General features: G+C 44.2%; 1 protein-coding gene across 2 annotated transcripts; it reads right to left on the bottom strand.

Annotated features, from left to right (window-relative positions):
• Positions 1 to 13,534: 13,534 nt before the first annotated feature.
• Positions 13,535 to 26,515, bottom strand: PAX1 (paired box 1). 2 transcript variants are annotated; one of them, XM_045883803.2, is made up of 5 exons: positions 26,157 to 26,508; positions 25,090 to 25,719; positions 23,345 to 23,487; positions 22,580 to 22,802; positions 17,514 to 17,756 (listed from the first exon to the last, which is right to left on the bottom strand). In XM_045883803.2, exons 1-5 carry the CDS (start codon positions 26,425 to 26,427, stop codon positions 17,665 to 17,667), a joined length of 1,359 nt encoding a protein of 452 aa, XP_045739759.1. In that variant the 5' UTR covers positions 26,428 to 26,508; the 3' UTR covers positions 17,514 to 17,664. The 2 variants fall into 2 exon arrangements, with proteins under 2 accessions (XP_064428798.1, XP_045739759.1); XM_064572728.1 differs by lacking the exon at positions 22,580 to 22,802 and having other exon boundaries at positions 13,535 to 17,756; positions 26,157 to 26,515.
• Positions 26,516 to 72,089: the final 45,574 nt, after the last annotated feature.

Here is a 72,089-nt window from a genome sequence, read left to right on the forward strand (position 1 = left end):
CATTAATACTGTACTGTTTTACATTAATACTGCATGCTTTTCTATGTGAATTGAATAAAGGATGTCATAAGCACTGTAAAAAAAAAAAAACACATTGAGATACCACCTTACACCAGTTAGAATGGCAAAAGTTGACAAGGCAAGAAACAACAAATGTTGGAAAGGTTGTGGAGAAAGGGGAACCCTCTTACACTGTTGGTGGAAATGCAAGTCGGTACAGCCACTTTGGAAAACAGTGTGGAGGTTCCTCAAAAATTTAAAAATAGAGCTACCCTATGACCCAGCAATTGCACTACTGGGTATTTACCCCAAAGACACAGATGTGGTGAAAAGAAGGGCCATATGCACCCCAGTGTTCATAGCAGCAACGTTTGCAATAGCCAAAACCATCTCACAAGAGCCGAGATGATCTTCAACAGATGAATGGATAAAGAAGATGTGGTCCATATATACAATGGAATATTACTCAGCCATCAGAAAGGATGAATACCCAACTTTTACAACAACATGGATGGGACTGGAGGAGATTATGCTAAGTGAAATAAGTCAAGCAGAGAAAGTCAATTATCATATGGTTTCAGTTATTTGTGGAACATAAGGAATAGCATGGAGGACATTAGAAGGAAGGGAAAAATGAAGGGGGGGGAATCAGAAGGAGAGATGAACCATATGAGACTATGGACTCTGAGAAACAAACTGATGGTTTTAGAGGGGAGGGGGGTGGGGGGATGGGTTAGCCCGGTGATGGGTATTAAGGAGGGCATGTACTGCATGGAACACTGGGGGTTATACAAAAACAATGAATCGTGGATCACTGCATTGAAAACTGGTGACATAACATAACAAAATAAAATAAAATAAAAAATAAAATGAAATATAAAATAAAATGAAAAAAGCAAACTTTAAATAGTGTAAACCCTTATTAAAATGTTCCTGGTGCCACATAGATTTAACTTCTATTAACCAAAATCCCAGTATAAAGATAAGGTTTCCATGACAGTTTTTCCTTGTTTCATCCCTGAAAGCACGGTTACTGTCACACAAACCCCAAAAGGATGATTTTGGCATTGTGCAGATCAAAGTTAAGACCCTGGCTCAATCAGGACTCATCTCTAGAATCTTCCATTAGATTCATTCATTATTCATCCCACAATCCTTGAATGCCAGGCACAGTATTACAAGTGGCATGAATGGAAAGATAAATAAGGCATAGTACCTGTCTTTGATGAGCTCATCCTCAGATGCTGAGAATAAATGTTTTCCCTTCTTTTTTAAAATTATTATTAAAAATAGAAATTTAAGCACCCCTGGTTGGCTCAGTCCATAGAGCATGCAACACTTGATCTCGGGGTCGTGAGTTTGAGCCCCACACTGGGCGTAGAGATTACTTTAAAAAAAATAGAAACTCTTCAGGATTAAAATTGAATACTGCCTGTGGTAAGAAATTACCATAAAGTGAGGGGTTCAAAACACCAGAAATTAAATAGCTCATGGCTCTGGAATCTAGAAATCGAAAGTCAACATATCAGCAGGACTAAGTTTTCCTCTGAGAGTCTGGATAGAATCCTTTCTTGCCTCTTTCTAGTTTCTGAGGGTGACAGTCAATTCTGTGGCTTGTAGCTGCATCACTGCATTGTCTGCCTCTGTCATCCCTGTGTGTCTTTGTCCTCACATACTGTTTTCCTCTTCTTGTAAGGACACCAGTCACATTGGATTGGAGTCCACCCCAATGCCATCATCTGAACTCGATCACTTCTGCAAAGACTCTATGTCCAAATAAGATCACGTTCACAGGTACCAGGGGTTAAGATTTCAATTCGTCTTTTTGGTGACACAATTCAACCTATAACACACACGTTTCAGTGATGGAATTTGATAATCTTTCTTGGGAATTTAAATCTTTAAGGAGAAGGGCAACATTGGTATGTGTTAGGCTTGTTTTCCATGATATAAATGAGTCTCTCCCTGATTTGAAGGGCATCTTTCTAGGTCTGTGGAGAAGGTTTAAATATAACACTGAAAGGGACTGTTTGAGCAGGGTGCCAGGTAGGGGGACTCAAGGGTACTCAGATCTGTTGCTAGGTAATGATTACCTATGCTTTGGCTGGAAAGGGGTAATGTTGGAAGGAGACAAGAGGAGAAAGGAGATTGTATAATGTCTAGGGGAGACGCTGCCCAGTCCCCACCAACGGCAATGCCACCCACCATTACCTCATTCATTACCTGCTATACACAGGAGTTTCTGCATAAAGATTCCCTTTGCAAAACAAAACAGTTCTCCAACTTAAAACATTGAAAAAACCAATGGCTTAGGGGCACCTGGGTGGCTCATCAGTTTAACATCTGACTTCGGCTCAGGTCATGATCTCAGGGTTCTGGGATCGAGCCCCGAGTCAGCCCCACGTCAGGCTCCATGCTCAGTGGGGAGACTTCTTGTCCCTCTGTCCCTCCCCTTGCTTGTGCTCTCTCTGTCTCTCTCTCAAATAAATAAAATCTTAAAAAGAAAAAGAAAAAGCAATGACTTAGATGGCTGGGACATTTTTCAACACAGCTGAACATCATTCCTGCTGGGAGTAGTTTTTCCCCTCTGTTTTCTTAATAAAATTAAGCTGGTCAGTTTATTTTCTACTTTAAACTATTTTTTCCATTTCATCGCTTTCCTGCTCCTGTACTAATAAAATGCTATTGTCCTAAGTTTCTACTGATGGTACAAATGTTTGAAAAATGAAACACTAGAACATTTTGCCTCAATTTTTCTTTTTTTCTTTTTTTTTTAAGATTTTATTTCTTTATTTGACAGCGAGAGAGAGAGAGAGATCACAAGTAGGCAGACAGAGGGAGAGGGAGAAGCAGGCTCCCCGCTGAGCAGGGAGCCCGATGTGGGGCTCGATCCCGGGACCCTGGGATCATGACCTGAGCCAAAGGCAGACATGTAACCAACTGAGCCACCCAGGCGCCCCTGCTTCAATTTTTCTAAAAAAATTCTGAAATATTTTTCTTTTAAAAAAATCAATAATTCCTTTTCAATAATTCAAACTCTAGTATTGATTAAAATCTTATTACTACTGATGTATGAAATTTTTTGGATTCATTTTTTTTCTCATTCTGAATGTTTTCTCAATAAATTCTTGCCTTGTAAAATAACGTCCTGTTTTACAGAAGGAAAATTGAGTTCATAAATAGTTATTTTTCTACATTTTGCTCACCATACCTCTCTATGTATCTTTTTTCTTTTCTTGCTTTTTAAATATTCTCACTACTTGATTCTTTTACTGTTTTCTTCTACTACACTTGAGTTTTTTTTTTTTTTAAGATTTTATTTATTTGACAGAGAGAGCACAAGCAGAGGGAGAGAGAGGGAGAAGCAGGTTCCCCGCTGAGCAAGGAGCCCGATGTGGGACTCGATCCCAGGACCCTGGGATCATGACCTGGGCCAAAGGCAGCTGCTTAACTGACTGAGCCACCCAGGTGTCCCTACACTTGAGTTTTTAATTTCTTTTTTATTCTTAACCTTCTTTAACCCTAATGCCAAAGCCCCACATTTTTTAATGTCTTATACTTAAGTGATTCTGTTTTGACATTTTTCTTCATTCTTCTTACATCATTTTTCATAAAAAATAAAAGTATACTTTGTCTTATTAAATGAACATAATTTTTACTAGAAAAGTTTCAAAATACAAATAAAGATTTAAGGAAAAATAAAAAATCCTATGTTCATCTGTTTTGTTTCTTAAATTCCACATATCAGTGAAATCATAAGGGAAGGGAAGGAAAAATAAAATAAGAAGAAAACAGAGAGGCAGGCAAACCATAAGAGACTCTTAACTCTAGGGAACAAATAGGGTTGCTGGAGGGGTGGCAATGGGGTAATTGTGTGATGGGAATTAAGTAGAGCACATGATGAAATGAGCCCTGGGTGTGATATGCAAGTGATGAATCACTAAATTCTACCTCTGAAACTAGTAATACATTTATGTTAGTTAAATTAAATTTAAATTTAAAAAAAAGCTACCACTTTGGGCAGCATTTTCAACACTTTGACCTATCTACTTCTAAAACTTTGCTTAGCATATATAAATTAAATAGTTATTTTATAAAAATGTAAGCATACTATAAACTGATCCTTGTGGGTAGGCCTGGTGAGACTGCAAGAAATCGAACAGAGAAGTCAAGGAGCAGTATGGGTGGCCTTTGTTTGGCCATAAGGTGCCTGGTAGACGGTGATGCAGCTGCTCCCCAGTGCATGATGGAAGCAGCTGGGGGCCCCAGGTCTGCCCTCCTTGGGCCACCACAACTGCTGAACCCCAGACCTGCCCTTGGAAAGCTCAGGAAGACACTGGGGAGTCATATCCACACCCAAATGTCCTCCACCTAGTAGATGCTCTGCTCTCTGCATCTGTTGATGTGGAATGTGCTGGAATGCAGGAACCTCCACAGCTGCTGGGAGTGCCACAAGCTCACAGTCCATGCCGCCTCTCGGGCGTAGCTGCAGAGAGTCACCTGTCATCCTTTGCCAGCAGTGGCCCATTCCAGGGATGTGAAGGTCCCACGCTCTCCCTCAAGGTTGGGACAGCCCTGGAGGGCCGTTCATCTTCAGAACTCTCTCCCCAGCATCACAGCCCTGCTGTCCTCCAGCCACTCCTGCAGATCCCACAGCACAACTCACTCCAGTTTCCCCTGGAGTCTGCTTGCTGAGGACCCCCGCCCTGCCACACTATCCCACTGGACTCCAGAAACAACAGCACCAAATTCTCCTCCCTCTGCCAACCACCAGGCCCGCTGCTCTGACAAACCCCTCTGACGTTTTAAAAGAATCTCTGTATATTCAGTGAACAAAGAAAAAAATGGTAACTGGTTTTATTTGGCCTTTCTTTGATTACTACGAAAGCGTAGCTTTGTTTCATCACTTCCAGGGCATTTGTTCTTGCCCTTGTGACTGACATACAAATGTTTTTTTCCAGTTGCCCATTTTCTACCACAGTGAGCATCTTTCCACTACTGATTGGTTTCTTCTCAAATGTATCCTTGGTCTTCAAAACAGATTTATAATACTTTTAAATAAGCTGACATTTCATTTGTATATAGTCAGATCTCTCTTCTCCTTTGTGACTTGTGTTTTTAATATCACATACATGAAGTCCTTCCTTACCCTAGCATTATATAAATATTTGCCAAGAGAAAAGATTATTTAGAACTGCCTAAAAGAATATGAAATTGTCTATATAAATTGGGAAAGCTCTGCTATGGTCTCATTTGTTGTGTCAATGTTCTAAAAACTTATTATTTGGGCGGGCACCTAGCTGGCTCAGTCGGTAGAGCATGTGACTCTTGATCTCAGGGTGGTAAGTTCGAGCCCCATGTTGGGTGTGGAGATTACTTAAAAATAAAAAATTTTAAAAATTAAAATAAAACAAATAGAAATAAATTAAAAGTTAAAAGTTATTATTTTGTCAAGGAAGAAAATAAAAGCCAACCACTACCACATTCAGGAATGTCTGTCCTCTGTCCCACTGGCTCTGAAGTCATAGTCATTTCAGCAGGACAGGCATATGTCTTGGTCGGATTTCTCCAGGACTCTCTCAGCCTTCACTGCCTTTTAAAATGTCTTTCCTGGGGGCACCTGGGTGGCTCAGTTGGTTAAGCAACTGCTTTCAGCTCAGGTCATGATCCTGGAGTCCCGGGATCGAGTCCCGCATCGGACTCCCTGCTCAGTGGAGAGTCTGCTTCTCCCTCTGATCCTCCGCCTCTCATGCTCTCTGTCTCCCATTCTCTCTCTCAGATAAATAAATAAAAAAAATAAAATAAAATAAAATAAAATAAAATAAAATGTCTTTCCTGGGATCAGGACCAGCTACATAATTTTAGAGTAAGGTGCAAAAAGAAAACATGCGGCTCCTTTTTCAAAGATCATTAATAATTTCCGAAGGGCAACAACAGAACATTAAGCCAAGCTTGGCCTTCTTCTAAGCACAGGACCCTGTGTGACTGAATGCAGAGATCAAAAGCGCTTGAAGCCACCTGCCCAGGACACAGAGACCAAGCCACCTGCCCAGGACATAGAGACCGATCCTTCCAGATCAGTCTTTTTGATCAGGTAGACCAGTTAAGCCAGTCAAAACATGTTTCATGAGGTTTTCACTTGATGAGTTTCCAAAAAGGATGTGACTGAATTCTTTTTGACTGAATTAGCTGACTGCAATGATACCAAGGAGATTATCAGACTGTGAGTCCTACAGGCAATTTGGGGGTAATATTTGAAGTGAAAACCTGAAATGTGAGATCTTTGAAGATCCCAAAGACAGAATCCAAAATTCAACAATAACTGCCAATAATGATCATCCTCCAGACCCTGGGCTAAAAGCACTAACAGGAAGGTTTGTTGTAGCCCTTGTGGCAATCCCACGGGGCAGGCACTATACAGACCCATTTCACAGATGAGGAACTTGAGGCTTGAGGAGAAACAGTGTAAATTCCCCAGTTAACACAGCCCATTAACAGTGAACAGGGGCTCAAATTCAGATCTGAATCCAGAGTCTCCCTCTTGGCTCCATGTTGTTTTGGCACCGTGATCACAGTCCCTACCTTCCACAAACACAAGTGAAACTTTGGATTTGGAAAGACTGTGGGGATGTCCACGTGGTGGTCTTGAACTTCACGCACCTTAAAACGGGCCTCGTGCTTATGAAAGACCAGGAGCTCCTGAACAGACATGAACTTGCAAGCCAAGGCTTCAGGGCTGAGAGCTGAGTTTTCTGCTAAAGACAAGGATTTTTTTCTCCCCTTCTCTGTATAAACAGCAGGTTGTTTTCCTAGTTCTTAGCTGAATGCCAAGCCTCAATAAAAATTTTTTAAAAATTTAAATTCTTGCATAGAACATTAAGGATTCATCAAATGAATCTCAAAAACACAAGTGTGTTCAGGTCCCCAGCATTCCAGTTACTTACTTAAGCCTTGCCTTCACCCAGTAGTGTTTAAAAGCTGGCAGTTATACAGGCTTTTGCATCTGATTAGCCCTCTGCTTTTGATCCTGCTAGAAACAAAGCTAAAATGACCTGTTCACAGCACTGTGTGTGTGTCTGGTCTCCTTTCACGGAGGCCTCCAGACCCAGGGCAAAGTCTGAAAGCAGGAGTTGAACCGTTTACATGATTGAAGCCAAAATCAGGGGACATATGACTTTCTTAATTTTTCAGTTTACTGTTTACATACAGGTATCAAAATAAAACATCAAATATCTATACTTTTTCCTACATCCCATGTTCCCTCCAGAATGCAGACAACTGGACAGAAGTTTAAAAAGAAAACACATTTATTCACTCTTCTCATTCATATTGGATTTACTAACAATCCAGAAGTGCCCTCTGATTCCATATCTAACATTTGTTTAACAAAATGATTGTCAATGTCTTAATGAGCACCTGGAAGTAAGATGCTGAAATGACTTCCAAGCCATTAAAGATAACATTGTAAATATTGTAAAAACTATATTTTGTTGTGATTATTTAAAAATTGATAACCCTGAAAAACTTGACCATAAATTCCTCCCATCTGGGTAGTCATGGCCCTTTGCAAAGTCACTTTGCTGTTCTCCCATAAAGTGGAAACCCTAGAGCCTTTCATCATCTCTGGAGTCTTGGTTGGCCTTGTGACTTGCTTTGACCAACAGAAGTCTGTGGAAATGACATTATCCAGCTTTCAAGACCGTACCTTAAAAGACCTTGTAGCTTCCACTCTGGCCCTCTTGGACTGCTGCCCTGGGACTTCAAGGGCAACCAAAGAAGTTGGTCTAGCTTACTGAATGAGAAAAAGCCATGTGGGGCAGACCTGTGGAGCCCCAGGCAACAGTCAGCACCAACTGCCAGCCAGGTCAGCCAACCTTCAACCAAATAAAGCTGCATAAGTGAGCCCTAGGGGAATCAGCTGAGGAACCACCCAGCTAACCCACAGAATCATGAGAAATCATAAATTACTGTTTTAAGCCATTATGTGTTGGAACGGTTTGTTACAGAGCAATGGCTAGCTGATACATCTATGGTAATGTTGCAAATGTCACGTACAGATGATAATTCTGCGCTGCCTTGGAACCAGTCCCAAATGTAGGGATTTTCCAAATGTAACATCATATAAGCATCAGAAACAGGTAAGACCTAAAGGGCAGAGACTCTCCACTTGGGGTCAGGGAGAGGAAAGGGTGAAATCACTGAGGGCTTATCAGAATCTCTTGGTTTTGTAGGGATTAAGCACAGGCTCTGAGGCCAAAGTGTATGGACTTGAGTACTGGACCTGCCGTTATTAGTTGAATAACCTCAGGCAAGTCATGTTACCTCTCTGTTCCTTAATTTCTTCATCTCCCAATGGGGATAAAAACAGTATCTCCCCCAAGGTCTGTGAGGATTGAATTAGAAAATATTCATAGGCTATTTTGAAACATACACGGCACCTATTAAAGGCATAATTTTAGCCTTTATTGTTGAGGATGGAGGGAGCCTATGCACTTTTTAAGAGTGAATTTAATAATGTAAAGTGATAGCCAATGTTCATGGACCCTGTTCTCCTACACCCTGGCTTTAAAAATCCTAGCCTCTACATTAGATATCATTGATAAGGTGCCTATCTCTGCTAGAAAAGCTTGGGACAAACAAGAGATTCCACGAGATTGGGACAAACAATCCCAATGGGGTGGGGGGGCAGGGAGAATGGCTCTTTCAAGATTAGAACTTTTTCTCCTATATTACTTCTTTTTTTTTAAGCCATAATACTTCTTTGGAAACAATAATATTTTACGTGTATGAGGGTATAAAAATTTTATTTTTATCCAAGGAATCCTGAGTTAAAAGGCTCTACATTGATCAAAACAGATGGAAATCAACTGGACCATTTATTATTTTCACGTGTATTAAACTCTCAAAAGAAATCTCTTACTGGGGGCACCTGGGTGGCTCAGATGGTTAAGCATCTGCCTTCAGCTCAGGTCATGATCCCAGAGTCCTGGGATGGAGCCCCATATTGGGCTCCCTGCTTGGCAGGGAGCCTGCTTCTCTCTCTCCTTCTACTGTTCCCCCTGCTTGTGCTCTCTTGCTCTGTCAAATAAATAAAATCTTAAAAAAAAAAAAGCTTAATACTTTAAAAAAAAACTTTAAAAAAAAAGAAATCTCTTACTGGACCAATGGTTACCACTCTTAACAGCAGTTGCTAACATCACAGCGGAAAGTGAAGCTTGAAAGAAAAAAATGTCTATGCTAATTTGTTTTCGCTTAACTAAATGCAATGAAATTCTTGCAGCCAAAATTTCTTCTGATGCTGAGCCTAGTACAACCTGAATAATTCTCTAAGGCTATGTTATCATGAAAACTAAATTAAAAACGTTGGCTACATTTTTGACTGGACTGTAGATCTTTTACCAATTCTGAGCACGACTTAGATACAAATGTTATTTTACATTCTTGACAGAATCCATTCCATGTGACCACAGGGGCTGAACATTGCTTCCCTTGCACTTTTTTTCCTCTCTCACACCTCTTCCACTTCAATGTAAATATTATGAAGCCTCAACTATTTGACTGCACTATGGTGCTAGCCAACCTTAAATGACAGTGATAGTGTGCTGAGCATTGCAACCTGGAAGTTTGTGCAGGAAGAAAGAAGTTGGCCATAAACTGTAGAATGTGCTTAAAAACAGAAATTCAAATTGCAAGTGCCACTCTGGAGCTTCTTTCAAAAAAGACTCTTGGGGGTAATATTAATCATTATCCCATGGTTCAAATGACATCATAGGATGAAGGAGTCTGCTCCGTTATGAATATATTAGGCACCTCTGATTGTTTTTAAAGTCTAATGTGAACTAAAAACACATTGTAGCCAGCACATTTTCTTTTAATTTTTAAATTCATGCATACCCTAAGAGAAATGAGATCCATATGCTTATAAAAATTCATTTACACTTTGCACTTCACAATGTGTGACAGAGTCTTTTTACACATGTTTTAATGTCTTTGTTTACTTTTGAAAGCATCCGTTCTGTGAGAATAAATTCCAAATAATTTAAAGTCAGAACTCAACTGCCATATTCAATCAGTAGACAACTTTCACACACAACTGATAAGGCTACAAACATTTGGAAAAAACCCATGGACTCCCTCTGGAGCAAAGAAGCATTGTTAAGTAAAAAGATGTAGATGGATGCATATAAATGTTACTAAAATAGTAAATTCTAGAGCTACACTTTAAATGTTCTTTTGCCACACAAATTTGAGCATGTGTGGATTTCCTCTAATTAAACTTCAACAACATATGAAGATCTCACCTACACTTCAAGCTCCAAAATGGACACCTGATGGGGACAAGTCATTTCCTCTCCTGATGTCCTGAAATGTCTCTTAGGATCTTCCTGAAGGTATTGAGTTGAAAGCTTCTGTGTTCTTTGCGTCCCCAGTGGCAGCCAGCCAGAGGGAGAAGGCAGAAATGGGGGTGGCTTTATTTTTACAAAACATTTAATCAGTATGGAGCAGGACGACAAAGGCCAAAGTCCAACATGGCTGCCAATAATCAGCATGCTATAGTCAGCAGGAAAAGCAACAGGCTTTTTGGCCCCCTTGAGGTGAACACAGTAGGACAAGGCCTCTGTTTCTGGTCTGTTGACCTGACAGGAAGCATAGTCACATGACATTGATCTAAGCGCGCTTGGCACATAAAATCTACTTCAGTACCGTAATGATGGCAACCTGGCCGGTCATTAATCCTCACTGGTTTAACCATAAAATCATCAAGTACTCTTTAGGTTTTGGTGAATGTCCCAGGGCTACCAGCTCTGATTAGTAGCTGACAGTGGCACTCCCTTTGATGCTGTTGAAAGTTTCAGGAAATTCCAAGATTAGCATTAGCAGTCTTGAAGGCCTCTGTATTTTTCACAAATCTGATATATAGAAAATATGGTCTGCAGGGCTGTGACATGAATGAATTCACTATAAAATATTGATGGGAATGCACAAAGGACAAGAAGAAAAGAACAATAATAAAACTAATCCCGACTGACTGACCCAAAGCAAGTCTCTACTCTCTACATATAATCAAATTTAATCCACAGAAGTGCCCCCAGGAGGGAATATTAGTCCCACTAAACAGACAAGGAAACTGAGGCTGGTAAGTTTTGTATAAACTTGCCCAAAGCACCACAGTTTCCAGGTGGTAAAACTGAGATTTGAACCTAGCTAGCTCTGCCAACTTTTAGCCACCATGTACCCCATCCCTTCCTAGACTACCTTCTGCCCATGGGGTAATTCACAGCTGGTAGGATGAGTTCAGTATATGTAAAAGTCCAGGTTAAAAAATGGTTAGAAAAGAAAAAATCGTAAAAGAGGCTTCCCCCCTTTATTTAGGCTTTTATCCTAAAATAAATAGAAAAGTAAGGAAAATAAAAGCCTTTTTCCTTGCTGTTTGCTGCCTCTCTGTAATACATTGACTGTTACTGTAAATGTAAATTGTGACCTTACACGATTAAGAACTTCAAAAATCATTAAAAATGGGTATGTTGCTTAAAATTGAGATTCAAACTCAAATTAATCAAAAACATCAACATTGCACAAATACAGATAAAATCCACTGTATTTCTTAAAAATATGTTTCGAATAGGTTGCTTTTTCAAATTCATATTTACTTGTTCTGTATTCAGATAATTGGATGTATGTATCTACCAGAGTCAAAATCAGAAGTGATACTTATTTATAAGGGGTTCTTGAATTCTCAGCTAATTTATTTAATAATTCCCATGTGGATGAGCCAAAAAATCCATTTTTCACCACAAGCCCAACTGCTCCTTTTTGCTCAGAATCAAAGTGTCTAGTCAACAATTACAATAAGAATATCAACAACAAAAGCGCTCTTCTTGTAAACAGGTATTGTTCACAACCCAGACAGGTTCACCAGAATGATGAATATTTTTGTAGATTGTTAGCTTTGTTTTCCCCTCTATCTTCATGGAACAATGTGTGCTCCCCCTGGTGGCCAGAATGATACCTTTGGTTTCTTAGATCTTCAAGCTAATCTTTCTACACCTTGTTTGCCTAAGGAATGTTTTCTTTTTTCTTTCTCCTTTGTTTCTTTCTTTTCTTTTTTTTTTTTTAATGTTTCATGGGGTCCTAGGTTCCAATTCAACTTTTCAAAAAAAAATCTACTTCTTTCAATTCATTCAAATATCTCACTCATTTTTTCCTCCAAGAGATTTCTTGCTAAATCCAAACCAACTAGTTAAAGAATTTTCATTCTGTTGTGTGTTGTTTGGGGTAAAAAAAAAATCTTAGGAAGCTAAAACCACATCCACCAGCGACCAGGAGAACTCCCAAAAGTGAACACTATGTGGCTGGTCTAAGAAACTGGAGATAACCCATTGGTCAATATATCTCACCAGAGAAAAAGGAAATAAAATGTTACGGGATGGAAATGTAATTTAAGAGCTGAATGAACACTCAATCAGCTCATTTCATCCTTAGGATGAAAAAAGACAGTGGAGGCAGCCCAGGTGGTTCAACTGTAGTGCAGCTGAAATTCCATCAGCCATGAAAACTGTAATTGGGATTCCACTTTTGGATTTGGCCAGCCCAGTAACAGATGTGTGTTCCGACCAAGATCACAGACTGCTTCTCCTGGAGAAGAGCTCTTTAGAGTGAAACAGGAGTTTCAACCAGTTTCAACTCGAAAGAAGAGACTTATTTAAATTGAGTATAATTGTTCCAAGTGTTTAGAATTCCCGAGTTGGATTCTGACTAAATGTGTGGTTCTTGTTGTAATGCCTTGAAAAAGAGGCACTGTGATTCCTCCTTGCTCTGGCCTTAAAAAAGAAAAAGAGAAGAAGAATCCAAAAACAGAAGTTTTTTGTTTTGTTTTGTTTTTTCTAAATGGAGATCCAATCATTTGGCTAGAACTATCTCAGCCACGGGACATTTCTTCAGTGAATGAGGCTATAGTTCAGACAGCGAGGTCAAGGTGAAGACCAAATACCATTTTGTGCATAATTCCTGCCCATTAAAAGAAGAGAATCAAGTGTTTCTCATTATGTAGGCTGTCTGGATGCACAGTCCTTTCAACTGAACTCCTCAGGCACATTTTGGCAAGATTCTAAATTCATATTATCCAGCATAACACGGAGCAGGTAGAGTTTCTTTTGAAAAGAAACCCAGGCCAATGTAATTCTAGGTAGGGAAGCTGATGCCAGGAAACCTACAGAGTGCTTTAACCTGAACCACCATTCAATTAAATAAATCCCATCCTCTTTAACAGGAGTCAAGAAACAAGCAAATGGGGAAACACAGTTGTCTATGAGCAAGGTTCATCCGTCAGGAAGCTAATTCCACAGGGATTCCAAGTGAATTTGGGACAGGTAAGAAGCAAGCTTATGCCAGGACTAGATATTTACACTTTATTCCTATCCAACATTTTCCCCCACCCCTTTGCCTCTCTCTCTTTCCTGACCTAGAGAGACAGACTCTCTTCAAAGGAAAGGAAAACTGCATTTGCCAGCCCCTCGAAGCTTTAAATGCCCTTCAGTGATCTGGAAAACAAGTCAGAATGTCTTCAAGAAGGACAAAACTCTGTCTCTTGTCTGTCTCCTTCCTTTTGGTTTGCTTCCCTTCCTCCTTGCCGAAAAACAGCCACCTTTCCCAGAGACGTTATTACAACCCATTTGAAGCATTTGCTCCAATAATGAATGCAACAAAATCCTGCCTTTATTCATTTAAAGCTCAAGCTGGCCCTCTTTACAAATACTCTGTTTTCAATAAACCCTGTTGATATGCATCCCTTCAGGAGAATAAAGTGAATACAGTGGAGCTGAAGCTGCTGGTATGCAGAGATCAGATATCCAGACCCTATCTGTGTGTATATAGCACAGATCCTTGGTGGGCACTGTTAAATAGCACACATACAGAAACAGATTGTGCTGTCTGCATTTTTTTTTTTCTGGGAAGGATTCATAGAAGACTGTAACAGTGTTCAACCTTTAAGGACAGAGATGAGCATAGGAAGAAACTTTCACTTTTCATTTCAATGTTTCTGTACTGCTAGAATTTTCTAACAATGTACATATATTACTTTCATTCTTTCAAAAAAAAACAAAAGGTTACTTGAGTGATTATGTCTTTTTTTGTTTATTTCCTCTTTAGTGCTTCTCTATATTAAAAAGAAATATTACTCTTAAGTTAAAAAATAAAAGGCAAGAAGAAAGACAAATTGCTTCCAGGAATGATTGTTTCTTATATTATTCTACCTAACACGGTACTACCTAATTTTATCCTACATCCCTAGTACCTCCACAGATCCGTAAGCACAGACACCAAAACTGCAATATTCTGATGGGATCCTCTGAAAAAAAATGTTTAAAATTCTGGGTCCCCCATCAACTGTTAAAATGACTCTCATATCTTTCTTTAACAGCAAAGTCATCTCCAGAGAGATGAAGCAACACCAGTGTCAGTCTTCCTCTAGGCCAGGTCACCATAGGTGTCACTGCACTGGATGGTACATTTCATAGACAAGACCACAGAGGCTCAGAGGTCACAGCCTCAGTGGGTCACACTACAGTGGAGCAGGGATTTAACCCAAGCTCCCTGGGTCTTCCCATGCCCCGAGACCTCAAGGCAGAAGGGATGTCGCTGCATATCCCACATGCAATGTCAAAGCCTGCTGGTAGGCTCTGTGACTGAATGCTGCCCATGCCCCGTGCAAGCTCACCCCAAGGTCAAGGAACTCTGAAAGGCCCATCTCCGGCCACAGGATATGGGGAACCACCAGGGACAGACTTGGAATGTGCCACGCTTTGCAGGTGGCATTTACAACATAGGTGTCTTCCAACCTTCCTGGTTGGCTTTTCCCAGCTTTTTCACCCTTAACTCTGGGAGCACAAACACAAAAGTGGGAAATGTCGAGGAAATAGGGATGATGGCAACTCAGAGACAGGTTCAACACAGAGTCTTCTCTTTTCTTCAGAAAGCAGTGGGATGCCTTCTGCCTGTCCCAAGCAAGCCTGTCCTCCTCCAGGCAACAATCATGGAATCATGAAAATCATGAGCATGTAAAGCTCATTTAAGTACATGAGGACAGGCTGAGAGGACTAGCAACTTGGAAACATGCTTCCTTTTCATACTTTAGTCCTATTATCATTTTGACCAGCTTCTCGGCAGGAAATGCCAGCACAGAAGGCTAAGGACCCCAGACTCAAAGTTCCAGCCCCAATCCTGGCTCTCTGATGAGGTGGTGTCACCTAGTTTTTGTGCCCAAACCCCACAATTTGTAATTAGCTGTATGGTCCAGAGAAAAGAAACCAAATAGCTAGTCCTCAATGTTCCTACCTATAAAGTGGAACTTTTTTAAGGCCAAAGCCTTTGAAAACCTGGAAACAAAAGTTTCTATATGAAAAAAATCAGATACTGTTTTGTAATTAATACCTTCAGTGGGTATGATTGCAACGAGATATGATAAAAATAATTTCCCCACTGGTCCCCTCCATTAGTCCGAACAGGCAGCTCCACTTACAAGCAAAACCTTCAATTCAAAAATGTCTTCTCGAACCATGAGAGACGATGAACTCTGAAAAACAAACAGGGTTCTAGAGGGGAGGGGGGTGGGAGGATGGGTTAGCCTGGTGGTGGGTATTGAGGAGGGCACATTCTGCATGGAGCACTGGGTGTTGTGCACAAACAATGAATCATGGAACACTTCATCTAAAACTAATGTTGTAATGTATGGGGATTAACATAAGAATAAAAAAATGAAAGAAAAAAAAAAACCAGTGGAAATACAAATTACCATAGCAACAACAACAACAAAAAAATGTCTTCTGAAAAAAAGAATATATATCTTCTGTCAGTTTGAGAAAGCCAAATGCGGAAAGGAAAAAACAAAACAATTAGCCAGAAACCCCTGTGTAGTTAGAAATCCCTAAATGGTTTGGTAGCCTGGGATAATTTTCTTTCGCTTTCAGAACATTAGAAATGTTCCGGGAAAGTCCTCATTGCTGCTCACTGTCTTTTGCCCACTTTGTTCTTCTAAGAATCAGCCTCCTGTTAGCATGATTTCTGCACAGTGCTTCTCTTCCCTGGAGTTTCCTGGGGCAGAGCCCTGAAAATGTTCCTCCTTCGCCTCCTCCTCCACCTCCTGCCCAACCCAGGCTGCTAGTGAATAAACCATTCAAATAATGTCATCTTAATATTTGTGTTCATGCTGGGAACTGAGGGACTAGAGTAGGTGAGGCGGACCTACACGACAATGCAGGTTGGACACAGACTTGCTCACCCTTACGGAGCATTCTCCAGATGCTTTCCTTTATTCAAAGGCAGCCACGTTTAACAGGTGATGTCACACTCTCACCAGTGACATTTTTATGACTACAAAAATTGCAGTTTTATGTCCAGGGTCCCGCCACCAGTGCGCCTGAACTTGGAAGCAGTGAACAGCTCTTGCGTCCAGCTCTAGAAGACACTTTCTGGGTTTTTCTGTCCCTCATCCCCTTGCAAACCAGAAGCCAGATTGCACCTTTGTACCCGGAAGCAGTTTGTGGTTTAAATTAACAAATGTGCTGACCCCTGAAAACCGAAAACAGTGCTGATGCATTTATATTGTGTTAGATTCCCTCCTGTTAGGTGTGTAAGGGTGGGAAGGAGCACCTCCAGGGCATGCAGTTTTCTAAGGAAAGAAAATACCAATGACCACAATGCCCCCTTCTCATCCCCAATCTTCTTTGGGGTGACATCATCTCAGAGGAAGCAAGGAGAAGCTCAGCCACTAAGCACTGAGAACATACAGATTATCAGACAATATCCTGGGGGAGAGAGAGAAAATAAGATAGTTCAACCGGGTTTTGCTTGGGTTCATTAATATAAAAATATAAAATAAAGGCCATGGCCTCTCTGTCCATTTCCTAGGTTCCAGAACCCTCCATTAGGGCTGGGGGGCTCCGAGGGGTGGAGACTAAAGAGTACCAACTGCAGAGTGAGGACTGATGGGGAGCCCAGTCTGGGGCTCTCCTGGGAAGGCCTTTAGGTCAGGGAAGCAGTAGGAATGAAGAGAAACGGAGTCACTTATTGTAAAAGACACTAAAGAGAGAAGGGGGGCAGGACCCCAGGAAAGGGAGCACAGTGGTGCAGAATGTGAAGGAGAAAGGGAAGCAGGAAGACTGCGGGGAGAAAAATTAAAGAGGACAAAAGGAAGGCGGGGAAACATGAAGAAGGAAAGGAACCTAGGATAGGAAGGAGGGAGGAAGCAAAGACAGAAAGGACACGAGGCAGAGAATGGAAGAGGGAGGGAGGGAGGCAGGGTGCCGAACCACCTTGGGAGAGGTAGGAAAAGACACTTGAGGCTGGCCGGGCGAGGGAGGCCATGTCGAAGCAAGGATCGGGACGAGGGTGCAACAGTCTAAAGCCAAATTTCAGAGAAGCCTAAAAACCCTGGCCGGTGAAGGAAGTATGGCCGCCGGGCCGGTGGGGAACCTGGGAACCGGTGCGCCTGGGAACCGACGGGGCGGGCCCCCCGCGGGCTGGCTCTGGGCACCTCCTCGGCTTGTCCTGGGTCCCGCGCGCGCCACCGAGACTGCAAGGCCGAGCTGCACGCCCCGCTCCGCCCGCCGGTCCGCCTCTTGCTCCGGGTTTGGGCTCGGGCTCGGGCTCGGGGAAGCGCTGCCCCTAGGAGGTCGAGGCTGGGATGGGCAGTCCGTGTAAGCTACTGAGGCCATCCGGGACCTTGCCGCCGGGGCTGGACGGCTTCCGATCGGCCACTGCGGGAGGAAGCACAGGGACGTCGGGTCACTGGCTGGCGCGGCTCAGAGTGAGAGACCCAGAGGTCTGCGACGTCCGCAAACGCGGGTGACAACGCGAGGATCCGGGGTTGACACTATAGGGGTTTGGAAGAAGGAAGCCCGGACCCGCGTCCTCCCAGGACCCCACAGGCCCACTGGCGCCCATCTTTCCGGATCCCCTTAAGGGAGCCACGAGTGAGCACAGCCTTGGCCGTGTTGCAAACGCTCCCTGTTCCCCCGAGTGCACTTGCCTTTGCCCCGCACCCTCTCAATAAAGGAGGTGATGGGCGCTCAGGTCGATAGGGCAGCCCGGCGGGGGAGGCTCTCAGATCCGAGACCCCCGCTCCCCTCCTTCCACCGCCACCCAGACCCCAGCTGCGCGCTCAGGCCTGGGGAGATGCCAGCGCATCAGGTCCACTGTCCCCAGAGCGGCTCGGGACGCTCGCGGTGGACAGAGGGTAACAGAGCGTGAAGCGGGTCACCAAAGCCGCCCCTGATAGACGGTCCGCGGCGGTCAGGATCCGTTCGGCACCGGAGGCGGCCGCGCTTTAAATGGGTGGCCGACTTCGTTCTGCCCCGCGGCCCGAGAACACAGCTACTATCCCCACTGCGGTCACAGCACGCCCTGGAGCCTATAGGCCTCCGGATTAAGTGACAGTGAATCTGCGAGAAGACGGCATTCTGCGCGTTGCTCTATTATTTAGGGTTTTGGAAGGGGCCCGAGTTTTGCCCCTGGAAACCAGCAAAGTGACGCCACGATTGCGCAACCTGTTTCTCCTTTCCCAGCCCCTGGCCGCTCAGCTCCTCCTGCAGGAAGCTCAAGTAGTTTATACCTAAAGGCGCCCATTCTCAGCTTTCTTCTTCTCCCCTTCAAGTCCTCTTTTAAAAGGGGAAGCTCGAAGCGCCTCATTTTGGGATCGGGATATTTCTGGATTTTTTTCCCCTGCAGCTGCCCATGCTCCAGTAGCAGGCGCAATTTGCTGTGACTGCGCGGGAGCTGCGCCGGATACCCCTGGAACATCTGGTTTCACAGGGGTTTTCAGAGGGGTCTAAAGACCTTTCCAGGGCAGAGTGACCACTCTGCCCTCCCCCTCCTCTCAGCTCTCTTTCCTAAAGACGATTGTGGCTGCTCAGCCAACGAGGTCTTCTGACCCTTGTTTTCCACCGTGTACTCCCCTTCAAGGTGAGGACCTGTTCAGAAAACATCAGAGGAGGCGGCGGTTTCTCAGCTATGGGACGGTTGCCTTAGACACAAAGGAGAAAATGAACTAGTAAAAAATAAACACCGGAGGGCCCAGAGATAGATTCCACCCTGCTGCTGCATTTTTAGGTCTGTCCACACCAGCCCTTGCCATTGGACCTCTCCTCCCCTCCTTTCCCACCCGCAGGGCCAGAGGCAACCTGAGTGGCTGTGTCCTGGGGGCCTCGGAGGCTTGAGCCTGCGGTGTTAGGTGCCCTGCGGGTTCATTTAATCTTAGGGGGCAGGAATGGGGACAAGGGTTTTCAAAATATTAGGACTGCGGTTGCAGGGCCACTGGGACCACGGTAGGGGCGGACAGAGGTGGGGTCTGAGAAGGGGTCTCCAGAGCCAGGTCAAATGAAACCTGGTTGGCTTTGTTGGGTCTCTCACACAAACGCCTGCAACCTAGTGCTCTCTGGCAAAGTACTTTTTCAGGATAGATCCCTCAAGAACTAATCCCAAGCAGAGATAAGTGGAATGAAGCTTCGAGTTGAGTTTAAGAAGTATAAACATATTTTCTTTGAGGAATATGCAATATCTTCTAGATTTGATATTCGAAAACTTAGGCTTTCCAAAGTCCCTCTGGGAGGGATTTTAGAACCATGAGGCTTTGATGGTTTCTGAAAACACACTGTAAATTGTAAATACCAGTTGTCTTGCAAGAACCTCTGGTGGCGTCTGTCACCTGTCCAGAGGCTGGGAAGGGGTGTGGGGAGATGGTCCTGTCCTGGCTACAAAAAGAAATTAGATGAGTACTGAGATTCCAAAAATACCAGGTCCGCTCCAAATGTAGGTGGGGTGGAACTTTCCTTTTCTCTCAGGCCCCAAGAATTAAAGTTTCCTTTCACGGATGGAAAATGTAAATCATACTTCCTCGCCTACAAAATAGGTAGCCCAGCCTCGCTACCCTTTACCAATAAAAAATTAATAAGTAGCAATGCATAATTTGACATTTGATTTGACTTCCCTCAGGGTAACATTTAATGTTCATTTGCACTGATTTGGAGGATGCACTGAAGCAGATGGATGTGAAGATAGACAGATAAAATATTTTATGTGTGTTGTGCGTGTAAGCACTAGATGATCAAAAGTGTTTGCTTGTTACTGAACATGCATAATATTAAATTGCTTTCGGTAGAAAATTTTTGTTACTGAAAAAAATTCAGTAAATGCTATTCTTACTATTCTTAAAAACTGGACAATTAATGATAGCAAATTGTCTTATGGGATAAGTTTCTTTGAAGACAATTTAAGTAATGATTAGAAAAATTAAAGGCAGTGACTCTTATTACTTTGCATTTTTTCAAAGGAGGGGGAGGAGCAGGGAAGGGGAGGGTCTTTGAAGTCAACTTTTCTGCCAGTGAGAAGGGTAAAACTCCATGACCCAAATAGGCATGTAATTCTCATGATTTTTATGTTTCTGTTCAAACACTTACACTTGTATGCCAGCTTGAGAAATCATTTTCAGTGATGGGCCTGATTTATTCAATGATCATTTACCTAGATCTTTAAAGAACTGTGAGGGTCAGGAAATTAAGGTATTAATTTAATAACTAAGGTAGCTAATTTATTGCTTTGGATTTTGAAAATGGGTGGGACGTTTCATAACAGGAAGCAAATATACTGGTAAAAGGGACATGAATGTCAGGGCCACTGAATGGCCCTGTATTTCTGAAAGAAAGTATCTTCTAAAGAAAATCAGCCACCAACAGATTCCCCTCTCCCCCGCCCAATTCACTAGAATTAGTTTAGAATTCTGAACTGTGTGTTTTCCCTTTGGATTGTTACCTACACATCATAATTTGTTTCTAATGTGGAGTCTGAAATGCCTCAGGACAAAGTGGCTCTGTTAGCAAATGATGGCATTGTTCTGAAGATAATGAGTCCTTTTTCTTAAGTCTTCTTTCTCCCTGAGATCATTTCAATTTGTAGATATGCTTTTCTAATTCAAATGAACCTGCTTAAAAGATTTGATTTGTGTAATGGAGAAGATTCCTTTTCTGTTCCTAATTCAGCAGATAACCTCCGTTCTTAAGGAAGCAGTTAGATTTGAGGCCGAGGACCAGACCCTGAGCAAAAGCACAAGGAAGGATTTATGCCTCCTTCCTTGGGAGGGTGGGGTGGACCCACTCCACCACTCCAAGACCCTGAGCAAAAGCACTTCTACAGATGAAAAAGATCCCCCCATCTGTCCTGAAATGTAAAGCGTAAAGGAGTTCTAATTCTCAGTTTTTGTAATTTATACCCCAAGATGTTTATGTTCTAGAAAAAGTGAAAAATGAAAAAAAAAAAAATTTCCCTCCACTTGACTGTTATTGATGGCACCTTAATGGCTCCTCTCTCTCTCTCTCTCATCATGCTATTGCACTGAAACTACGTGGAAATAAAGCTTTTTGCCTGGATGTCACATAGAAGAAGCCCCCTCCTGTCCCCTGATTACCCAATGCCACTTGCCCCCAATGTCCACCTTGGTAGGTGTGAGGAAGATCAAGTGGTAAAGATCCCTTTGTAATCTAGAACATCCCTCTGCCCCACACTGCCCTCCCCGTTTATGCTCTGTTTCCTTCACTGCCAGGGCTGGGACCCCCTCAAGTGACTTCTTCCTTTTCTGTAGGGTTGTAGAAGTTGCAAATGTCTGGTGAGGAGAACCTAAATGCAGGAAGGTTTGAAATTAGCAAATCCAGCCCTTGTTCACCAATGAGGAAAATGAGACTCAAGAGCAAGTGAGCTTTTCCCAAGTTATAAGAAAAAAATAGAACTCAGAGGGCAGTGTAAGAAGATGACCCTCACACTGCTAACCATCAATTAAATACCTCAAATCTGTTAGTGGACTTACCAGGGAGTGGATTCATGGAGGGAGAAGAGGAAGGAGAACTTCCAGCTACATTTCCCACAGAAAGACGGACCCCAAATCACACAGAGTTCAAGAGTCTAGACTTGGGGATACATGATTGAAATGCTCTCCCCATTTCCCAAAGCATATATTTAAGAAAATGAATCAAAGACCAGGGCCTGGAAGGAGGGAAGGAAGGAAGGAAAGAAGGGAAGGGAAGGGAGAAACGAAACAGAGACGCAGTGCCTAGAAAAATCCAAATGTAGTCCACCACAGAAGGCAAAGCTCTGCAAGCCTCAGAAAGGTGAGCAGGATGGTGCTTCTGAATCCTTCTGCAGATGGAGAAACTGAGACCCAGAAAGGAGCAATAACTTGGTCAAGGACACAAAACTAGGTTCAAACCTAGGAGTCCTGTCCGCCAACCTGACCCTCTTCCTTCTCTCTCTGTACAAGTCAGGAGGGACAGTCCTGGGGACTCTCTCAACTCTGCCTGCCTTTCTAGGAACAGGGCATACACCTGTTATAAATCAGTCTGCTCCAAGAAGCTACAGGCTTAGGAAGGATTTATGCCTGGGACCCACTCCAGCACCCCAGCCCTCCCCTCTTTCTGTACGTCTCTGTATCTGTCTCTTTGACTCTCTCACCATGCCCCATGCTTACACTCCTCCTTTGCACCCTTCCTAACCTTAGAGCCATTCATCCGACCCCCTCCCGGCCCGCGCCCCTCACCTTCCCGGCTGGGATGCTTGAAGGTCATCGCTGCGGCCAGTTCGCCACCGTGGACGGTGACGCCGGCCCCGGGAGGCGCCAGCGGCGGCGCCTGCGCTGGTGGCCACGGCGGGCCCGGGGCGAGGTAGCCGCCGGCTGGTGCGCTATACACGCCGTGCTGGTTGGAGGCCGGGTAGGCACACGCTGGCAGGAAGCCGCCTACCGCAGAGAGGCCAGAGGCCGACTGTAGGGATCGAGGACAGACCATCAGCAGCAGGCGGCCAGGCAGTCTTCCCCCGCCCGCGCAATTACTGAGCTAGGGAATCCTCATTTCCCCTTGTGGTCCCCTCCATTATCCCCGCGCAAGGCCTGGCCTCTCGTTTTCCCAGTAAGGACTCTGGCAAAGTGATTTCCACGCAAATTGTTATAAATAATAATAAGAGGTGAGGGGGGTCATGGTGTCCACCAACTGGGATTTAGAAGAAGGGAGTCATCTCCCATCTGTGTTCCGGGTTCCAGCTTTTTTTTTTTTTTTTTTTTTTTTTTTAACAAAAGTATCTTGGCAAAAAGCAAAGCAATCGCCTGGACAGCCAGCCTCCCCCAAACTAATGCACTTGAGAAAAGGAGAGAAATAGGTTGGCGCAGACGCTCACTGGCCGGGCAGCCAGACACACCAACACGTTCCCTGGCCCGAGGGAGTTTTCTCTTCTCTTTCTCTCTCCCCTCATCCGCCAACCCTCCTGCTCCCCCAGTTAAAGACACCTTCTTCCCCCGGCGCTCAGTTACCTGAGTGTATTTAATGTCCGCCTCCAAGGCAGGCTTCTCGAGACCATTCACTGCTGGAGTGGCCGGGAAAGCCGTGCGGTTCACGCTAGCCCAGTCTTCCATCTTGGGGGAGTAGGCAGCACCTTCGCTCCCAGCCAGGGCCCCTGCGGGGACACAGGATGGATTAGAAGGGGCATCCCAATCTGCGCTGGGCACAGGCGCAGTCCAGAAGTTTCCACACAAGCCTACAAGCGCTGGGCTCATATCTGAGCGGGTGGCGAAGGGTCCTCAGGAACACCTGAGATACTCAAACACTCAGAGAGCGATCGGAGGCAGAGGGGTAGCTGGGAACTGGGTTTTGCTTTCATTCCTTGTAGGGCAGAGGGAAGAAAGTCCTGCTCCGCATTCCTCCCAGCCTTCGACCCGCTTCCCACGAAACGGTAAGTCTCTGGCGGTAGGTGGCCTGTAGGGCCAGGGCTGGGCGCACTCAGCCAAGGTGCCTTTCCGCTGTCCAGAAACAGCGACCGGAAAGGTCCAAGTTCAAATCCCCAGCAGGCTTGTGAGAATTACATGGGTTTCTCAGTCTCAACAGGCGTCTGGAAGGATATGCCGAACTGCCTCTGGAGACATCCCAGGTCTCCCAAAAGAGGCAACAACCCAGACACCCGCCTTCGTCCCAAGCACATGTCTGCTCCTGGAGCAGGTGTGTACACAGGTAACTGAGAGAAGATTCCAGATTTGAGCACTGACCTGATGAGGTCACCTCCCAGCCAACTGTCCACTGATCACACCATGGGGAGATTTGGCCCAGCAAATGGCCCAGGGTTTTTGAGTCACCGGGATAAATAAAGCTGTGCCCGGTCTCGGCCTTGGAGGAGCACCCCACTGCCACTGGAGCTAAGCATTCAGTTTCCTTCAAGCCCTCCCTCCTCTGTCTTGGGATAAGGTGAGTTTTGCTTCTTACGCACATAGAGTCTGCTCACTTAAGAGCACACAATTCCCTGGCTGGTTGTTGGGAGCAGGGGACACTGTGAAGAGACTGGGGACTCAGTCCCAACCCACAAAAATTCTTTTTGAGCACCGAATCAATGCTGCCCCATTCGCTCCCCCCTCGCTCCCTCCTACCCCTGCCAAGAAAGAGGGATGACAGTGTGCTGGATGAAAATTGCAGGCAAAGGGCAAATCCTTGCACCTTTTCACCCCAGGATGGCTGCAGCCCCGGGGCACTGACAAGGGAGATCCCAGCTCCAGGAGCTGCAGGGCTGCTGGGCCTGCTGGAGATACAGGCCATTTGACAAGACCTGCCAGACAGCTCCCCTGTGCTTTTTGACTCAAAAGAGCCTATGGGCCTGGGAGGAACAGAACCCTTTGGGGAATGCTCAGGGAACCCAAAAGATGGGGATCATAAGAAACAGTCGCAGGATTGACTCTGGTTTGTTTGGCTTAGATCTGGTGATAGGGTTTTGCATACTTTTTGCAAGAATGAAAAAGCGCAATTCCAGGCCTCCGAATTTGTGGTCGGCGATTGCTCTTCCATTTGGGAAATATTTTCCATATTTGTCATAAAAAGTTCAAGATGTCCGAGGACTCCCACAGAAGGCCCAAGACCCTCAGTCTCCCTGGCCAGCCCTGCACCGTCCCTTGAGCCAAAACCGGTCTGAGGAGGATGACAAGTGCGACCCTTTGCCCGCATGCCCGCCCCCCCCCACCTCCAATCTCCAATTCAGCCCTTTCCAGGAACGCTACAGAGGGCCACCGAGACTGACCTGTTTGCTCCATAAACGTCCGAATGCCCAGGATGTTGCTGACCGAGTGCGCCGAGGGCCATGAACGGGGTATGCTGACGTGGCCTGCTGTGCCCGGGACCCCGTGGTGGCTACCCATCTTGGCGCCAGTAGGCGACACAGGGCTGGGGTAGGGATACTGGTAGATATGGTTGTAGGGCAGCGCCGGCTGTGGCGGCGGCTGCTTGCTCGCCTCGTAGGGCCCAGGCTGCGCCAGGCTGCCAATCTTATTGCGCAGGATTCGGCTGATGGAGCTCACAGAGGGCACGTTGTACTTGTCGCAGACGCCATCGGCCAGCAGCCGGTCGCGGATCTCCCAGGCAAAAATGCCAGGGTCGCCCTGCTTATAGTCCCGGATGTGCTTGACCACGTTGGGGGTAGTGACGCGGGGTTTGCTGCCCCCGATGGCCCCGGGCAGGATGGAGCCTGTCTCGTTGTAGCGCGCCAGGATCTTGCTCACGCAGCCGTGGGATACGCGAAGCTGCCGGCTGATGTCACAGGGTCGGATGCCCAACTGCGCCAGCTCCACGATGCGCAAGCGGATGGCGTTGGGCAGGGGGCGGCCGTTGACGAACACGCCGCCCAGCTGGTTCACCTCGCCGTACGTCTGCTCTGCGGACGCGCCGGACGAGAGTAAATAGGCGGGAGAGAAAACACCGGCGGGTTAGCCAAAAAGGGTGGCTACACCAGGCGCGCCTTGGAAGGTGATCGGCGGGCGGGTCCTCAGAATCTCGCAGTGCGAGCAAACGGACCGGATCCGGGCTCCAGGAGTGGACGCCCGCGTAAGGGCTGCAGAGGGGGACGCCGGGCGCTTCAGCCCTGTGTGCCCTTTCTGGACTTTTGACGCGCCTAATTGGCACATCCCCTCCTGCGACACGCCGAACTCCCCTCCCCAATCCCCGATGGCTTGGGGCGTGCGGAAAACGCGACTTGTCAGGGACCCGGGACCTGCTCTCCCAAGGAGAGCAGACGAGAGGAAAGGGAGGTGCCAGGACCCAACCCGCCTCGTCCGCCCGCCCGCCCGCGCCCCCTTACCGCTCGTCCCTTACCCATAGCGCGCGGGCCAGCCAGCTGCCTGGCGCCGAAGCGGCCGGGACTGGGCCCGGCACAGTCCGGGAGAGCTCGGGCGCCGCCGCCGCGGGAGAGGCATAGAGGGAGGGCGCGCGCGAGTCGGGAGCCGCGGCGGCCGGGCCACGGGCTGGAAACGCGCCGTGCGCCGCCGCCGAGCGCGCAGCCGCCCTCCCCCTGGCCCGCCGCCGCCGCCGGGCGCTCCCAGGACACTCTCCACGCCCGCGACCCCAGGCCTAGAGTGAACTTCATCCGATTAGGAGAAATTCGTCTGACCGGGAGGTTGCAGCGTGCGGAGATCAATTTGACGTGTCTTCCACGTCAATCTCGGCAGTCACGCCGGAGACGCGCGAGTTGGCAGCTCATTGGTTCCCGTCACTGCACCCCGGCGCCCCCCTCCCGGGCCTGAAACTCTACCACCTCCTCCTGCTCTCCTCCCCCCTCGGCCCTCCTCTGTAACCCATCCCCCTACACACACACACACACACACACACACACACACACACACACAAGTGCTAACTCAGCCGGACCTGGGACCTTCCACTCTCTTTGGCTCCTCTCAAAGCCCCTTATGCCTCGACTTTTGAGAATGATGAGGTAGTCGTTCCAAACTGATGAGTATTTATTAGTGCTACTATTAGTACTAGTACTAGTTTTGGTTTTAGTTTTATTACTACTTCCACCAATATTACCATTAATATATCAGAGGGTAAAAGTTGATCATAGCAAGGTTAGTGCTCATGGCTGCCTCTACCGCCCCTCTCCCCCCCCCGGGGGGGGGCATGGGGAGAGTGATGCCAGTGCCCCAGCTCCGGGCAAGGGTGCCTTGTGGTGAGCGTTCAGCGTAGTGCAGGGTGCTTGCGGGGGAGAGCGATTTGCGGTTGTGCAGACAGACTGCTGGTGTCTCATTTCCCTACCACACCCCAAACCTGATCTCAGGGAAATCTTTACAATATTTAATTGCCACCCACTCCACTAGGATAGTGGTGTGATTTCAGTGATGTTAAAAGGGCACATTTTAGATTCTGTCTCTCTGTGGACAAGTCCACCCACCCACACTCATTTCTGATAGGTGGCACAGGACACAAGTCAGAAAGTAATTGTGAATTGCTGCCCCCAGGAACAGGGATTCTTCAGTCTCTGGACCCCAGGCTTGTCCTGGTGGCCTGGCCTTTGGGAGGTTGCACGCCATTGCTTCCCCTCTAGGCCTAAAGGACAGTTCCCTTCTTCCAGGCCAAGAACCCCACATTCTTCCTTGCCCAGGCGACCTAGCCTCATCTTTCACCCAGCACCCGAGGCTTCCAGGGGTCCTCATTAAGTCACTGAATGGCTCTTTTGCCCTTATTTGTAAGGGGGCTTGCACAACCCTGAACTCTTTGGCCTTAGCATTAACCGTCAACTCTTCTCCATTTCAAACTGCGTCAGTGCAGTACCTGGTTCTGGACTTCCCAGTCTGGGTTGCCAACCATGGCAGTCCCAGAGGGAGTCTTGCAGTGGGGTCCAAGAGATAGCAGGTGTGGAGGTAGAAAGCTCCCGATTTTGCACCGAACTGACAAGAGGAGGCCGGGACCTGGGTAGGGTCAGTGAGTGCCAAGGGCATTGGCAGAACTAGCAGGAGCAGGAAGGGGCACCTAGGAGGGAGCTTTCAGTTCTCCAGATTCCCAGCTCTCCTCAGGAGACAGGAAGATTCCCCTGTGCTCCGTCCCCGAAGATTCTAGAGCTTGGGAGCCGGCAGAGAGCTGCGTACTGAGCCCGAGCGGCTACGTGGCCAGAGCCACACATGCACCGGACCGGCACAGGAGATCCTCTTACCCTCCGCTACCGGACCAAAGAGCAGTCAACAGCTCCTAGTCAATCTGTCGAAATGTGCCAATTAGGAGAGCCTGTGCCGTGTACCCTGGGCTCTCCAGACAGAGAGCGACGGGCCCAGGCAAGAATAATCCCTGGAAAAAGAAAAACCAGGTTCAAAAGAGGTGAGGTCTCTCCCCTCCCACTGCACGGAGAACATAGGGCAGTCTTGGGCTCTAGGAGCCTCAGGGAGGCCACGGGGATGGGGGAAGAGGACAGTCAGCGCTCTGGTGAGAGGTGGGTAGGGTGGAACGATTTGGAAGACTAAACCTGTTCACTACCTTGCCGGGTTGGGTTACCAAAGGGGGGAAGGGGGCGGTTTGGGTTAAGGTGGGTGCACAGAGCAAGGAGCTCTGCAAAGGCACGGAGCAGAGAACTGAGCACACACAGGATGCGGGAGTGTTCAGAGGCCACAGGGAGTGGCATGCGCACCACCCCGCTTAGTTCTCTCCAGGTAGTTTGGAACCTGTTACCCTCTGATCTAGATTTTCATTGCCTGGATTTCAAGTTGGGCGATGGAAACCAAAAAACATTGGTTCCTAGACCTGGGAACCACAGTATCCATAACCCAGTGCACCTCAAAGACCAGGTAAAGCACCTAAAGCCATTTTTTTTTTTTTCCCTGTAGGAGAGGAGTGACATGCACGCTCAGAGAAGAACAAATAAGGTCAGAGGTGCCACGGTGAGAGCTGGTTCTCAACTGCCCTATCAGGGGAACATCGCCCCACCTCTGCTAGTAGAGCGCTGGACCCTGGCAAGGAGGTGCAAGGAGGTGCAGTCCAGGAGAGCATCTTCTGCTCTTTCCCCCGAGGCGAAGGCCGTTGAGGCTGGGGGAGATGGTTGGAGGATTGCGCCGGGGAGTTCTTTATGGTGTCAGAGCCCGCCGACCCTCACTTCACATTCCACATCTCCCTCCCACCCCACCCCTCCAGCAGCCAGCTGCTTGCTGCTGGGACCACACAGCGCTAGCCACAGTCCTCTCACAGCCCGGCCCCTGAAAAAGCTTACAATTTGTCGCCCCCTGTCGGCCTCAGGCTGGACTCTGCAGGTTCCCGCGGCGGGCTGGGCTGGGGGCGAGGTAGTACAAAGGTAGGATTGTCGAAGAAAAGGAAGGAAAGGAAACGTCTCTTCCACTTCCCTTGGATGCAGGTTGGTGTCCTTCACAACCGAAGGGACGGCAGCATGGTCGGCGCTGAACCCACAGAGGTAAAAAAAAAAAAAAAAAAAAAAAGTCTCTGTTCCGTGTGTATGTGTATGCCGGGCTGGGTTTGGCTTGGTTGTTTGGAGCGCCCCGGGCGCAGCTTGCAGCCAAGTGAAGAACGGTTCCCAGGGGCTCGGGAGCTGCCGAGCTAAGGGTGCGTGCCGGGACCTGCGATTTGACGGGTCCAGCTAGGGCTGGACGCCCTGAGGGGCGAAGGACGGATTCGAGGGTTCCCGAATGGCCTTGGGAACTGACCCAGATTTCCCAAGGCAAAGAGAAAGGAGAGGCAGACTCCGTGCCAAAATCGTGAGTTAAAGATGAGGCAGGAAGAGAGTGCCTTCCCCCCGCCCCCCGGGGGGGACTGGAAGCTGGCGGCGGCAGGAAGGGTCGTTCTGGGTCATCCTTGGAGTGACAGTCACGCCTGCTTTATGTTTCTTGCGTCGCTTTAATTTTTGGTGGGACTCTCTCAGGGAGCCATTTGGGTGCAAACGAAACGTGCCAGTCGCAATAGGCCAGGGTGTTCCCGGGAGCCACGTATTTCATAGTCTTCGGGAGAAACCTGAACATGCCCATGAAAGCCCGACTCGGGTCCCGCTGGGCTGAAGAAGCAACCTCGGGGCCAGACGCGCCCAGGCTTGCCTTTCGGTTCTGCCAGGAAGAACCCAAGGGCGGGAAACACAGGCAGCATCCCAGGAGGGCCCTGGGCAGAGCCTGGGCCTAATGATCAACGTCGGTACCCAGCAGCCTCCCTCCAGAGACGCAGAACCAGCGCAGGCTCCGAGTGAGCAGGGTCAGAATCCTGGGTCTTCCTTCCCACAGCCGCGCCTCGGGCCTGCCGAGCCCGCAATTGCTCCCGCCTGTGTCCTGGTTCAGCCCAGTCCCCGAGTTTTTGCTATGATTTTAAGAGCTCTGTCAAATCGAATCTTTTAATTTTCTTTTTTTCAAAAAAGTAGAGCAGGCTACAAATGCACTTTATGCACTAGGTTACATTGTGCTCCCTTCCTTCCCCCCTCCCACACACAGATTTGCAAAGGAGATCTCCCGCATCACACTTAAAAAATACTAATGCTAAGAAATGGCTAGCTGCAAGGAGATACATGGCACGAAGAGCTGACCCCTAAGAGGGAATTGTAAACCCTCCGCAAAAGCGAGAACAGCAGACTAGCTCGTCGGAACCGGGAATGTGAGATAAAGGCAATGAAATAGAAGGAGAGGGGGTAGGATAAGAGGAAGGAGGACTCAGGGCTGAATCGGCTCCTTTGCGGTGGTCCCCCGCCGAGGGCTGGGCTGGTGAGACCTCCCCACCAAGTGGACTCACAGGGAAGGGGTGTGGGGGAGTTGCGCCCTGCACCTGCCGCTCCACTTTAGGATAGACCCTCCGCAAATCCAAATGGAGGGTGTTGAAAATGGTGCCAATTAGTATTAAAATAAGAGCCCCAAGAAGAAAAAATACCGTCTTCTACCTCGTTCCCGCTGCTTGTTTCCACTCGGCCTGCTGGTGACCAAGGTGGGCTTGAAGTTCTTTGACATGCTTCGCATTTTATTTGCTATCCTGGAAATGTTTATTATCGAAAGCAGGTCAAGTCAGCAGTGGGGTGGGGGGGTGGAGAGCCATGTCTGTCTACACTGGCTGCTGTTAGAAATGCAAGAGGAGAGAAACAATTTTTTTTTTGTCACTTTCCTAAAATGAAAGAATAGATGAGTATTTTCTGCGTGAATAACAAAACAGTCCCCGGATTCCGTTCAAAGAGGTAGGGGAAAAATCGAAAAACATCTGCGGTAAAATTCCCACAAGAAGTAAACACGGATAAATTGAGCGTGGCAAATGAAGATCTAAGATACTTTCTATCCTGTGATGCAGAGATCTAACTACTCCATTTGTAGCGTTCCTTTTGGAGTAGAAACATTTTAAATGTCACATTTGGGTGATAAAAATAAACTATAGGAAAACCGTGCCATTTGCAGGAAGGAATGGTTTCTTTGAACCTACTGCAGGAGCAACGTCCTTGTCATTCTTGTATGTGTTCAAATAGGCACCAAATCCAGGGTTTCCTTTATTCTTAAATCTCCCTCATTTCCCTGGCCATGGTCATGTCAGATAAGCTTCAATATCCATTATAAAATGACCTATACTGTTTAATTAGATCTATTTCATTTTATTCCACCAACATAAAATCCTGCTCAGAGCTTCAGGCACTGGTCAAAATTCCACCTTTGCAGTGAGCTCTCAAAAATGTTTATGTGCAGTGCTAAAAGTCTAAACAGCAATATTAAAGTGGAAATATTTGGGAAACTTAAAATGTCCATGGGGCTTATCTCCTGTGAAGAGTCTGGGTACTTGGAAAAAGAGAGATCCAGGAGTAGCCACATGGGTACAAAAAATAGAAGTGACAGTTTTGAAGGGAAGCGAGAGGGTGATGGCATGCCTGCCTATAAGATGACTTGGGTAGGCAACCGTGGGCAAGGGGGTCCTGCTGCCTAGAGGATGCCCCGGTGAATCAGACATGCTCTGCTGCAAATATTGACGCGTCTGAGACATTCATACTGGCCAGCCTAATTGGAACCAGCTTGAAGTGAGCTGCCCTTGAATGCTTTGGAAATTTCTCTTCCTCTGTGGACATAGAACCTGGATGTGAATGAGGCTGTGGAAACTGAAGGACAAGAGGAGAGCCCTTTTTCGGGCTTGAATTAAAGACAATGCCCAGCCAGTCCGGTTTACCTGAATTTGTCTAATTTCTTATAAAAGACCAGTCCTCTTCAATCTTCAGTGTGTGTGTGTGTGTGTGTGTGTGTGTGTGTGTGTGTGTGTAATTCAAGCGCTGGAAACTGGGTAGTGAAGAGGTTTTGCAGAATGATTGTTGTAATAATAAGCTGGGCACAGAAGAGAAAAGAACGCTGAAACCTGCTATGAGATGATTCTCAACTTCCCCTCAGGCAGATGGACACTGAAGCAAGAGTCCTGGCCCCATTTTGTTTACCTATTTCTTGCATGCTTAAAAATTATCATTCATAGTTAGATGTTACTATTTTTTGTATCCCCCATACTGTTTAGAAACGTTGCTATTTTGGAATAAAAGCTTTGTTCCCTGGTTGTGGATTTGTCTGTAGCTCAGAAGTTGAAGGCCTCTGGAACTGCATATTCTCAAAGTAGGATCTCCATGTTCATTTAATTTTTCATATGCATATTCTGTTGTTATTTCTCCCCACGATGCCGCTTAAATAATTTTCCTTGTCAGAAATCAAGTGTCCTTTATGTTGAGCTTTCTTTCAGGCACAAATGAGATTTTTACTTGTAACTTTTTACTGGTCACTTGTAGCTAATTACTGCTTGATAACTTTTTCTGTCTAATTGCTGCAATATCCCCGTGCCTGCTACATATATATATATATATATACACACATATGTGTGTATATATATATATATATATGTATATATATATATATATATGTCCACAGCTTGGTGATGGTTTTGATTTTCTCCCCCTACCCTCCCCCTCGTGTATGGGCTATGGAGTTTTATTGAAGACCCGTAATGCCTCCGGTTTTGATTTAGTGTTTTGGAGTTTGTGATCTCATTGCCCGGTATGGAAAATATTAGACAGGGTCTGCAGATTGTATGCAGGAAAAGACCCGCATCATAATTGTGAGCTGAGTGCTCGTCCCCAGTGCTGCAATAAGCCGACTGCACAGCCATCTAGAATCAATGTTCAGTTTTTATGCCTTTGGATGAAGACCACTTCAGCCAGTCCTGCTTATGCAAAAAGGGTTCTTGAAGACACTGCTTCTCCAGGTGGCTACACGTTAGAATCACCAAGAAGCGGGGGAAGGGGGGGCGGAGGAGGGGAGCTTTAGAACATTTGATGCCTGAGTCCCACCCCCAGAGATTCTGGTTCATTGTTGGGGTGTAGCCTGGATGCCAGAATTTTGAAGAGCTGCCCAGGTGATTCTAATGTGCATTTAAGTTTTGGAATCTCTGCCTTAGGGGAGGGACTATAGAATGTGATGCTTCTTGCTTTGCCACTGTTTTCCTGGATCATGACACAGTGAAAGCATGTTTAAATCCACATCTAAAACATCCATCCTGTGCATTTTTATACGGTGTCACTCTGGCTCTTGGAAACAGCTGAAAAGGAAGACCGCTGCCTTCTCAGTCTGTTTGCTGCTCTAGGTTTGATGTCTTTTAAAACAAGAACGCTCTGTCTCCCTGTCCCACACAGGTGATCACAACCTCCTGGTTAAGTGTAACCATCTGCCCAGTGAGCTGGGGGTGGGGGCCACCCTGGAGGGAGCAATTGACAGCCATGCCCGTTGAAGAAGATGGACTTTGAGAGAGGTGGCAATGAATCAAAAACACTGGGCCAAAGAGAGTCAGAATATTTGCATTGTCCAAGGAAGTGGGAGTCCAGCTAGACTTTTAACACTGTATCCTAGACACCTAACATAGTCGAACAAGCAAAACGCTCAAGCTTCTGGTAGCATCTAAGAAACACTGAATCTTCGTTTCATGTTTTTATTATCATTGCTCTTATGTTAGCATTATCTGATTGCCGTGCATTTAGGGTAGGACAACTTTTTTACAAAGGCTCTGGCGGTGTTGCATTTTAGATCTCAGGGTTGCTTTCTCACAAGATTGCTGTCTTGGGATAACAATAGAAATGTCAATATCATCAGGGGAGGGGAGAAAGAGAAGGAGGGAGGAGGTAAGAGAAAGAAGGAGAAATACTTCATGGATCTTCTTTTAAGTCTTAGAAATCAATTAAAAGAAAACTTTTCATTTTTATTAACCTCACACTGGTAATAAACGTTAAGATTTAGCCTGCTTTATTTGATCTGATTTTTATTATTTTATAAGCTCATGCATATTTCAAAATATAAACTGCATTTCATTTTTAAACAAGTTCCAAGGAAATCTGAGAGTAAGTCCGTTGCTGCAGGATCTAAATGTCTTTGACTTTTAAAGTGCAGGTTTTAAAGAACCTTGTTAGCTATAAATTTTTGTTTCTAAGCCACTGCCACAACTAAGAACAAATACACTAATTTTTGTGTGGCTTTTAGGTCTTGTTTATTTTTTAAAATCTTACACGGGCACCTCTTGAGGAGACCTTAAAATGTGTGTTTTACAAAGTATCAATCTTGTAAAAAAATTCTTTATATTCATTTACTTTGATAAGATTATCCTGTTTATACTGTGTTCTAAGATAATGTTAAAATAATTTAATGGTACATGAAAATGAATAATAACAGTAACAATAAAAACTAAAATGCTCCTAAAGTGATCCAGCATTTCTCAGCAACAACCAGAAGCTTAAAGGTTACAGGACTGTAAAAAGGCAGTAACAGATGCTGAACACGGACAGTTATAGGACTGTAGACCCTACAAACAGATATGCTGAGAAAATGAATTTTGACAGGGTTTCTAAGCACTGAGACGTTGGCAAAGTGGATAACTGAATTAATAGCCATCCGACTAGGAAATACTCAGCATTTGGAATATTGCCTCTTGACAGGCGAGCAGGCGAGAGATTTGCTCCCCTGTAATAGGGCAGCACCAGAGGTGCCGTCCATTTTTCTTTTTGTAATAACACCTCTGGTTGAGCCAAGAGTCTGCTTGGTTTCATGTCTCTTCTGTAATTACGTTTCACAAAATACAACCCAGGTCATTTTGCAAGGAGCTGGTCTTTGCATGTGTGAGACATGTGTTCATGTTTGCAATGTCAGCCAACTGATTTGGGCAGAACAAATCTGGCACTTTCATCTTAGTCTCTCTTTAAACTAGGGCGTAGGTAACTCTGAAAGAGGGGCGGTGGAATTGGCTGGGGCTTGGGGACCAGCAGAGCCTTAATTTGGATGAATAGCCTTAGGTGCAGTTTGATGATGGTTTAATGGCATCATAGGCTTGAGGTGCTTCTGTCATTTTAGGCTGTACTCACCCTGCCCTTCATCATAGAGGGAATGGGGATTTAATTTGATGGCTCTCTGTTCTCACTGTGCCTTTAGAGCTTTTATTTGTGTCTCTAATATTTAAGCTGATGGGAAGGTTGGGGAAATTTATGATCAGATGTGATTAGAGCTACTATTCAGGGCAGGATCGTGTGTTTTTAATTGTGGAGTTGGTGCAGAGGGTCTATACATCCTCTTTAAGGCTCACTATCTATTGGATCAAAAATGCACATGCACCTCAAACTCAGAAAATGACCTGGCTGCGGAAAGCACAATATTGATGAGTCTGGGCCTTTTATTAGTTCTAAAGTCCCCGTTGGAATACAGGCTTTACCACTTACTGAGACCTAACCCTGTTAAGTCTCTGTGGGCTCACCTACAAGAGAGGGTCATAGTATGGATTAACTACTCCAACCATGGAAAATGCTTCACAACAGGAGGTGGTTAATCAGTGGCTATTGTTCTCATTACATTATTTTTCCATATTTTTAAGAAACTAATACATTTTAATTTTTGTCTCTTTTATATGACATCTGTTAGACATGTAGTGGGTGATTTGCTAATAGAAATATTTATAAATCAAGCTGTATTAAATTGTGTCTTCAGAAGAAAACAGCTTAAAGCATTTTCCTGAGTTTCTGTTTGCTTGCCACATTCTTTTGTGGTTCTGAGGCACGGGACTTGCTCAGGGCACTGTAATGACACCCATTGGGGAGACAGAGTCTACTGCCAAAGGAAGGCAAGTAAGTGTCAAGTGGAAGCTGTAAACTCTCCAGTTTGAGGAAAGTAAGGATGAAGGAAATCAATAGTTGGCCCAGAGTTTTTCAATAACATTGGAGAACTGTGGTTTTTATTGGAGCCAGTTCTTCTGGAAATGTTGGGCCCTCTGCACTAACAGGATCCCAGGCCTGTTCTGGCTTCACTGGCTGTAATGTCACTCTCTTCCTTTGTCAGAGATAAGAAGACCTTTACTTCTGTGTTTACTTTCTTGCTCTTTTGTCCTGAGTGGAGGGTTTTCCCTTGCTTGTCTGCCTTTTAAACATGTTCTTTCTCCCAGAGGAAACACTGGGGGCTCCCACAGGGAATAGGCCTACTGTTTTATGAACCAAACCCAAGGTTTTGGTGTTAAGGGGTTGTCTCCCCACAGAGACCCCTTCTGTGACGGCATGTCCCTGGCTGAATAAGACTGAGGTTTGAGTCCCCTAACTACCACGAATTACCATTTTTCCCCAGAAATTCACATCTCTCTTGAGTTGTCCCACATTTTTAACTCTTCCCCATACCCTGAAGTGCCTCAGATCCAAGATTTTGGTAATGTGGCATCTTCTATTCTTAAAAAGGTCAATACCCTTGAGATAACCAGGCTATTTGTTATGTATACCTTATTCATGGAGGCAAAGTGCTTTATCTTTAGTGTTCTGATGACCTCTGTTTATTATAGGACAGGCACTTTATGTACTACAGTGGGCATTGTTGGGTGCTGCCCAGACCCCACACCCTCCCCGCCATCCAGCTCTGAGACACTCACCTCCGCTGCTAAGAATGCTGATGTTGGCAGTTTGCAGCTGAGCCCCCTTCCCATTGCCCTGGGCTGATGACAGCCGTCACACACACACACGCAGTCACCCCTTTCTGGAGGCAGCTCCCATCTAATGACTGCTCATGTGGAGGCACAAACTTCCCCAAAGAAGGGCACCTGCCAAGGGCTGTCTCAGCGCCAGAGCTAAAAGGGATGGTGAAGGCTTTTGTCGTCCGTCATGGCATCACAACCAAACCTCTCCCCTAGCTCCATTGTGGGCCTTCATCCCTCAGAGATGCCGATCCCCAAAACACTCCGCAATAAACTTCCTGACACAAATCCCAACCCAGTCTGCTTCTGGGGAACCCAGCCCATGACGTATATTACCTCCTTTGCCAATCGTGTGGGTTTGTTCCAAAGATGAAGGGTGGAGACATGGAGTGAAAATCATTGCTACCAAATGACACAGAGATGGAAGCCAGTGTGGCTTCCAGCTGCCCCACCATCCTCCTGACCAACCGAGGGAGCTGCTCTAAGCAGGTGGCAGTTCTCAGAGAAGGGAAATTATTTAGGAGGGAGCTGGGGAATCTCTAGCAGGGCCATCTCAGATTAATATCAGGGCTCTTAGAATCTGAGAAGCAAGAGAAGGGCACTAAGCATGAAGGCATCAGGGTGGGGGCGGCTCTGGGACAAAGGCAGCGGTTTAAAAATGTGGTCTGGCTCTGTTTCCAATGTATGTAAATTTCTGAAATGGAAATACAACAGAACTCCTAGGTCTCCACAAATTAGAATTAGGGAATACAAACTGTGTTGGTGGGCTGGTACCAGCTCTAAAAAATAGCTTCATTGAGCAAATTAATCAACTAGCTTCGATTACAAGGGAAAATTATATCTACTGAAAAATAAATGACTTTCAGACTCTTTAAGAGTTGTGTTAATGGGTATTTCATTTACGAAAATATAAAGTTCTTTCTACAATCAACACATGGGTGGTAATTCAGGGTTTGGGATCAAGATGTAGTTTTTGTCCCTTATAGACTTTATGTTCTGGTTACCTGTTTCTTAAACTCGGGTATGCATCTCTAGCTGGTGCTTCCAGCCATGGGAAAGCACATCTTCCTGAAATGTCAATCTCACCTAATGATTTTGGAAAATAACATTATTTTTATATCAAAACAAGCATAGTCCCTATGTTTCTAGCAGCTTATTTACAATAGCCAAATTACGGAAGCAGCCCAAGTGTCCACTGACTGATGAATGGATAAAGAAGATGTGGTATAGATATACAACAGACTATTACTCAGCCATAAAAAGGATGAAATCTTGCCATTTGCAGTGACATAGGTGGAGCTAGAGAGTATAATGCTAAGCAAAATAAGTCAGAGAAAGACAAATACCATATGATTTCACTCATATGTGGAATTTTTTTAAAGATTTTATTTATTTTTTGAGAGAGAGAGACACAGCGAGAGAGAGAACATAAGCAGGAGGAGTGGGAGAGGGAGAAGCAGGCTCCCTATGGAGCAGGGATCCTGATTCGGGGCTCGATCCCAGGACCCTGGGATCATGACCTGAGCCGAAGGCAGACGCTTAACAACTGAGCCACCCAGGCGCCCCTCATATGTGGAATTTAAGTAACAGACCAGGGGCTCCTGAGTGGCTCGGTTGAGCATCTGTCTTGGGCTCAGATCATGATCATGATAGAGCCCTGAGTCCTGCTCCTTGCTCAGTGGGGAGCCTACTTCTCCCTCTCCTGCTCCCCCTCCCCCTGCTTGTGCACTTGCGTGCACTCTCTTTTTCTTTCTCTCTGTCAAATAAATAAATAAAATCTTAAAAGAAATAAGTAACAAAACAAACAAGCAAAGGGGGAAAAAAAAACAAAGACAAACCAAGAAACAGACTCAACTATAGAGAACAAACTGATGGTTACCAAAGGGGAGGTGGGTGGGGGGATGGGGGAAATAGGTGATGGGGATTAAGGAGTGCACTTGTCATGATGAGCACTGAATGATGTATGGAATTGTTAAAACACTATATTGTACACCTGAAACTAATATAACACTGTATGTTAACTATACTGGAATTAAATTAAATATATATAAAAAACTAAAATTTTCTTCCTTAAAAAAAAAAACAAGCATGGATTCTTCATGGCATAGGATACAGAATTTTTGCCCATTTGAAAAACAAAATAGATATCACCCTGGAATCTATGGGCATCAGGAGGAGTGCTGTGGTGGAAACCTCTGAGCTCCACTGCAGGCAGAGCAAATCAGAGGTAAAAACATAGTTCCTAGGTGGAAGAAGTCACAAATGGCTAGGGGCCGCTGGGCGTTTGGAGAAGGAATTTGCTTCTGAGATCAACCTTGAAGGGTGAGTGGGTTTTGACAGGTGGAGGCCCAGAGGGCAAAGGAGGAGCAGGAAGGGCCTTTCCAGGAAAGTAAGTGAGCAGAGGGAAAGTCATGGGAAAGCAGGGGTGAAGAGTAAACAGTTTGGTTTGGGAGTGGAGCAGGGCCCCACTCAGAAAGTGGTGGCAAGGAAAGCAGGGCAGGGGATGGAGATTGTGAAGCAGAGGCCTTGGAAAACCAGTCAAGGGGTAGCTGTGGAATTCTGGGGCCCCAGGGAGGGGAGGCTGCTGAGCTGAGGCCCAAATCCCAGGGGAAAGAGCACTGGCCTCAGAACCCAGACTGTGCAGACCAAGGGTAACTCCTGCTCCGCCACTTTCCTCCTGTGGACAAGGCATCAAACCTACAGTTTTGCCATCTGGAAAATGGGATCACAGTGGAACCCGTTTCTTGAGAATGTCAGGAGGTAATGAGATGAAGAAGATAAGGCCCTTAGTAAAGAGCCAGCTGCATAGCAAGTGCCCAATAAATGTTATAGTAACAATTATTGGTTATAATGATACATAACACTTTTAATGTAATACATACTGGCTATGATGGTTCTCAAGAAATGTGAGTGAGAAATCAAGAGGAAGCCAGGTGAGCCATGAGCCAGGAATGTCAGAGAGGAGAGTCACCCAGGAAGGCATTTTGCTCTGCTAATTGTAAAACACTCAAGTTATTCACTAAGGCAGAATTTCTGCGAGCCACAGCCTGCTGGCCTCCAATTTATTTATCCCTGGAGAACAACAGGACCTCATTTTAAAAAAAACCTTTTTAATTGAGTTTTGCTTTCAAAATGTTCTCCCCACCCCCACAACCCCCCGCATCCCATCCCAAAACACTCAATATGGGAGCAGCCATTGGAGAGCAAAATGGCACTTTGGGGATAACCTAGAGGGTCCAGGGGTGAGAGGGAAGCAAAAGCATCATGTCCAGGGCCTCCTTGGAGATTGATGGGCCAGGCCTATGGTGGGACCATCTACACCAGTACACAGGTCTCTTACCTGATGAAGTTATACCCCTTTGAGACCATAGACTACTCATTCTTCAAAATTTGACTTTAGGGGCGCCTGCGTGGCTCAGTCAGTGAAGCAGCCAACTCTTGATTTCAGCTCAGGTCACAATCTCAGGGTCCTGAGATCCAACCCCATGTGAGACTCTGTGCAAAGTGTGGAGCCTGCTTGAGACTCTCTCTTTCTGCCTCTGCCCCTGTCCCTCCCCCCACCGCTCCCATGCGTTCTCTCTCTCTCTTTCTCTCAAAATAAATAAATAAATAAATAAATAAATAAATAAATAAATAATTTTAAGTTTGATTTTATTTTTTGTTAATAGGTAAGATATTCATATGACCCAAGAGTCTAAAAGATATAAAAAGCTTCCCTTTGAGAAGCCTTGTTCTCACCCACAACCTGCCCTGTCCCCTCCCTGCAATGTACATGGACACATTCTTGTTATTTGTTTTTGTGTCCTTTTATGCAAATATATGCAAAGAACACATAGTCTTTTCTCCCTTTCTTCCAAGAAAGGCAGTGTGCCAGGCACATTGCTCTGCACTTGGCTATTTTCACTTATCTTGGAGATCTTTCTATATCAGCACATGAAGAACCTCACGTTCTTTTCTTAATAGCAGCATAGTGTTCCACTGTCTGAGTGCCAGAGTTTATTTAGTGTTTGAATTGTGTCCAGTTTTTTGCTATGTTGTGGGTACACAGGTATGCATCTGTGGGATAAATTCCAGAAGTGGAATTTCTGTACCAAAGGATATACGCATCGTAATCTTGATAAATACTGCCAAATGGTCCTCCATGGGGGTTGTGCCATTTTGCACTCCCAAAGCAACTTTTTTCATTTAATTTGTTAGGGGATGGATGTGTTGTTGCGGTCATAGTTTGCATTTCTCTTTATATGCGCGAGATGGAACATCTTATCACATGCTGAAGGCATTTTGCAGTTCTTTTTTCTGTGAAATGTCTGTGCCCATTTTTATATTGGGTTGTTGGCTCTTTTCTCGGTTTCTAGGAAATCCTCATATATTAGGGCAATTCACACTTTATCTGTAATATAAGATGCAGATTTCCCCCCAGTTTCTCACTTGTCTTTGACTTTGCTTATGGTGATTTTTTTTTTTTTTTGACATAGAGATTCTTGACTTTTAAGAATTGGATTCTCCTTTTTTCTTTAATTTTATGGGTTCTGGATTTTGTGTCACCATTTAGAAAAGCTTGCCTCCTTCCATGTTGTAAGCCTTTCATGCTTCCATCCTGTACTTTCATGGCTCCATGTTTTACATTTAATCTGTGATCCATTGGCATTAACCTGAGTGTGTGGTGTGAGGTGTGAGTCTGTCTTTCTCCAGAGGGCCACCTGGGAGAGGATTCACTCATAGAAGTGTCACTTTGAGCTGACAACTGCACAATTCCTGGCTTGATGATGACCAAAGCTTCCTAATCTGCCATTCTTGGCCTCTGATAATGTCATCCCATGCCATTCCCCCTGTGTACATGATTGCCTGGTGTCTCCTTCTAAAACGCCTCTGCACTTCTATCTTCATCTTGCCTTGTGTCCTTATACAAACTCTCTATTTTTTTTTAAGATTTTATTTATTTGACAGAGAGAGACACAGTGAGAGAGGGAACACAAGCAGGGGGAGTGGGAGAGGGAGAAGCAGGCTTCCCGCTGAGCCAGGAGCCCGATGTGGGACTCGATCCCAGGACCCTGGGATCATGACCTGAGCCGAAGACAGTCGCTTAACCAACTGAGCCACCCAGGCGCCCCCAAACTCTCTATTTTTTGATACTAGTCTGTCAGCTATACCTGAAACACGTTAGAGTTCAAAAATTGTCTTCAGGCCTTTCATGAAAGGTGAAAAACTATCCATCAATAAGACTGACAACACTTGAACCCAACAACCAATCTTACCACAAAAAAAGGAAAAACCAGACCATGTCTGCCTCTGTATGTTGCAGTGGGAGGCCTGAAGAGTGAACCTGAGTCTGATCAAAAAACTCTAGCTGAAATTGTCAGTTTACAGGACATGAAAGATAAAGATGGTTATTAAATGACCTCATGAAGATGCAATTAATCAAATCCAAAATGTGAGAAATGCTACACATGTGAGTGACCTAATTTATTTAATAAATAATAGGGGTACCTGGCTGGCTAGTCGGTAGAGCATGTGACTCTTAATCTCAGGGTCATGAGTTCAAGCTCCATGTTGGGTGTGGAGCCTACTTAAATAAAAAATGAAATAGATAAAAATAAAATAAAATTAAGATAAATAAAAGAGCCCAAAGAGGTATATCAACCAATGGAAAGAGTTGATCTTGACTGAATCCTGATTCAAAGAAAACAACTACAAAAACAAATTTATTGATCAAACATGGAAATAAGCACACTGACAAGATATTAAAAGATATTAAAGGTACTGTTAGTTATTTAGATATATAATGGTGTTTTTGTTTTTTAAAAAATCTTCATCTCTTAGCTGTATATGCTAAAACATTTACTGATAAAATGGCATTAGGGATTGACTTTACCACAATCCAGCAAATGTACCTGTATTCTAGTACATTTCTAACCCATGCCTACTATGTCAGGAGCTGTTTAAAGTCAGGAGGCAGGTCCTACATCCTTCCACGGGGCCTCAAGCACTGAGTTTCCAGGAGGCATTTGCAGAATTCTCCCAGCACAGAGTTACATGAGCATAGGAGCATAGCTTAGTTTCTAAATGCCCCTCAATATGAGGGTTACCTCTAGGCAAGCTGGGTCATCACATGAATCTGATAAGATGCAGTTAGTTTGGTGAGAGTTGAATTCTTAGTTTTTCATTGAAGACATTGTCAAACCTATTTTTAATACCTAGTCTCCTTCCTCACAGGAGCTTGGAAAATAGTGGTAGCAAGAGCCACCAACCCCTTCTTAAGTGTTTGAGGCACAAGAAAATTTAAAAAATCAATGTAAGGGCGCCTGGGTGGCTCAGTCGTTAAGCGTCTGCCTTCGGCTCAGGTCATGATCCCAGGGTCCTGGGATCAAGCCCCACATCGGGCTCCCTGCACCGCAGGGAAGCCTGCTTCTCCCTCTCCTACTCCCCCTGCTTGTGTTCCCTCTCTCGCTATGTCTCTTTCTGTCAAATAAACAAATAAAATCTTAAAAAAAAAAATCAATGTAGTCAATTTCAAATGGTTCTTAAAACTTGTTTTGTTCCCAAACATGGTTGAGCTCAAATGGTTCTCCAAGAATGGCCAGTCAATCATTCTGCTCGTCCTTCTAAATGTCAGAAACACACTAAATATAAAAAGAATTGATGTCTTCTTTGGAAAAATGTCTGTTCATGTCTTCTGCCCATTTCTTGATTGGATTATTTGTTCTTTGGGCATTCAGTTTGATAAGTTCTTTATAGATTTTGAATAGTAGCCCTTTATCTGGTATGTTTTTTGCAAATATCTTCTCCCATTCTGTTGGTTGTCTTTTGGTTTTGTTGACCATTTCCTTTGCTGTGCAAAAGCTTTTTATCCTGATGAAGTCCCAATAGTTCATTTTTGCCCTTGCTTCCCTTGCCTTTGGCGATGTGTCTAGGAAGAAGTTGCTGCGGCTGAGGTCAAAGAGGTTGCTGCCTGTGTTCTCCTTTAGGATTTTGATGGACTCCTGTCTCACATCTAGGTCTTTCATCCATTTTGAGTCTATTTTTGTGTGTGGTGTAAGGAAATGGTCCATAATAAAATAAAATTTTTTAAAAAATTGATGAATCAATACGGATACTGAAAAAGTTGAGGGATAGAGAGAAAAGTTTTCCTCTGCAGAGCAGTGACAATTAAAAAAAAAAAGCAGTGACAATTAAAAAAAATTTCTTTTTTAGAAAAGATTTTATTTATTTATTTATCAGGGAGCCTGCTTCTCCCTCTGCCTGCCACTCCCCCTGCTTATTCTCTCTCTCTTTCTCTGACAAATAAATAAATAAAATCTTTTTAAAAAAATAAGTGTCAACTTCCTGCTCACCTATAATTTATAGAGCTATAATTCTTACTTGTGTACAATATATAGATCTAAATTTTGAGGCTAAGTCTATACATGTAATATGAAGCGTACTTTTCAAGTGTTGATTTTATCAGGATATCACCATGGGGGATACTAAAAAACTTATCCATCAGTGTTCCCTGCATGATATCCTTGGGCAGAATCTTTCCTAGACCCACTCCCCATTTGTCTTTCTTAAAGAACTGGCCTGCTTTGGGGCACCTAGGTTTCTCAGTCTGTTAAGTGTCAGACTCTTGATTTCAACTCAGGTCATGATCTCAAGGCAGTGGGTCAGGCCCAGTGTCAGCTTCCGCTCTCAGGGTATAGTCTGCTTGTCCCTCTCTCTCTGCTCCTCCCTCTGCCACCTCTCTCTCTCTCTCTCTCTCTCTCTCAGTCTCTCAAATAAATAAATAAATGAAATATTAAAAAAAAAGAACTGCGCTGCTTTCTCTCCAAAGCAGAACTGTATAACCCTTTATGTTTTCCCCAAATTTTAACGTTCAGCTACCACAATTATACTGGATATCATCACTGGAGCATTTATTTCCTTTTGAGGGGGATTAGGGGAGTAGAGGTAGAGGAAGAGAGAGAATCTTAAGCAGGCTCCATGCTCAGCACAGAGCCTGAGGCAGGGCTTGATCTCACAACCCTGATATCATGGCCTGAGCCAAAATTAAGAGTTGGATCTTTAACCAACTGAGCCACTCAGGTGACCTCCTTTTTTTTTTTTTTAAGTAAGCTTTAGGCCCAATGGGGCTTGAATTCATGACCCCAGATCAAGAGTCACATGCTCCACCAACTGAGCCAGCAGGTGTGCCTGGAGCATTTATGTCATAATCCTTTTGTGACCTTGCTATTTTATTGGTCTTATTGATATGGAACCCTATTGTATACTAACATAAAATAAAACCAAGATTTTGAACTTTCAAAGAAGCTTGACATGTAGTAGCAGCCAGACCCTACTGCATATGATGGTGACAAAGTCAGGTGTTGATGTGGTGGAAGACAAAGATAAGTGATGGCCTGGTATTTGGGGGGAAGGCTTCCCTCTATGGTCTTGCATAAAACAGCTCTATCTGTGAGTACATTTTTTCCTCTGGAATGGGACATCGGCCATCTCATTTCATGTGCTTCCCTCATCTCTTGGCTCACAAGGTTTTTATGGGTCATGGTGGACAGCCAAGAGAGCACCACGTTATTCCTGATAAACACAAGCAGATTCTGCCTACTGCTCCACAATGAAGGAAGGCAGCAACCACAGTGTGGTGTGAAGCTCAGATACAGCAATGTCGTTGTGCACCATGGCCTTCAGGGTCATCAGCCCTTCTTGATGCTTTGCTTCACCTGCATGTGAATTGTCCTGGGTCATCTCCACTCCCACACCAGAGCTGCCCTAGCCAAGAGCACCCATTGAGAAAGAGCCACCCAGGCTGGGTATCTTGGGTGTCAGCTGTGCCCAATGAATGAAGTGTGTTCCTGTAAGCCTGCTTTGCAACAGTCCCAAGAGCACTTGTAGGGGGGTGGGGTGGGGAAGGATGTTCTTTAATATTTCCAGGTAGGGATACCCTACATTGCATTAAACTGACAATTCAGGTCATGAAAGTAGAATTGGAACTCTGAATTTCATGGTCATGTTTCCTAACATTAAAAGCTTCCTAACATTAAAAAAGACTGATAAGAAATGAAAAAATAAAAAACGAAGATGAGGTGCTTTTAAATTAAAAGTCTGCTTAGAGGGAACATTTCTTCTACCCATGTACCTTTTTTGCACCAGACACTATTTTAAGCATTTGTATATATTATTTTATATGAGTCTCACAACAGCCCTTGGAGACTAAACTAATGTGGAATTATTCCCATTGTACAGATGAGAACATTGAGGCACACAGAGACCAGTGTGTCCCTGGCCACAAAAACCAGGAAGTGGCTGAGCCAGGATTTGAACCTGACATCTTTCTCCAGGGTGTACATTTATTCACTATGCTATGCGGATGGAAACATTGAGGAACAGACACTCCGTTCTCAATCCAGGAGGCTTCAACCCTCCTCTGAGATCTATTACACAGTCCACTCAGAATTTCCCAGGACCGATTTCTGGCCAGTGGGCTATCCAGGTCCTGAATGTCTCCTGCGAACCCTCCAGCTTCCCACCTGGAGATGTGTTGGTTGCTCACCAGCACCCCCACCAGGAGGTGGCTGGTAGGAAGCCAGATGATGGTAGGTAATTGAGAAATTTGACTAAAGCTGGTTTCAAAACGGATCGGTAGAGGAGATGCTTGAAGGTGATTCATAAAGTGAAGACCTGGGATAATTTGAAGATTTCAATTATACATCCATTACTTTTTAACTGGAGGTCTTGGGTCCCATGGACAACAGGTCCACAAACCCCTAAAATTGATTGAGAAGCTGTGTCTGTATATTTTCTCAGGAGAGTATCCTTTGTTTTCATTATATTGTCAAAGAGCTTAACTTAAAAAAAAAAAAAAAACACAAAAAACTAAAATCATTATTTTCTTTGTTATTCAAACTTGTGGACAAATGAAAGTTTATTGTGAAATAGGATTGGTGGCAAATAAAAAATCACTTGTGGTAGCACAGCAAGTTCTATTGTTTCTTACCAGGAGTCAACTTAGCCTTTCCAAAGACACGTTGAACTTGGAATTGGAAGACCTTGGTTATGGAGCCAGCTCAGCCACTGACCAATATGTGTCCCAAGGATAGTCAGGTACTACTCATTCTCAGCCAGCTTATCTGTGAAGGAGCATAACAATATCTGTCTTGCCTACCAACTGTGGTGGTTCAGTTGTGGGTCTGAAAATTATAAAATTGCCTTGAGAAGTACTTGGACCCCAGAGAATGTCCCCCAGAGTCGGTACATAATGCTGCCCTAAGCTTTGGAGAGTGATGAAGGACAAGTAGTCATCCTGCCTCACCAAATACCCCATAGATCTTTCCCTTCCATGAAAGGTGGGCATTGGAAAGAGATTCACTTGTCCTTCCTTAGGTTGGATGTTGGGAAACACCACTGTTTTCCCGGTTGCAAGGACTCTGGCCTCCCTAGTGGCCCAAGAGCTGAGATGCAGAGAGAGGAGAGCCTCGGTGCTAGGGGCATATGAAAGGATCGGTCTCCCTCATCTTATGGAGTCAGTGCTTGTCCACGGCTCCATCTCAGGTTCTGATTCACACTGACCAGGTAGGAGTCAGGTGGGGTCACAGTACTTGGGCTGGGCCTAACCTTGCCCAGAAATTGTTAACCAAACATGGCCACTGCTTACAAACTCAGGCTTCCCTGGCAACCCTGAGATGAACTGCCCGTGCTCATTCATTTCAACGGCTCAAAAGTCTGGTGGTCAGTCAAGCCTGTGTTGAAGGCCCCATAACGCTTCAGGGGTCTCTGTTTGAACAAATGTATATTCTTTGGTCTGGTGGCTTTGTATCGCTGAGTCTAATGACTGTTTCTATTTAATTTTCAGTTGCTTAATTACAGTGGAACACTTCAACACCATTAAATTAAAACAAGCTACTAGCTCATTCTTGATTGTGGCCTGGCACACTTCCAAATGACGTTTATAGCAATACCAGATATTTAATTCATACCACACATTTTGCTAACTTCGGAACAAAACAGGAAAATGCCTTCCACAAATCCATTTGTGAGCTAGGAACACTTCCACTGGAGAGAGGGTTGGGGCAGCTCGTCCCATCTGCTAATGAGTTCTTAGTGTTTCAAGGAGACCAGAGTCCCTTTGCTTGTGGTATAATGATTTTCCAATTTGGTTTTCATAAGGACTGCTTATATTACATTTTGTGAAAAGTAATGAAATTACATATTTCTTGTAATCATGGTCTTATTTACATGGTCACGTGACCGAGCCTATTATTTGGACTTGGCAAATGAGCAGACATGCCATTAATCCCCAGCCTTTTGGTGTGGAAAGCAAGCTTTTTAGATGCCACGAACCCCTGCAACACACAGGTATGGTTGTATGAAGGGAGTTAAAGCCAACATAAGGCCCTGGTAAGATAATATTCTTTGGGAATGGATGTTAAGAGTTAGTTTGTGTCTTTACAACATCAGTCATATGGGTATTGTTTGCATCTGACAGTTTTTCTTTTAAGATTAATGTGCTTATGAAAACCTTGTGCGTTACTCTACCAGGCAAGCTTGAAATCCATCAGCATTACCATCGGAATGACACAATGCTGGGGGAGCAAACCAAATGACAAACAGAATCTGGTTTTCAGAGGCCGGTGTGTGTTGAAGAGAAATGATCTGAAGCCAAATTTGGCCTCCTTCCATAAATTCCTCCTGCTACACTGTTGGCACAGTCCACAGAGGGAGGGGGTTGGGGGAGGGCAGATGAACACGGAAGGGGGGACAGCACCTCGGGGAGAGGGGCGTCAGAAAGGAAGCATGATTGATTGGAAAACTTGGACTTTATAGCAAACAATAATCATATGTAAAACCAAGTTGGGGAGAAAAACTTCATGAAAAATGGGACTTTTTCTGGGTCATTAGGGAAAGTCATTTCTAACATCACCATTTGACATGCAGTTGGTGATATGCAGTTGAAATATGTGATGGGAAAGTTCAACATCTGCTTAGATTGGGGGAATAGGAACAGAAAGGGGAGACAGTGGCTTAAGGGGAAGAGGACCACAAAGGACCTCAATTATGTAAAGAACCTTTACATTCTGCAAAGGGACATGAGCTCATGAGAAGAGGATGGGTCTCTAGACCACAAGGAAATCAAATCGATGGCCAGCTTGAGAAATCGTGATGTCTGTGGAAGCAGATGTGTCAGGCACGTGAACGGCTCAGGATGAACTGTCCTATGCAGATGGAAAATGGATGCCAGGCCACACAGACAGAGTGGCAGAAGGGCTGGCAAAGCCCCATCCCAGGTATGTGAGTTGACAGCCCACTAAGCTGAGAAGGATGAAGGGATTCTCACCCATTCCCTCCCATTATGTTGGCTACCATCTTTCTTGATTTCACACAGTTTCACTTTGCCCCAGCTTGGCCAGATCCCACTTTCTCGGCTCAGAAAGTGGGTGGCCAGAAATGGAAGAGAGCAGCCCTGCATTTCCTCGTTCTGCTGGCTTTCTCAGTCCCAAATCACTTCCAAATGCAACAGCCCCAGTGGAGTGCCAGGAGATCCGCTGCCTGCAGCCACCGCACTTTGGAGATGTGATGAATCGGTGGGACCCCAAGGCAGCGGTTGCCGGCAGAGCAGACCAAGAGGCTGTCACTGCCTGGGGGAGTGAGAGCACTGTGCAGTGAGGCTGGGTTTTTGCTTGGCCCAGGCCAGCCCTCCCCAGCAGATGGGTGTTGCCTGGTGTCTGGCTTGGGAGAAGCTGCGGAAGACCAAGTGTCTGAACCAGAGCGTAGAGCCAAGAGTGAAGAAGTGGCAGAAGGAGGAACCAGAGAGCACATTTCATCAGCTGCCTGGGACATTCCTAGACATCCGCATCTGGGGAGCCCTTCCCAGCCTCAGGCCTTAGCAAAGCGCTTGTGTGAGTGCAGTTCAGACTGGCTGACTGAGAAGAGACTTCTCAACAGGCTGCATAAACATTTCTGTAGTAACTTTCCAGGAAAGGACAGAGGCCCAGTGTCCATGGGCTGCAGCCCCCTCTCTCCGTTCCCCAGCTGTCTCATCTGCAGGACAGATGATGGTCATCCTTGTGTGCATTTGCTGGGTGGGCTACTTAGTGTGTCCAGAGGGTTTTAAAAGCAGAAATTATTATAATGCAAAAATGTCTGCACCTTGGATTCTCAGGTAACTGGGGTGGATTCCTCTGACCGCCCCCTGACAATTTCTTTCTCATGGAGGTGGCCTCTCTTCAAAGCCGGCACTGCAGGAAGAAGCAATGGTCCAGAACTGGGTGAAACCTCTGTCAGACTCATTTTATTTTAATCTACACGTTTTTTGGGAGGGAGGAGGCCAGGCGAGGGGATATAGTGTTCCAGGTTCCCTCCTGTCTCTCACCCCCAGCCTTTCCCTGAACACATCATTAACAACCAGCAGCTCTATCTTCATCTGCAAAATGGGAGCAACACAGTGACCTGGAGACAGAAGGATGGCTGCAAGGAGTTTACAGGTCATTGGGTTTTAAAATTATCATCATAGACCTGGTCTACTGATAGAACACAGGATGTTTTTTCTCACCTTTACTGAAGTATACTTGACATTTTAACTTATTGTGTAAGTTAAGGTGTACAACGTGTTGACTTGATACATTTTTATATTACAAAAGGGTTACCACCTCTATCCCCAGAACATGGGATTTTTTAAAGAGTAAAGCTTGAACTCTTGAAAAATAGATAAGTCAAGGGCATTGAAATGTAGTTAAATGGAGCACCTTTTTCGTGATGGTGGGATATGGATATCTCTATTACATTCTCGTGACTTAAAACTTTTGAGAATTCAGTATATCTTTCATTCACAACCACTAAATCTCATTTCTTTTTTCCACCCAGTAAGCAGGCACCATAAACCAGTCCATTATTCTGTGGTGCTATAGAAGGGTCCAGAGGGGGCATTATTCTGCACAGGTCCTGAGAGGGCACCACACCATTTCCCTTCCCTGTTGAACGGTGCATTTTGGAAACATTTATAATCCATGAGAATGGATTACCCACCCATTCTTGAGGCAGCCTCAGCCTCAGTGAATATTTAATGTAAATGTCCCCTGAGCAGCTGGGATGGGGGCCAGGTCACAAAGCCAACTGTGAATGAGGGGTGGGGGGGACAGCGTACAAACATTGCCGGCAGGAGGGTAGATTGGTAAAGCCTTTGGAAGTCTCTGGCTAGGGCAATTCTTTCGAATATTGCTTTTCTACTCATTTTGTACCTGAAAAAATAGAAGCCAGTGATGGTCTTGGAATGTCTTTGCTGAAAAACAACACTTGAAATAGTCTTGAGACTGATCCTCATCTTCTTAAAACAAAGTAGATTTCAGGAAAGGAAGTTAATTTAATCAAGGTGTGGAGTGGGGGAAAGTCTTTGTGAGTGAATGAAATTAACTTTTTTGCAACACAAGTTCAAAATCAAAATGATGAGCGTAGCTGGATGGTGCAGTGGGGCAACACTGATGTTTGACTAGAACATGAATGTTAGAACCACACTCCCAGGACTCCAATCTTTTTTTTCTTTTTAGTTTTATTGAGGTACAATTTATATGCGGGAAAAAAAAAAACCTACATGTATTTAATGTGTACAATTTTATGAGTTTGTCTGGAGTAAAATCTTGCTCTGCCACTTACTAGCTGTGTGACCTTGGGAAAAGTACTTAACCTCTCTGTGCCTCAGTGTTATCTGTAAAATGGGTTATAATAGCATCCACCTCATAAGGGCATTGTAAGGATTAAATTAGGATTAAGCACATGGTAGACAGTCAAAAAGTATCAGCTCTTATTATCTTCCTTACTACTGTCAAAAAATACTACATTCACACATATGACTCTGTTTTAGGATACATGCCTGGATCCAGTCACATTGAAAATAACACTGGAAAAGTTCAGGGGAGGGAAGTCTTCATCTGACTTCAGGCAGCTTTTCAATAGAAAAGTCTACCAAAGAGAGAGTTGGTGGAGAAAATCCCAAAAGCTTTTGCTCCAGAGCTGACAGGAAACCAATTGAGCAGACATCCCCTTTCAAATGGCTGACAAACCACACATGCCCACTCACCCTGTGTGGAGACAGAGCTGGCAAGGCCAAAGCTCCAGAACATCAGGGCATCTGTTCCTACCTAGGGATGCTTTTCTTCCCACTCCAGCAACTGGAATGGGGAGGCTGAGGAGGGTGGCTTTCAGGCAGGAGTGCTCTGTGCTGCCTAAAAATGCTGCCTTTGAATGAAAGGCAGGTCCCTAACAGACACATTACACTCCTATTCAGGACTGCAGACTCACTTACCAAAATGCCCGTTTAGGAGATGAGGGGGAGGTTGTGCTCATTGCTTATCACATTTCTCTGGACGCTGGAATCTCAGATCTCATTGGGGTTTGAAAGACAGTTCCAGGAAATCGTTCTCAGCACCTGCATTGTGGGGTTGCTGTTGGTTTTGTCAACACTCCCAGCCTGGGCCCCCTCGTCCTCTGTCATCCTCTGAAACCTGGTCCCCCATTCCCATCCCACCAACCAGCCTTGCTTCCCACAGTCCCCACCATGCACCACAAGCCTCACATCCCAGCAATTGCTCTGCTCAGGCAGGGGCCCAGGACTCCCAGCCCTGCCTCTGGACCCCAACCTGCTCCTTCTCATCCCTTCCCATAATGCAATGTCATTCTCCTACTGACAACCCAAGTCTCCCCAGGCGCTGCACCCTCTGAATCCCTCTCCAAACTGAAGAACGATGTAGGGGAAGGGAAGTGAGAACTGCAGCCCAGGACCTGAACCTGGAGGCAACCTGGGGGTGACAGGGATAGGGGCACCCAGAGTCTGGATGCACCAAGGCAGAGGGGCTGCATTAGACAGGTTTTCCATACTGTGTTTCTTTCTCCTAAGTTTCTGGATTGGAAGACTTTCTCACTGAGAAATTTTGGTTATTGTCTCACCTAACTGTAGTAGTTAGGAGTTAATTGGACACTTAGGTAATCAGGGCCAGGGTCCCCAAGAAGAAAACAGGGAGCCAGGGCAGCTAAGACAAAACCGCACTTGCAACCTATTTTACAGCTTAGACAAGACCACAATAGCATCCTGTTGAGCAGCTTCTACAGAAGTAACATTTGCAAAACATCCTAAAAAAAAAAAAAAAAACAATTAACCATAAAACAATGGTCACTATCACAAGTTGAGGCAGTTAGTCTCCAGATCTCAGCCCAAAAGACCATCAACATGTGAACAATAACCCGATAGGTATACAGGTGCATGATCAAAGCCTTGATTGGCACATCTTAGCAGCCAATCCACAGAGGGCCCACTCTCAGGATGCTTAAGATATTTCCCTGAAAGAGCTTATAAAAACCCCTAGATTTGAACACCAAAACGGCAACCCTCTCGGGTCCCCTCCCTCTCCAGGAGCTTTATACTTTCACTCAATAAACTTTGCTTTGCTGCCTACCGCTCTCCGTCTGGTCTATCTCTTTATTCTTCGAAGTGGTGTGACCAAGAACCATGGGCACTAAAGGAGCAAAATTCCTGTAACATAGTCACATCAGACAAATGCATCCCCATAGTCTAGAGATTGAGAGAGGATATGACCTTGCATGGGAGAGGGGCGCGGGGTGTATGTGTGTGTACGTGTGTACATTTGTGTGTGTCTGCTTTGAGTTTGTTTACCAAAGCCCATATTTTCTTAAATAAAAAAACTGACCTCCTAATAAGGTAATCAGAAATTATCCACAATGTGGCATTGTGGCAGTTTTACTTTATTTGACAAACGCTTTCAAACTGAAGGCCGCATCTAAGCAATAACGGATCCCCATTAGGTAGAGCAGCTCAGGTTTTTCAATGTTGGATGAAAGCAGATTTGTCCAAATTCCCAGTTACACATTGGGCATCTCATCCAGGGTATCTTGTGGGATTGAGAACTCCCAGAAAGAATGACTCCATCCCTGCTGTTCTGTTATTTATTGCTGTGTAACAGCCACCCCACAACTTAGTGGTGTGAAACAATATCCTTTGTTGACCCACTGATTCTTCTCAGGGATTCTGTGTGTCAGGAATTTGGACAGAGCAAAGGGAAGGTGGCCTGTGTCTGCCCCTCCACATCTGAGGCTTCAGCCAGGAAGATGTGAATGACTGGAATCTTCTGGAGGTGCAGTCACTCCTGAGTGTGGTGCCCGGGCTGGGATGACTCCAAGAACAAGGCAACTGACAGGAAGGCCCACAGAAGGCCCCTCCTTGTGGCTCGGGCTTCCTCATGGTGGCCTCAGGAGGTCTGGACTTCCTACACACGGCTCAAGACTCAGGCATTCCAATGTACAGGTTGGAGCCTGCCTGGTTTGTCAGGACCTCCCCTCACAAGTCCCAGGGATCACTTCCACACAGTCTGTAGATTACAAGTGAATCACAAGCCCACCTAGGTTCCAGGGAAGAATACACAGATCCCACCTCTCCATGGGAGGGGTTTAAAAATCTGTGGCCATGTTTTACAACCACCACACCTGCCCCTGTGAAGTTAACAATACACTAAAGAGATATTTGTAAATAATCTTAAACATGAATGTGAATTATTAAAATCATAACAAGTGCTAAGTGGGAAAAGAACATATATGGAAGTCTCCTCTGCTGGTGTGTTGGTGTTCCATGTACACTCCATGCTATTATAATCACTTTCTATTTCAAGGAATCTCTGTTAGTGCAATATTCTGTAGGGTCCAAACTTGGGCTCCTGTTGCTTTCCTTGCCTCCTTCTCAAGATGTCACCTGGGGCAGAGATAGACAGGTCTCCCTCAACTCCTATCTATCCTTACGCGGTGTGACTGAGGGGCTGTGGGCCAGATGGTATAGCTAAGGTACGGCTTATGGTGACCACCTCTGGGAGCATTGCTGGTGTTCTCTGCCAGTGTCTGCCTCTGGGGAGCTCACTATCTTCCCCTGACTCTCTAATAGTCAAGTGATCTCTTGTTATTGGCTCAGCCACCCTGACTCTTGCTGGCACTGCAGAGCCCCCTGTCCTTGCTCCTAAGTGGTCCTCAGTCTGGTTACTTGCCCTGTATTTCTCAGTTACTGGCATTTTCCCCTTGCCATGTATAAATTCCCTGGCCACACTTTTAACTACATCATTGTGATAGTTTTAGAACATAGCTGTAGGGGCACCTGCATGGCTCAGTTGGTCAAGCCTCTGACTCTTGGTTTCGGCTCATGTCATGATTTCATGGGTCATGAGATGAAGCCCTGCATCGGGCTCCATGCTCAGCGAGGAGTCTGCTTGAGATTCTTGCCCTCTGCCCCTTCCCCCATTCATGCATGTGTGTGCTCTCTCTCTTTCTCTCTCTAAAATAAATAAATAAATCTTAAAAAAAAAAAAAAGAAGAAGAAGAAGGACATAGCTGCAAATTCTTTGACACTTCCCATTGAGAGGCAGTGTTTCCATCCTTGTCCTTTGAATCTGGAAAGATTTGTGGCTACTTGGATCACTAAATATAGCTAAAGTATGGTGTATGTGGCTCCTGACGTCAGGTAATAAAAGACCATGAGAGGTTCTGCCTTGTCCTACTGGAAAACCATAGGTCACTGTTAAAACCATAGGTTGCCACTTGAGGAGTCAACTGCCCTGAGGCAACCATGTTGTGAGGAAGCCCACACCACATGGAGACATCAGAGACCGGTGCTCCAGGCAACAGTTCCCATCCTTCAGTTTTCCCTCCCAGGCACCAGACACGAGAGCCAGGTGCCTTGTGATGACTCCAGGCCCCTGAAGTTTGAATCTTCTCAGCTGAGACCTCAGACATCACAGAACAGAGACAAGTCATCCCCCTGGGGCCTTGTCTGAATTCCTGACCCATAGAATCCTTGAGCATAATAAAAATGGTTATTGTTTTATACCACTAAGTTTTGGGGTAGTTTATAGGGCAGCAGCAGATAACTGGAACAATCGCCACCCCCTTTCACCATATGAGGACTTGTGGTTTCTTCTGTGCCATACAGGAGCCATGAGGGAGTTGGGAATGTGCACCCAGGGTCATCTGTCTGGACTCCTCTGCCTCCCACTGCTGCACCATGCATTCTTGCACCCCTGAGGCCACCAAGCCACCCTGCAAGGTGATCTCCATCTGGCACTCAGTGTGGGAAAGGAAACAAGTCCCTGCCTTTGGTTTAACCCTGCAAAATACCCAGCACATCCTTTGCAGGATTTTGGCTCAGAAGTGGAAAACCAGAACTTTGCCCCTGCCTCCTCCCTTTTCCCCACACTAATATGTGTATCATCCTTTTATTTGATTTTTCTTTTGCATGGACTTCCCTTAAGTCTTGACATTCCCTCTCTAGCCGTAATTTATAGTAAAACTTCATGATGCTCCCCATGAAGCTGGGCTCTTAATATGCTGATGGACTAAAGGAGTTTAGAAAATACTTGTGTCCCTCCCCCATTCCCCTCCTGGAAAGCCTAACTTTCAATATTAGAGTCAGGAACTAAACCATCATCCTTGATCTGACAAAAGTTGAACATTGACTCTTTGTGTTGACATTCTTGTAATGATTCTAACCCATCCTGAGACAGAATTGGAAGGATGTCCCAAAGCGCAGAGCTGCTGATATATTCACAAAGACCACCCCTATTACTGGAGCTACATTTTCAACATGGATAGATACCCAGACTGATGACTCTTCCCAATAATAATCATAACAGCACCTTATATTGTGAATTGTACTATTTGAAATGTGATTTCTCCTACAATGACTCATTTCATTTTCATATCCATCCTGTGAGGTAGTAAGGCTGATCTCCTTCCTGATGAAGAAACCAAGGCTCAGAGGGTTTCGAAGTCTTGCCTTGGGCCACACAGTAGACCAGGCGAGCAAGGGAGAGTCAACCCTTTTGCCATTTACAATATATGATAAAAGTGTCCCTGCAATGTTGCAATGTCTCATAGCTTTTCTTATTTGAGGTGGCTGAGGTTACAAGAGTTTAAGGAGGGTGCACAGGAGGATGGTGGTGAGGTGGCATGAGCTTTTAATCTCTTCAATCACCACCATCAAAACACATAGAGCAGCTAGAATAGAGAAACCCAAATCCCATGAACTCCACACACCAGTGGATGGAAACAAACCACCCAGCTGTGTCAGGACCTGCACAGTACCGGCTTCTGCTCATGAGGAAGCCGCAGGAAGTGAAGAGGCATCTTGAGCCCTGAGACAAAGATACTCCCTCAAACCACCAGCTGAACCCAGAGGTGCTTGCCTTCTCCACAAAGCTTAGTTAATGTCCCCAGGGTTTGGAGCAGATGGGACTAACACACTCCCAAAACCAGTCCCCCATACTCCCTCAGGGCAAGCCTGGGAGTAGACCATAGAGGTGAGAATCCCACCTGCACAAGATGGTCATGGGAGAGATAAAGAAAAGGGAAGGTCCAGGGAAGTGTGGGGGACACACAGACCCCAAAGACCTCCAAAAGTCACCTGCCAGGTTCATTAATACCTCCCACCAACCATAGAAGAGGCTTTCTGGAGCCATTTTATAAAAGTGACCCTAAATCATGCCTCCTTCTAAACCTCTCATAAAAATGAGAACCAAAAAAATGACCCAAGTCAAATCCTGTACAAAATTATTATAAGAAAAAAGAGAAGGCAAAGAAGGGAAAGGGTACATGTGGGTGACAGACTTACACTTCAAACTGCCTTCATGATCTCCTTTTACGTCAGTGCAATTAGAATTTTACAATAATTTATAGTGATATTCAATATAATGATAATGAATGTATTTTCAAAGCCCAAAGGAAGGATAAATAAAAGTTAATCCCAAGACTGTGGAGTTTCTCCTGGAACCACAGAAAGGTAACCAGCTTCTCAAAAGACATGGTTTCTGAGAAGTGTATGTGACCATGAGCGAGGCATTCATCAGAAGCATCTTCAGGCCCATCCTACATCAGGCCACACTCAGAAAAGGAAACAAGTCCTGTTCTGCCAGGACCAACCCAATCAGAGGGAGGGGTGTGTATGTGTGTGTGCAAGCACACGTGCGTGTGTGGAGGAAGGAGATTGAAACAACGGACAGATATATGGTTGTCCTTAGCAACAACACTCTGCTGAACAAAGACACAAAGATGATCCCCCCAATTGAAAACTGGCCTGGGGGGTAAGGGACGCCTGGGTGGCTCAGTCGGTTAAGCATCTGCTTTCAGCTGAGGTCATAATCCCAGGGTCCTGGGATCAAGTCCTGCATAGGGCTCCTTGCTCAGTGGGGAGCCTGCTTCTCTCTCTGCTTGCTCCTCCCTCTGCTTGTGCTCTCTCTCTCTCTCTGACAAATAAATAAATAAGATCTTAAAAAAAAAAAAAACTGGCCTGGGGGAGTGGTGGTACTTTGTACAAGACAAGTAAAACTGGACAGGGTGCTAGTTTGGAGATCAATGTGGGCTTACTGGAGTTGAGAAATGACAGAAGCAGGCAAGACTGTACACCAGGCACTCAGCGAGCTAAAGCTAGGTCAGACATGAGCTGGAGCTAGAAGCAGTAAGAGGAACTCCTGCCTGGGGTTTATGGCTCTGCATCTGTTGTTTTCAAATGCTTGATATTATTGTTGGATTTGTGGTTTGTAAGTGAAGTCCTGTGGGACATGGGGCATGTGCCAGGGCTTGGAGCCTCCCCCCACACGTAATCCTTCAGCCCCCAGCTCCCCGCCTTCCTAGAATGGGGTCTTGGCCACCTGTTCCCTGCCCCCTGGTTCCTGTGACCCTCCGCATGGAGCAGTGACTTGGTCTTAACAGGCGGGAGGATCTGGGGCCCAGGCAAAGGGAGGTTAGGATCAGATGTTTCGCCCCACAGTGTCTCAGGGCAGGGCAAAATGGCAGCCATCCTGCTCCAGGCTGGCAGCACCACATGCATCGGGTGGGTCACTTGGTAGGGTCTCTTGCCCACTGCTCATCCAGCGTGTCCCCGCATCATGGAGGTTATAATCCCTTGGGGTTCACCTAGCAGTTGTGGACTGGGCAGTGGCCCAGAGGGAAGGGGACACCAAATTCCCTGCTCCCAGCTGGGGGTCCTACATTTTTTCTCTTGCACTGGGTGCCACAACTTGTTGCCAGCCCCGCACACCCTTTGGTCTATATCGGTTTGGAGGTTTGTCACAAGGAATCCATAACTAATAGTTGTTGAAATATTGACAAGGTTCTAATCAGCAACTTCTCTTCATAAACTAGAGCAGATCTGAGCTTGTTCAACTCACTTGCTTGCTTTCCTTGAAGAGGAAGGAAAGGGATGGAGCGAGAGCCTGCCTGTTGACCCAGGACAGAACTTGTGGTACAAAATCTGAGAGGCACAGCTGGTGCTGGCTGGGGAGGGCGAGTGATGGTCTCCTTCAGATGCAGATGTCAGAGGGGCATCAGAGTGTATGGACGCCCATCCTTTTGGTGATAGGGGAAATATTTTCAGGGGAGTGGAACGAGAAACCAGATAGGAAGGGGCCAAAATGGTGTCAGAGTGAAGGCATATTTCGAGCAGAAGGAATGAGAGAGAGCAGGAGTCAAGCAAAGATTCTCTGAAACAGAGAAAAGGTAGAGGAACAAGACCCAGAAAAGAAACAGCCTCAGAGATAAAGGACAGGGTATGGTGGACACCGTGACTTGGGTCTAGGTCAGAGAGCTGCCTAGCCCCATCCACCCACTTGCCTAGGCTGCTCCGTGTCCTGTGTCCCATGCCCAGTGGCTCATTACCATGGAAGTATAAAGCCTGGCCATTAGACCAACTCAGAACAACTCAGAAGGACCATCCTACCATAGAGCTCCCTGTGGGCTGGTGGAAGTTGTCCTTGGACCTGCATCAGGCCTCCACTCCTCCCTCTGCCTGCTCCCACTTCCTTCCCTGCCCTCCCACACACATCGATCCCAAGGGCATTCCTGAGGGAACATCCTGCATGCTACCTTCCATCTCAGAGCCAACTTCCTGAGGAACCCTCCTGTGACAGCTGGGATCCAGGGACATAGGGTACATCTAGGCATGGATGGGAGGCCAGCCTTCTAAGAAAGACCTGAGGTTCAAGCATTGAGCCATTGGTCTCACTCAACCCACTGACTCTGAACAGCAACCTCCTTAAACTCTGCATTCCCAGATCTCCACTACTAGTTTATGACCAGCCTTTGGGGACCATTGTACCACAGGGTCTCTCAACACCCCCAGGGTTGGTCATGCTGGCAGACCTGGGTCACTTGGAAATGAAAGCTGTATGGAATCAACTGTGTGATACTGAACTGTTAAAGTTTAGTGGCACTGAAATTTCATCTTAAAACAGCAGTATTATCAAGAATAATGTCAACGTCAGGAAAAAGAGAAAAGAAGTATAAATAAATTCAAGACTACTCCACTTTTGAGTCACATCCAGAACTCACACACCAGGCCTGGACCCTCTTGACTCACCAAAAGATGGCAGAGCCCGCTCAAACCAGATATCTTTTTCTTTTTTTTTTTATTTTTTAAGATTTTATTTATTTATTTATAGAGTGAGAGAGTGAGAGTGAGCAAGAGAGCACAAGCAAGGTGAGGGGCACAGGCAGAGGGAGAAGCAGACTCCCCACTGAGCAGGGAGCCAGATGCAGGGCTCAATCCCAGGCCCTGGGATTATAATCTGAGCCAAAGGCTGAAGCTTAACCAACTGAGCCACTCAGGTGCCCCACAAGCCAGATATCTGACCATGTGGCCCACTGCTGAGGGAGTTTTGGCACTCCACTCGGACATGTCCCCTTTCTCTGAGACTGAAGAGCAAAGAGAGATGGTGGGGGCTTCATCTGGAGAAGGGGAATGTTTCCAAGTGGCTTTTTGTTAAAATGGGTAAGCTTTCATCCTCTAAGCACACGAGTCATTTCTTAGGGTTTATCATCAGCATTGAGGAAGAACAAGATGTAAAAATGCTGTGCAAAACATTAAAGTCTCCTTGTATCTCTCTATTGGATTTACTTACTAAATTTATTAATTTCCAAAACATAAGACATGTGAAGAGCTCTACAGTCAATAAGAAAAAGACAAATTTCACAGAGCAAAGGATGATAGCAGGAAAAACACCTGAGACATACAGCAAATATGCAATGAAATGTTATAACTCACAAGGAAAACGATGAGACAGCAATATTTTCTTAAAATACCAAAAATTTACAAGTGGATGAGACCCAGTGTTGCAGGTGGAGGGTGAAGAGAACTTTTGTATAGCACAGTGGGTGTGTACTACCTTTCTGAAGAGCAGTTTGCTGATATGTGTCAAGGCCATAGAAATGGACACAGGAAAGACTTACCAATCTGTCCTACAGAAAGGATCACCCAGGACCTGTAAAAACTCGATCGTAGGAACATTCACTGTAACACAGTTTTGGTGGTGAAAACTTAAACGAACCAAAGTGTGCAATATTATGAACATTTTGGTATTGGTCGGATCATTCATGGTGCGTCTACAGCACAATATGATATAATCACACAGAAAGGATCCAGTATATTTAGGAAGTAAAATAATAGTGATTCAAAGTGCAGGCTCCAGAATCATACAGTCTAGCTTCAAATTCTACCTCATGTACCCACAAGTTGTGTGACCTTGGCAAGCTGGTTAACTTTTCTCTGCCTCACTTTCCTTATCCATAAGATGAAGACAATAATACCATCTTCCTAGGGTTTGGGCAAGGAATCAATGAGACAATGCTAGAAAATGATTGGCAGAGAATTTGACATAGAGTATGTATCCAACAAATGCCATGTAATAGTATCATTGTCATTTATCAACATGGAAAGATGCTCACTATAGTTAAGTGATTGAAAAGGTAACCACAGGGGACCTGGGGTGGCTCAGCTGGTTAAGTGTCTGACTTCGGCTCAGGTCATGATCCTGGGATCCTGGGATCGAGCCCCACATCAGGCTCCCTGCTCAGTGGGGAGTCTTTTTCTTCCTTTTCCTCTGCCCTTCCCACCCCCTCAGCCCCCACTCAGGCTCTCTCTCGCATTCTCTCTAAATAAATAAATAAATAATCTTTAAAAAAAAGAAAAGGTAAATACTAATTCGATTCAACAGACTGAGAGCTTATTAAATAAAGATAAAAGGAGGAAGAGAGATGAAAACACACATGAATTTTGCACTGCTGTGAACCTCTTTGGAGATTACTGGAGGCCATGTGGAACATTCTGGTACAAATAAATCTTTTGCCTGTGTGATCTCAATTGGGCTTTCTCATTTTCTCTGGAATACTCACTTTCTTATTCTTTGCCTGTGCTGGGGTTTCCCTGTGGTCAAAAGTAGCTTACACATTCTTAGAGGAACCTGATGGTGAGTCAGGTGTAATTTTTCTGGAAGAGGTAGTATCTTAAACAAGGCCTTTATGAAAAACATCTCTCAGAAGCCCATGACTCCTGGCCCACTGACCTGTGAACAGGATAGAATAAGGGCCATGCAAACAGTTTCATCCTCCTAGGTGTCACCAATCATCCAGAGATGACAGTTTGGAGAAGGAAAAAAGAACTTTGATCCAAAGAATGACAGAGGAAACTCAAGTTCTTCGAGGTTGCTGGCCTGCCTCATGGAGTAAACACCCAGGTCAAATCAATGAAGTTAAACAGGGTTAGTCAACAAATAACAGGGTCTGGAATGAACAGGTAATTTTTAAATGAGTTCCAGTTTGTGGAGGCCACATAACACTGTCTTGTAAAAAGGGTAGAGCTAGACCCTAATCCTGTCCTTTCTGGAACTTTATTTTTTCATTACCCAAATCCACACTTCAAGCTCTGTCCCTCCTTCAGTCTCACCCCCTTAGAATATGGCACCACCACTCACCCAATGCTCAGGCACAAAATTCAGGAATCATTCTTAATTCCTGTCTTCTTTTTCCCCATGTCCAGTCTATCAACAATTCCAAGTGATCCTACCTTCGGAACCTATCCTGAATCTGACCACTTCTCATCACGACTGCTGCCCTGGCCCAAGCCAACACCATCTCACACCTAGACTGCAGCAACATTCCTGACTGGTCTTTATAATACAGAAATCAGAGTTAGCTTTTTAAACTATAAATTGCATCATTTCACCAAACTCAGGGGCTTCCCATTGCACTTAGATTCACAGTCAACCCCATAGCATGGCTCCCAGGACTTTGTGATCTGGTCCATACCTCCCTCCCCGATCCAAGCTCTCACCACACTCACTCTCATTGTCCACCTTCCCTACTTACCCTTCATTTCCTTATGCCCTAGGCACATTGGCCTTCCTTCTTGCTGTCCTGGACAAACCAACTTTGTCCTTGCTGTTCCATCTGCTGAGAATGTTCTTCCCCCATATTTTCACATGGCACACTTCACATCATCCCAATGTCACTTGCTCGAACACTCTATCTAAAATCACTTCTTTTTTTTTTTAAAAATGCTCCATGTCACTACTAATCAGGACATTATAAATGAAAACAAAAAAGAGATGTAATTTTATTTGAATCTTTTCTAGTGACCTGGATACTAGAAAAGTCGCCCTATGATGTTGGTTTCTATTATCTTCATGGCTGAAACAAAGCTTTATTTACTATTTTCCACTTTAGGGTCACAGCAAATGGATGCCATTATGTGGCTGTTTGGAAAGTGACTAAAGTATTTGTGGAATTTATAGAAAGTGCATTTTTCACTGAAAATAAAATCTTTTCTGGAACAAATAAATAAATAAAATGGAAACACTAATTTGAAAACAAAAAAAGTAAAAAATAAATAAAATCACTTCTTGTATTAGGTTACATTCAATTGCAAGTAACAGCTTAAATGCTACAGACATTTAGTAACTCAGTCAACAAGAAGACTCGAGGTGGGCAGTTCCAAGTCTGATTTGGTAGCTCAGCAATGTCTTCAAGAACCAGGATCTTTCCAACTCACTGCCCTTCCATTCCAACTGGTTGACTTTTTATCTACCTAAATGTTGGTGTATGGTCACAAGATGGCTGCCATAGCTCCAGCCTTCATGTCCTTTTACAGCCATGTTCTAGTCAGGAAGCAGGGGTCTTTCTAAGGCAGAGATTCCTCCTCAGACCCCTTTTTTTAATCAATAAAGGAAGAGAAAGCTTCCATAGAAGCCAACATGCTAGATTTCCCCTTCACGTCTCTTTGGCTGTATCTTAGTCAAAGAGCTACCCCTTAATCAATCACTAAAAAGGAAAATGACATTTTTATGCTTGCCTTAAACTAATTATACTTCTTTCTCCGGGAAATAGAAAAGTTCACCTCCACTGAGGCATTTTGCCACCTTAACAAAATTCAGTTGTATAAATTGAGAAAGAAAAGGGGGAATGGATGTTGGTTAGGCAGCCTTTGGTGTCTGAACCTATGCTCAGCCCCCATTATTGTCTATCTCGGTCCTCTGATTTGTTTTTCCTTATGGCACTAATCACTACCTGAAATACATTCTGTATTTATCTGCTTGCTTGCTGTGGGTCCCCACACTAAAATGGGACTTTGCCTTACTTGTCACTGCTATGTTCCCGGAACCCTGGACAGTGCCTGGGAATCAATCTGTATTCACTGAATGAAAGAATGAGAGTTCAATGAATAAATGGGTAAAACTTAGGATTTTTATTTATCCTGTCTAAGCCTCATTTTCCTCATTTTTAAAATGAGGATGATTTGCCTACCTCTCCAGTGACAATGAAATGAGATCATGCAGGCAAAACTCTCAATACAGTGCCTTGCACTTGAAAGTGCTCGACACATTTAGCGCTCAATGTTATTCTGTAGCGGCAACATCAGGCAAATACAGGAAAAGTATAAGCACACATATTAATTTCATATACTTTTTCTGATTAGGAAATAATGCACTTACAAGAGTCAAGCATTTAAGAACTGTATGACTTAGAAAGTGAAAGATATCCACCCGTGGGTATATGTTTTTCCTAGTTATTTTTTCCCAAGAATATATAGCATAATCTTTACATAAATGGGGAGTACTATGCATGCTGTTTTGTAAGTTCATTTTTGCACTGAATATCTATTAAATATTTTCCCACAAGTATTAATGCAAATATATCTCTTTCTTATTAGATTATATTTGATATAAGATGGAAACTATTTTTGCTGGAGACCCTGGTGGCCTGCCCAGAGCCTTCTCTCAGGCTATATACATCTTGGAAGTCATGGGTGTCTGCACTGGTGCTGTGGTCTTCCCTGGTATACTGGATCAGAAGCTGTCCTTCACTGTTGCTTTTGCATTGTTTACTCTATGATGCTGCTGTTGAGCATGTTCATTATTACACAGTCTTTCCTTCATGCAGATCTATGGGAGAAACAAGAAGAAATTTTACATCTCTTATATCACACACTGTAAGTATTTGTAAGAATTCTCCTCCAGCCCTTTTCCTATGCAAATATAATTTATTTTTAATCTATTGGGGGTTATCCTGGAAATATAGCTTTATGTCCTTGGCTTTCACTTAACATTAAATGATAAATGTGTTTCCAAGCCTTATGCAAACAAGATCATCAACTCTTCGAGCTGTAAGAAACTGTAGAAATTATTTTGTTCTGGCCCATCATGCAAATTTTATGAGATGAGGCACTTCAGGGCTGATTTGTTTGAGTTTCTCCAAAATGTTTTAATACTTCAGTGATTTGCAGTCTAATTAAGCTGATGCAGAGCTGGGAAGGCTGGGCTATGCATTGCTTTGTGTACACATCAACCAAAGGTGAGTGACTCTTTATCCCACAGAAACTGGGCTGCCAGCAGAGCTCTCCTCACCCTTGGGTGACTTCGCTGACAAGTATGTTATCCTTACACACCTTTCTGTCAACAGCCCACCCTCAGGAGGGGTTCAAGACCTAGATAGGATCTGGACTCCAAAGCAAACCTGTCAGACCAGTGTGGATCTTGAGAGAAGCTGCCTGTTCTGTGCCCTTCTTGGGGATCTAGGTGTTTTGTTGAGCTGGCATATTTGTACTGCACAGGTGGGAGGGGAGAGAGAGCAGCCAAGTGTGGGACTTAACCCCCAGCAAGATCAGTCACAGAGTGAGGCATCTATTTTTCCACATGGAATGCCATCATCGGGTACTACTTTGGAAACACGCCTGCCTGGTGCAGTCTGAAACAGTGCATGGTTAAAAACTAAGTCCATTGCTCTGTAGCCATGAAACCAGGAACAAATCCTTCTTTGACCTTTAGTTCCCTCTTTTATAAAGAGGGGATCCATGGTGCCCACTTGGTAGAGTTGTGACACCCCCAGCATGCATGTAAGCACTCAATAAATAGGAGCTGTTGTGAATAAACTTTCCTTTTCCCTTTGTGAAAAGTCTGACACATAGTAGGAGCTCAGTAGATATTTATTGCATAAATTGGGGACCCAAGCAAATAAGGTCACACAATTTGAAACCAAACAAGAGTCTGCAGCAATAACAGTAATAACAGCTACTACTGCTACATGTGGTTCTAGAAAAACTAGATGTCAGGTCTCTTGACATAGAGAATTTCAGATTCTCCTATTCTATCATGATTTCTATCCCCCCTCCCAATTTTTTTTTCAATTTAATTAGCAAGACGATTGCTTTGACTTTATTCTCCACCTGGGGATGAAGATAAATACTCCCCTTTCAGACACAGCCAGCTGCTGTGCTAAGTCTTTCCTGACAATAAAATATTATTGGGGAAGTTCTTTTCTTCATTACAAAGTAACAGAGTTCATTACAGACAATTTGGGAAGTAAAGTAGAAAAGAGAAAAAAAATAGTCAACGTGCTTCCACCAAAAGGCAACAACTCTGAGCATGCTGGAGTTACTTCTGTGCACACTTTGTTAGTTCATTGTGACCCTACACAGTATCCAAACTTATTTCCAGCTTTTTCCCCCAAACATGAGGAACTGAAGTTTTCCAAAATACTCCCTCATTATTCAACCTGTTGCCAATGTTTCACAATTTTAAATAGTGCTGAAATGAATATAATCGCTTATAAAACATTTTTCTGCACTTAGGAAAATATTTCTTAGGCTGAATTCCTAGAAGTGAATTGACTCTTTTTAAAGAGTATGAACATTCTTTGGTACCCATTCAAAAGGTATTCAGAAATCGTTCTGCAATATTTTACAGTCCTGGATATTCCCATAATAATTAGTAGGACAATTTATTTTCATTTCTTATTTTCAAAAAAGTTTATTTTATTTACCAATGGGGCTGAATAGTATAAAATATTTTTTAAATACCCGTGGTTTCTTTTTAATGGGTTATCCTATTTTGTCTAGTAATTTTGGGATGTGGTATGATTTTTTTTAAAGATTTATTTATTTGAGAGGGAGAGTGGGGGGGAGGGGCAGAGGAAGAGAATCTCAAGCAGACTCCCCGCTGAGCACAGAGTCCCATGCAGGGCTCTATCTCACGACCCATGAGATCATGACCTGAACTGAAACCAAGAGTTGGACGCTCAACAGACTGAGCCACTCAGGTGCCCCAGTATGTGATATGATTTTTATTAAGTTATATGACAATTGCAGTTTAAGGATTAACCTTTTATCAAACAGTGAGAGATTTTTCAATGTCTTTTTATCAGGATTTTCACTTTGTTTACATGTCCTTTTGGGAATTAAAGAGGTCTTAATTTATGTTTAGAAAATTTAATATTCTCTTTCTCTATAAATTCTTACTGGATTTATCCATTCAAGGGTTTTTCCCATGCAGAGATCAAAGATATCAGCCTCTTTTTTCCTCTACATTTTTAATCATTTACTTTTATGCACGTGGAGGGTTTTGTGTTTGTTTTTTTCTTGTTTTTTTTTTTTTTTGCTATTTGTAATTGTGGTAAAAATATATAAAATAAGATTTTTCCATTTTAACCGTTTTTTCAGTGTAAAATTCAATGACATTCATTATAGTTACAATATTGTACAACCTATTTCCAAAGCTTTCTCATCACCCATACATAATGTACCCAGCAAACTAATTCCTCATCCCGTCCTGCCCCCAACCCCTGATAACCTCTAATCTACTTTTGTCTCTAAGAATTTGCCTATTTTAGGTACCTTGTAACAATGGAATCATACAATATTTGTCCATCTATTGTCTGGTTGATTTCACTTTGCATAATATTTTCAAGGTTCACTCATCCTGTAGCAACTGTCAGAACTTCATTGCTTTTTATGGCTGAGTAGTATTCCATTGTATGTACATACAACATTTTATTTATCCATTCATTTATTGATGGATATTTGGACCAATGGATTGTTTCCATCTTTTGGATACTGTGACTAATTGTGCAATGAATGAGGCATGCAAGTATCTATTTGAGCCCCTGTTTTTGATTATGTTGAGTATATTTCTAAAAGTGGAATTGTTGTTAGAACTGATACAGGAATTCAGCAAAGTTGCAGGATACAAAATCAATGCACACAAGTCAGTTGCATTTCTATTCACTAACAATGAAGCAGAAGAAATAGAAATCAAGAAATCAATCCCATTTACAATTGCACCAAAAATCATAAGATACCTAGGAATAAACCTAACCAAAGAGGTAAAGATCTGTATTCTCAAAACTATGGAATACTTATGAAAGAAATTGAGGCAGACATAAAGCAATGGGAAGACATCCCATGCTCATGGACTGGAACAACAGATATTGTTAAAATGTCTATGCTGCCCAAAGCAATCTACACATTCAATGCAATTCCTATCAAAATGCCATCAGCATTTTTCACAGAGCTGGAACAAACAATCCTAAAATATTTATGGAACCACAAAAGACCCCAAACAGCCAAAGGAATGTTGAAAAAGAAAACCAAAGCTGGTGACATCATAATTCCATACTTCAAGCTATATTACAAAGCTGTAATCATCAAGACAGTATGGTACTGGCACAAAAACAGACACATGGATCAATGGAACAGAATAGAGAACCCAGAAATGGACCTTCAACTCTGTGGTCAACTAATCTTCGACAAAGCAGGAAAGAATATCCAATGGAAAAAAGACAGTCTCTTCAACAAATGGTGTTGGGGAAATTGGACAACCACATGCAGAAGAAGGAAACTGGAACACTTTCTTACACCACACACAAAATTAAACTTAAAATGGATGAAAGCCCTAAATGTGAGGCAGGAATCCATCAAAATCCTAGAGGAAAACACAGGCAGCAACCTCTTCAACCTTGGCTACAGCAAATTCTTGCTAGACACATCTCCAAAGGCAAAGGAAATAAAATCAAAAAAGAACTATTGGGACTTCATCAAGACCAAAAGCTTTTGCATAGCAAAGGAAACAGTCAACAAAACTAAAAGGCAAGCTACAGAATGAGAGAAGATATCTGCAAATGACTTATCGGATAAAAGGCTGATATCAAAAATCTATAAAGAACTTATCAAACTCAACACCCCAAAACCAAAAATCCAATCAAGAAATGGGCAGAAGGCATGAACAGACATTTCTGCAAAGAAGACATACAAATGATCAACAGATACATGAAAAAATGCTCAACATCACTCAGCATCAGGGAAATACAAATCAAAACCACAATGAGATATTCCCTCACACTGGTCAGAATGGCTAAAATTAACAACTTAGGAAACAACAGACATTGGCAGGGATGTGGAGAAAGGGGAACCCTCTTAAACTGTTGGTGGGAATGCAAACTGGTACAGCCACTCTGGAAAACAGTATGGAGATTCCTCAAAAAGTTAAAAAGAGAGCTACCCTATGACCCTGCAATTGTACTACTAGGTATTTATCCAAAGAATACAAACATAGTGACTCAAAGGGGCACATGCACCCAATGTTTATAGTAGCAATGTCCACAATAGCCAAACTATGGAAAGAGCCCAGATGTCCATCAATAGATGAATGGATGAAGAAAAAGTGGTGTATATATACAATGGACTCAGCCATCAAAAAGAATGAAATCTTGCCATTTGCAATGACATGGATGGAAATGGAGGGTATTATGTTGAGCAAAATAAGTCAGAGAAAGACAAATACCATATGATTTCACTCATATATGAAATTTAAGAAACAAAACAGTAGAACATTGGGGAATGGAAGGAAAAATAAAATAAGATGAAATCAGAAAGGGAGACAATACATAAAAGACTCTTAATCTTAAGAAAGAAACTGAGGGTTGCTGGAGGGGACAGGGGTTGGGGAATGTAGTAATTGGGTGATGGGCATTAAGGAGGGCACGTGATGTAATGAGCACTGGTGTTGTATGCAACTGATGAATCACTAAATTCTCTACCTGAAACTAGTAATGCTACCTAAATTGAATTTAAATAATTTTTTGTAAAAAGAGTGGAATTGTAATTCAGCTTTTTGAGGAACCTCTGAAGTCTTCCATAGCAGCTGCATCATTTTATATTCCTATCAACAATGTAGGACGGTTCCAGTGTATCCACATCTGAGTCAACATTTGTTATTTCTAATTTGGCTTATTATCATCATCCTAGTAAGTGTGAAGTTGTATCTCTTTTGTTTTTATCTGCATTTCTCTAATGACTAGTGATGGACGTATTTTCACCTGCTTATTGGCCATCTAAGTATCCTCTTCAGACAAATGTCTGTTCAAGTCCTTTGCCCATTCTTGAACTGAGTTGTTTGGGTTTTTGGTTGTTGAGTTTGGGGAGTTCTATATTCTAGATATCAATCCCTTATCAGATATGTAATTTGCAAAGATTTTATCTCATTCTGTGGATTACCTTTTAATTTGTTGATCACGTCCCTTAATGTACAACAAATTTAAATTTGTTGCCTGTACCTTTGCTGTCATATCTGAAAAATACCTTGTCCCATGTCATGAAGCTTTTTACCTATGTTTTCTCCTAAGAATTTCATAGTTTTAGCTCATATGTTTAGGTCTTTGATCCATTTTGAGTTAATTTTTTGATATGGTGTTGTGTTAAGGGTCACTTCACTCTTTTACATGTGCATATCCAGTTTTCCCAGCACCATTTGTTGAAAAGACTGTCCTTTACAATCTCTTCAATAAATGGTGCTGGAAAAATTGGACAGCTATATACAGAAGAATGAAACTCAACCACTGTCTTAAACTATACACAAAGATAAACTAAAAATGGATGAAAGACCTCAATGTGAGACAGGAATCCATCAAAACCCTAGAGGAGAACATAGGCAGTAACCTCTTTGACATCGCCCACAGCAACTTCTTTCAAGATACATCTCCAAAAACTAGTGAAACAAAAGCAAAAATGAACTTTTGGGACTTTATCAAGATAAAAAGCTTCTGCACAACAAAGGAAACAGTCAACAAAACAAAGAGGCAACCCACAGAAGGGGAGAAGATTTTTGCAAATGGCACTACAGACAAAGGGCTGATATCCAAAATCTATAAAGAACTTCTCAAACTCAACCCCCTTAAAACAAATAACCAAGTCAGAAAATGGGCAGAAGACATGAACAGACACTTCTCAATGTTACATTAGTTTCAGGTATACTACATAGTGACTTGACAAGTTTATACATCATGCTCTGCTCACCACAAGTGTAGCTATCATCTGTCCTGATATATCACTATCACAATATCATTGACTGTATTCTTCAGGCTGTGTCTTTTATTTCTGTGACTTATTCATTCCATAATGAGAAGCCTGTATCTTCCACTCCCCTTCAGCCATTTTGCCCAACCTCACACACACACACTCCCAACCATGACAACCATCAGTTTCATTCCCAGTATTTATAGGTCTGATTCTGCTTTGTGTTTGTTCATTTATTTGGATTTTTTGAGTGAAATCAGAGAGCATTTTTCTTTCTCAATCTGACTTATTTCACTTAGCATAATACCCTTTAGGTCTATCTATATTGTCTCAAATGGCATATTCTCACCCTTTCATAGCTGTGTAATATTATATATATATATATATATTATATATATAAAATATATATAATATATATATCTCACATCTTATTTTTTTAAGTTTTTATTTTAGTATACCACATCTTTATCCATTTATCTGTGGATGGACACTTAGGTTGTTTCCATATCTTAGTTATTGTAAAAAATGCTTCAATAAACATAGGGAGGCGTATGTCTTTTCAAATTAATGTTTTCATTGTGGGAGACTATCCAATAGTGGAATTATGGATCATATGGCATTTCTATTTTTAATTTTTTGAGGAACCTACATATTGTTTTCCACAGTGACTGCAACATTTTACACTCCCACCAACAGTGCAAGAGGGTTCCTTTTTCTCTACATCCTCGCCAACATTTGTTATTTCTTGTCATTTTGATTTTAGCAATTCTAACCAGTGTGAGGTGATATCTCATTGTCAAATGTCAAAACTTGCATTTCCCTGATGATGAGTGATGTTGAGCACCTGTTCATGTATCTGTTGGCCATCTGTATGTCTTCTTTGGAAAAATGTCTGTTCAGGTTTTCTGTCTATTTTGAAATCATATATATATATATATATATATATATATATATAT

The sequence above is a fragment of the Mirounga angustirostris genome, unplaced genomic scaffold, assembly GCF_029215605.1.
Source record: "Mirounga angustirostris isolate CCGP_5_RB_7025 unplaced genomic scaffold, mMirAng1.0.hap1 SCAF_10, whole genome shotgun sequence".
In the NCBI taxonomy this organism is placed as follows: Eukaryota; Metazoa; Chordata; class Mammalia; order Carnivora; family Phocidae; genus Mirounga; species Mirounga angustirostris.

Bases quoted from the DNA above. Each gene is read 5' to 3' on its own strand.
- PAX1 (XM_064572728.1), bottom strand. From the start codon at position 26,427: ATGAAGTTCACTCTAGGCCTGGGGTCGCGGGCGTGGAGAGTGTCCTGG. The intron at 25,720-26,156 runs GTAAGGGACGAG...GCGCGTCCGCAG, and splicing joins GGCTGGCCCGCGCGCTATGG to AGCAGACGTACGGCGAGGTG. The intron at 17,757-23,344 runs GTAACTGAGCGC...TTCCTCCCGCAG, and splicing joins CGGACATTAAATACACTCAG to TGGCCGATCGGAAGCCGTCC.